This window comes from Capsicum annuum, chromosome 10, assembly GCF_002878395.1.
Source record: "Capsicum annuum cultivar UCD-10X-F1 chromosome 10, UCD10Xv1.1, whole genome shotgun sequence".
NCBI classification, from domain to species: Eukaryota; Viridiplantae; Streptophyta; class Magnoliopsida; order Solanales; family Solanaceae; genus Capsicum; species Capsicum annuum.
In genome coordinates, this window is record NC_061120.1 from 129,694,881 (window position 1) to 129,766,969 (window position 72,089).

Here is a 72,089-nt window from a genome sequence, read left to right on the forward strand (position 1 = left end):
AGTTCGTTGAACAGTTGAATAATTTCTAATGAATTATTAATGGCTACAGTAGACTCAGAGGTCTTGATGTTATGTTTTTTCAAAAAACTAAATTTCCCTATTTGATAAATAGTATTGAAAGATTCTTCTGGAATACTCCAGTTTTGAAGATCATTTTCAATAGTGGCAATCGGAGTTGCCGAAGAAGAAAGGTTAACAGTATTTTTTACATGGCTATGCATGATTTGAACAAAAACTGCCTAGAGACTAACAGAGTAAACTTATATTCATACTCAAACATATTATTGTAATCAAGTATGCAATAACTAAATGATAATTATGTAGACACATCTATGGCTTATGGGATCTTAACAAGTTTTAATGGCATTACTCTAAGAACTGCTAAGTGTTTTCTCAGTGACGGGACCACCAAACAAGGTCTAACACGCTTCTCCTAAGCTTAACGACCTATACTTTCAGGCTGACCAACGTCCTCACCGGAGATTAATCGGTTCTGTTAAACACTTACACAGTAAATAAAAACCCCGAACTTGCATTAAAACCCCCTTATAAGACAAGATATAACAACATAATTAGTATTTAGGTACAGCATACTACTACTGACTTAAAGAATTCTGGCAGGGTTCATTCTCATGAAATCTCTAATTCTGGCTGTGGCTGAACCCCCATTTTGCTGAGGTAGGACTGCAGCCTGGCGGTTGCCCTGTACACTAGTGGTCACAGCTAGGGCTAGCGCCTGAAAAGCTGCCCGAAACTCTGCAAGTAACACATTCACATTCTCGAGATCTACGGGCTAAGGGGCTGACTAATTCCCTATTCTCTTCTTAGGAGGCATGCTCTACAGACAGAAGAGGAACCAAGATTAGACTGAGAGTTTAACTTGAGCTTTTGCACACTGGCACGACATGAATACTGAAAGAAGGAAAACTATTCCTAAAATATCTTATAGCCTTTTGTACAAAAATGTGGCGCGTAACACACCTATGCATAAAACTTTACTAGATACGGCTTTTCAGACTCCCTAGGATATTATGGAACCTTAGGCTCTGATACCTAGTTTGTAATGACCCGAGACTACCCCCTAGTCATTACACGGTGCTCATGACCTCGAAGGACCATAAGCTAACCCTTTGCTGATATATGTACTGAGCACTGCATAATATAATACAATAAATGCGGAAAACTGGCAAAAAATTGCCATAAGGTTCAAAATGTCTAAAATACTCAAACTGAAAACTGAATACTAATACAACTGTCTGAAAAAGCCTTTAACTGTCTGAACTATAGAGTTGATGAGACATATCCCCAAGTAACTCCATCTATTGATAATAAAGTGAATCTAATGAAGTACTGAAATAAGAAGCATCATCGGATGATGAGGACTCACTGCTATGTCTACTGCAGCTGACTGAGTTTGGACTGCTAAGGGTGCTCTGGGGCTCGTATTTTTGAGCCTATGGCGTCAAATAAAACACCATAGCACAAATGTGTCAGTACGGGAATATACTAAGTATGTAGATGAGGTAAGGCTAAATGCAAGGGCTTATGCATGAACAACAACTAACTGAATGATATGCAAGAGCTGGATTAGCATACATAAAGAATCTGTAACTACTTAACATATCGTGCATACTATGACTGAGAATACTGGAACTGAATCTGATACCTGATACTGAATATGCCGTCAATCTGAGGTTTCTGAACATACTGAGATTATACGTATTTGAAACTACTGAAACTGATATCCATACTTATTAATACTGATAAACTGGATGACTGAGCCTATCGATAATTGATATCGATTGGCTGAATTTGAGATCAAACCTATCTAGCAGGATGATCTCTAAATCTTCTAATAACGATTAAGATTAACTAAGCTTGAGATCTGGCCTAACTAACGGGTGATCACTGGAACTGATATTGAGAAAACTCAACTGAATCTGAGACTGAGATCAAGCCTATCTGATGGGTAACCTCTGTAGGTACTGATACTAAATAACTTTATGTGAGACCAAGCCTATCTAGCGGGTGGTTTATGAATCTATGGAACTATCTGAGTTCCTTACTAAGATTGATGATAGTATCTGATAGTCCTGATTTCTGAGTTCTACTCTGAAGACGGATATTGAAATTGTAACTATAGGAGTTATCACTTAACCAACATGCCCCAAATCTAATCTGGTGGGGTCTAACCTATAACCCCAACTGGAAGGGTGTTAATACCGTGCCACGAGTAAAGACCTCTGCTATAGTCAAACCTCTCTAATGGGTGACCCTGAACAAGAAGTCAAGCCTAAGACAGTAAGATAGTCAAGCCTTAATATAACGGGTGACTCCTGGTCCTACACTAGCTATGCAGTTTTGGAGTACAGGGATTTCTGCTAACGACTCTACCTCTCTACGGGTAAGCTGTTATCCCTGCACTCGCTCGGTGTTAGTTACTACTCCCAACTGAAAGACTCTGAACTGATTCTTAACTGAACTTAGACTGAGTTGAATCTGTTATTGATCATATTTCTTGATTGATCTGACTGAGTTCACTTGGTTCCGTTATTTGACGGAAGACTATGAATTCAACTTTCTATCTGAAAGTGACTGATGTCTGAGGCTGGATTGAACTAGTACTGAGATTTCTGAATTTTCCTAAATGTTCTATCACTGACTGAATTCTATGGATCATAGCACGACTGAGATTATCTTAAGACTGATCAGCTCTAGACAAGCAACTAAGTTTTCGGGTATAAATACCCCTAGGACTCGATAACATAAATTAATAAGACAGAATCACACTTGAATATCATGACAATGGACTATCATTCACAATACAATCAATACGATATCTCGTCAATCACTTGAATGTCGTAGGCATGTAAATGTATAGGGTAGGCATACTAATATCTCATAGTTGTTGAATAAGGAATACTCATGGACAAGAATGCATGCAACTTATTATAATACATTTACTAAGGAATTTCAACAAACACTTGGCATGCACTAGTTATCACATAATCGGGGATTTCATGCTTAACATACTAAAAAGACACTATTCTCTTTACTTAAGCATTTTATCAAACATATGGGGAGCATGCTTTGGTTATACCACAGATTCTATACTTAAACTATTATGAATATATCAATATCATACGACTTGAAGGAATTTTATCATGAACGTTACATAGTAGGATTAAAGCTTGGATCTTTGAAATCAAGTCATGAATTAAAACTCATCAACCACATGAACTTCAATTTTTATTTACAAAAAAAATCATGAAAATCTCATAAATATATATACTCTTGAATTTAGAAAAGGATTCTTGAACTTTTTGGGTGAAAGGAACCCAAGAATCAACATCTGCATACCTTAGTTTTCTAGATTCTTGAAGTTCTTGAAGACTCTTAGAAGGATTCTTGAGATTGCTTTTGAAACTTGAGGGCTAAGGTTTTCTATCTTTGAGAGAGAGTGTTTTGTTCTTGATAAAGTAATGAGAATAGATGAGCAACTTTAGCTATTGGGGTTTTAAATCCCGTGTAGAGACTGATTGGGGCTTTAGGGAAATTACCAAAGGGTCCCTGAAATTTAAATAACGAAATCTGAACGAAATCCCGATTTTACACGCTGGCGCGATGCGCCATAATCGCGCCAACTTACTGGAAAGTGAACAATTGGGAAATTGCTTGATGGCGCCACGCGGTGGAACTCGTGTTACCACCTTGGTTGCGAAATAGAAAGACACCGCGACGCGGTAGCATAGCGAAGGCTCACTGGAATTTGACAATTGCCATTTGGCTGACTCCGCGACGCACTAAAGTGCCAGGTGGCACACTATCTCACTAAAATGGCTCTAACTCTTCGCTCGAGTGTCGAATTTGGACGAATTTGGTATCAACGGAAAGCTTATTCAATTCTCTTCATAACAAAAAGTTGATATTAGGGAAATTCTACATGTTTCAAAATATTTCTCACTTGGAAAGTCACTTCAAAATCTTTTAGGGCCGGATTTACACTTCACTGAACACGCTCTAAAGCTCAGACTACAAAAGGAGTTTGCGGGGTCTTACATATATCATATACAAATAACACACACAAATAGGATGTTAATATTCATGTACGATATCTCCACCTTTCTATGTATGGACTGATCATAAATTATCAAGGCCAATGAGTAAGCATATATAAGGGTACACTGGTTTCAACTAATATGCCACATATTAATCAAAACATGTTTCCAAGTGATCCAATGTTTTAACACCGAGGGCTAGTATTTGGATGACATTTATCTCGAGGACCCTAACTTATGATATTCCATCTAGTTATGCATTCATATGTATATATGGGCTATCGTAGTCCACTGCTTATTGTACTCAAGGAATCCACAATCTGACAATTGAAAGAGGAGTTTGGGAATTTTATCCATAATGGGAGTATTCTCAACCCCTCTTTTGCCAAGTCAAAATTTGTTATTCAAGGTTTGGTAAGACTGGCCTATTATTGATCATTTGTGGACTAGAGCATAGGGACTTATTTTATCTTCCACACGACTAAATTTAATCACAAAATAAACTTCATTGTAATAAAATATTTTGGAGCTTAATTGTAATATTACTGATTTGCTATGAATCTTCCAAAGGCTTCAATAGTTGGGGTATTTAAAACTACATACAAAATAAGAACTTTTCTCCTTTCTTCAATCTCTTTCTCAATCCCAGACTTTAGCAACTCAACCACAATATCACCATTTTGAAGGAGAAGTAATGTATGACAACTCTACACTTTTAATAGACAACTTAGTTCTTGCAAACAAGCTGATCCATCATTTGCCTCCTTTTTTATAGGGGTGGGGATGGGGGAGAGGGTTGATAATTAGTTTTATGGGGCACTTTAGAGTATACTGACGTGCACCAAAACAACGAGAGAGAAGAAAGCAAGGGAACAGTCTTACATTGCCATATTATTTGACTAGTGTAAAGTAGGCACACTTTATTGTTTTGATTGATTATTATCTATGAAGGGTCTAATGAGTACATTTTAAACTTGTATTAGGTGTTGAAATACAAATATCATATTAATTGAGGTATTTATATGTGAAGTGATGAAACATTCAGGGGGCTGTGATGTGTATGGGCAAATAACAATTTTGAATTTCTATTAATTTGGGGTAATTTGTTTTAGTGGGAGAAAGAAGTGGGCAGTGTGAAAGAGGGAACATGGAGGACGACGTTGAGATGGGAGCGGGGGAAAACGGCGGCGTGGTGGTTCTTCTCAATCCCTTCGTTTTTTCTTTAATTCTTCTTCTTATTCAGTTGTTTTCTTGTTTTGTGAAACCCTAATTAATGTACGTAAACAGGAATTGGATGACATGAAGAAGAGGTTAAAAGAGATGGAAGATGAAGCGGTTGCTCTCCGTGAAATGCAGGCCAAGTTCGAAAAAGAAATGGGTTCTGTTCAAGGTCTCCCTCTCTCTCTCTGCTTTAATTTCACTTATTACTGAAATCTTTCTCTCTTGATGCATAAAATACGTTTCTTTCATTTTTCCAGTAGATAACTTTAGAATGCTTTTATGGTAATGTATATCTGCGACGAGGTAGCTTATTTGATCTTATTACGTGATTCATGTCACCTATTTGAAGATGAGTATATAAATGAAATTACTTCCTCGTAAAACATTTGTATTATTACTGAAAAAGTTTTTCTTTTCCTTTATCCATAAAATAGATGCGTTATATGGCTATTTTTCATTTTTCAAGTCCCAATAATTTAGTTGTATAAATGATTTTGCCTCATATGTACTGGAAGAGGTAGCTAATTGATCTTATTACCTTATATCTTGTTGAGAATTACAATGAGGCAGGAAAACTAATTTTGAACCATTTTTTTTTACATAAAATGATGAGTGATCTGTCTTGGGCACTTGAAACTTTTGCATAAAGAGTGAACTACGAAAAGATAGTCTCTAGCTAGGCAGATTAGCTCGTCAGACAAAGGGCTTTTAAAACTGAGTCCAGTATAGCAAAGGGTGGAGTTTTTATAAATTAAGTTGGATGTGTTGATATAAGTGGTGTTCATAATCATGTTTTTTATTCTGTTTGCTGCATCGAAAAGCTGTATCAATAGTATACTTGGTAGGTCTTCATAAACTGCAACGGTATGACATGTGCTTCTTGCTTGGAAATAGTGTTTTGGAAAGGGGAGAAAAATGACAAGCCCCAATCCATGCTGTAAGAGAAGCACAATTCTAACAAAAACACCGAAATAAACCTTGCACAAAGACACTATATATATTAGCAAATGTTTCAATTTTAAAACTAAAAAGTATAGGATAAGCAAAAGCAAAATCAAAACCAAAATATAAATGGATCATATTATTCTTCTATAGGGGTATTAAGTTATTGAGTCACTCTATGAATATTTGGGAGAGAGTGGTCGAGGTGAGGCTGTGACGGATAGTGTCTATTTCGGAGAACCAGTTTGGATTTATGCCTGGCCGCTCGACGACGGAGGCAATTCACCTGGTACGGAGGCTGGTGGAACAGTATAGGGAAAGGAAGAAGGACCTGCACATGGTGTTTATCGACTTGGAGAAGGCATACGACAAAGTCCCTAGAGAGGTGCTTTGGAGATGCTTGTAGATGAGTGGAGTCCCGGTGGCATATATCAGAGCAATTAAGGACATGTATGATGGAGCTAAAACTCAGGTGAGGACGGCGGGAGGAGATTCAGAGCATTTCACTGTCTTGACAGGATTGCATCAGGGATCTACTCTTAGTCCCTTTTTGTTTGCTTTGGTGATGGATGTGTTGACGCGACGTATTCAAGGAGAGGTGCCTTGGTGTATGCTTTTTACAGATGATGTAGTTTTGATTGATGAGACGCGGGGGGGTGTGAATGATAAATTAGAGGTGTGCAGACAAACTCTTGAGTCTAAAGGGTTCAGGTTGAGTGGGAGCAAGACAGAGTATTTGGAATGCAAGTTTAATGACCTGAGGTTGGAGAATGAGGTGGTAGTGAAGTTGGAATCACAGGTGGTATGTAAGAGGGATAGTTTCAAGTATCTCAGGTCCGTGATTCAGGGTAACGGTGAGATTGACGAGGATGTCTCGCACCGTATTGGGGCGGGATGGATGAAGTGGAAGCTCGCTTCGGGGTGTTGTGTGATAAGAAGGTGCCGCCCAAGCTTAAAGGCAATTCTGCAGGGTGGCAGTCCGTCCGGCCATGTTGTATGGAGCGGAGTGTTGGCCAGTTAAGAACTCCCACATTCAAAAGATGAAGGTGGCGGAAATGCGGATGTTGTGTTGGATGTGTGGGCTGAATAGGGGGATAGAGTTTGGAATGAGACTATCAGGGAGAAGGTTGGTGTGACTCCAATGGAGAATAAGATGCGGGAAGTCCGATTGAGATGGTTTGGGCACGTGATGAGGAGGGGCATGGATGCCCTGATTCGTAGGTGTGAGAGGCTAGCTTTGGATGGTTTTAGGCGGGGTAGGGATAGCCCGATTGAGATGGTTTGGGCACGTGATGAGGAGGGGCATGGATGCCCCGATTCGTAGGTGTGAGAGGCTAGCTTTGGATGGTTTTAGGCGGGGTAGGAATAGCCTGAAGAAGTACTGAGGAGAGGTGATTAGGCGGGACATGGAGCAGTTACAGCTCACTGAGGACATGACCCTAGATAGGAAGATCTGGAGGACGCGAATTAGGGGCAGAAGGCTAGGGTCAGATTGGGTCGCTAGTGTAGGGAATTACTTGGTGGGGGTATTATTCTTGTTATGATACCTTGTTTCATGCTTTGTTACAAATCTGTTTACTTTTCTCCGTTTTCTATTACTTGTGGGTGTCGTATTTATGTTATGCCATCTTGTTCCATGCTTTACTATGTATTTGTGTAGTATTCCGTGTCTCTAGCCGGAGGTCTATTGGAAACAGCCTTTCTACTTCTTTAGAGGTAGAGGTATGGACTGAGTACATCTTACCCTCCCCAGACCCCACTATGTGGGAATACACTGGGTTTGTTGTTGTTGTTGTTGTATATTATTCTTCTACTTTAGTCACTGTTAAGAGAAAAAATCAGAAATTTATACAAAGAGCTGCCTATTGCCTATCACACTGTCTGTTGGAATTTAAAAAAAAATGAAGTGATTGCTAAAGAGAAAATAAGTTTGCCCTAGCAGAGGAAACAACAGAGGAGGTGAGGCTAGAAAAAACAAAGGAGTCAAGTGACCTCATATAGAGAGCCAGCGATGAAGAGAATGGAAGAAGAAGAAGAAGAAGAAGAAGGAACAAGGAAGAAGAAGGAAGAAAATCGGGTAATTGGAGAAGAAAGTCGCACCAAGCAGTCCAGTGTGCCAAGCAGGAAAAAAAATCTAGTTGTACTGGTCTGCTTTTTTTCTTCTAAAGAGAGTCCAGCTCTTTTAAATAAAAACAAAGCGTATGCTTCCAGCCTAACCATGCTTCTCGGTTATGCTTCCAGCCCAACCATGCTTCTCGGTTTCAATGGAGATGCACTTGCTTTTTCACTTTGGGTCACTTCAGCCTTAAAAAGCGACAGACCTTGCTCGCGTTCAATAGTGCTGGTCGGGAATATCTTGACCCTTTAAACTTGAATTGAACAAGTCTTAAATTGCGCTCTCTTCCTTTACTCATTGAAGTTTTAACCTACATTTTCAAAAGATAGCTCTGTTCTTTTTTTCTTTTTTGCTAATGTGTGGCTTATAGTCTTCCAGAGTTAATTTTGTTTGGATTTAAAAGGGATGTGCAATGATGTTTTAAATTCTTTTTGCATTTGCACGTAGTTGTGGGATGCTTATTTCTTAGGATGAAGAACGCATAAAATACTCATCATATCTGTTGCTCCGTTTATTGCATTTTGTTTATTTGTTCTCCCCAATTTAAGGCAGACCCTGCTGCTGCTGCTGCAAACCAGGCAAACAAGGAAGAAGTGGATTCTCGATCTGTCTTTGTTGGAAATGTGAGACTTCTTCCTTCCTCAAACTAATGATTTTTTCGTTGAGTATCATCTTGTATTAGCCTTTTCTACATAGCTGAACTGTTGTGGGATTACACTCTGTATTTTTTTTTCTTTTTCCCTTAAAATGGATGCTTATCCAAGTATTTGTTTTCTGGCTTCTATATAGTGGTATATGGAATCATAAGAGAGCCATTGCAATAGTGGGTCCAATACTCTCACTTTTCATGATATCTTCAACTGCCGTGTGTGCTCTATTTACAATTTAAAAATATCCCTTTTAATCAATCTTCCAAAATTTGCCCATGTATTTTGTTTGCATAAGCTATTTACCTTTCTTGACTGATATTTGCTTTGATCTGTATAATTATGTATAATTATGTATAATCTGTATAATTTTGTATAGTGTATGCCTATTGAAGAATTTGAAGGGCATATTGGAGGTAAAATATATCAAAAAGTAGAATCACAAAAAAGGAACAAAGTGCACACATAGTTTTTGATTCCTATTGGGATGAGTGGAGCTATCTATATGGTCTTAAGTGTTTGGGACCCAGTGCTTTCAAGGAGCAGAATTCTAGGAAGGGGGGGGGGGGGGGTTGAGCAGAATTCCATGAGACTTCAAATCTAAGGATGCAAGTCCTATGTAAAGAAAAGCATACGTGAATAAAAGCAAGAGAAAAAGAGGGTGAATGACATATTTTTGTAACGGAAAAAATCCTCGAGAGCTGATGATGCATGGTTTGAGACTTGCTGGATAGTGGACCTATTCCCCTGTATATGATTTTTTATTTGCAATTGATTCAACCTCATGATTAGCTCTAGCCCACACATTGTGTACTATACTCTTGCCCCTACATCAAAATCTTGGGGCATTAACATGTTTCTAGTCCTACTTCCCGTCTTATCTTCACATATTCATTAACTAATTTTCTATTTTTTTTGATAAATGTTGTGTTCGAGCTAGCTTGCACGCACCTTGACTAATTCTATGAGATATCTGCCTCCTATGTTGCTCAGATTCTTTAAAAATGTCGGCAGGTACTTGTTGGATCCTTCAAAAAGTGCATCTTTGAAGGATCCGTCATAGGTGCAACATAACCTGCTACCTCCTACTGCAACAGGTTAGGGTAGCTCTGTCCACCAAAGTTAGGACAAATGGGACGAAATCACCTAGTGTGTTTGTCTTTACTAGGATTTAAACCTAAGACCTCATGGTTCTTGTGAAAATATAGGAGAAAAATGTATTGAATTGTTGTATCTAAATTATTACATTAAGATACTATTTATAGGCTAGAATCTTTTTTCAATTAGGACACTGATATTATAACCCTTTTCCAAGTAGGTATCTATATAATATTCCTATTCCTACACCACGGCTTGGCTCAGCGGTAAGCTTGCTTACCGTGGTGTGCCAGGTCCTGGGTTCGAATCAGTCCTTCAGCGAAGCTGGGGTAAGGCTTCCTAGACATCCCTTCCCCGACACCCACGGAGTGGGTACGAACCGGGCCGACCCTTTTTACCCCTACTCATATTCTAAACATTCGCCTTCAAGCTGGTGCATATAAGTCATATTTACTGAGCTTGTTACAAATGTAATTAATACGAGGACTAGTGAGTGATTTGGTGAAAATATCTTCAAGCCGCTCACTAGATTTCACTAATTTGTAACAATATCTCTGGAAAGTATCTTCTCTCTCACAAAGCGACTATCAATCTCAATGTTCTTAGCCTTCTCATGAAATATCAGATTTGATGCAATATGAAGAGCTGCTTGGTTATCACACACAAGTTTCATTTCCTTGATTTTTCCAAATTTTAACTCTCTTAACAACTGTTTAATCCAAACTAACTGACCAGTGGCTACCACCATTACTTGATATTCTGTTTCTGCACTAGATCGAGTTAACACACTCTATTTTTGACTCTTCTAGGTCACCAAATTACCTCCTACGAAAGTACAATATCTGAATATAGAACGTCTATTACAAGGTGATCCTGTTAGACTCTAACAGCATTAGATAACATCTGTATGTTCAATGGTCTGCTTATGACCTCGATCCTCAAAGAGCTGACTAAATATATCACACAATGAGAACAACTGCATCCCAATAACTATCATAGGAGAATCTATAAACTGACTTACAACACTCACATGATAGGAAATGTTAGGTCTGGTTACTATGAGATAATTCAACTTACCACCTAGATGCTTATATCTTTCAGGATCGTTGAGTGACTCCTCCTATCCTGGCAAGAGTTTAGTATTCGAATCCATAGAAGTGTCAATAGGTTTACATCTTATCATTCTTGTCTCTTTGAGAATGTCTAAGGCTTACTTGCGTTGCGAAATAACAATGCCTGATTTGGACTGAGCAACTTTAATACCTAAAAAATGCAATGTTAAAAGAGGTGTTGCTTCAAACTAATGATACCATCTTGATCATTGCCAGTAACAACGATATCATCAATGTAAAACACCAAATAAATACATAGATTTGGAGCAGAATGTTGATAAAACATAGGCCAAACTTCTAAATTACTGTGCTGAACTTTCCAAACCAGGCTCGAGGAGATTGTTTTAGATCATAAAGTGATCGACGCAATCGACACCCCAGACTAGACTCCCTGAGCAACTAAACCAGGTAGTTGCTCCATATAAACTTCCTTCTAAAGGTTATCATGGAGAAAAACATTCTTAATATCCAATTGAAAAAGTGTCCCGTGTCCAACAATCATTGGATAGAAAAAGATGAACATATGCTATTTTAACCACGGGAGAGAAAGTATCACTATAATCAAACCCAAGTATCTGGGTGTACCCTTAGGCAACAAGGTGAGTTTTAAGTCTATCAATTTGACTGTCCGAACTAATTTTCACTGCATAAACCCAACGACAACCAATGTTGATTTACTTGAAGGGAGACGAATAAACTCCCATGAACCACTTATATGTAAAGTAGGCATTTCGTCATTCATAGTCCGTTGCCATCCTGGATGAGAAAGTGCTTCTTTTGTGGACTTAGGGATGGAGACATAGTACAAAGATTATATAAAGGCATAATGGGGTGATGATAAATGAAGATAACTTAAAAGGGTATAATGAGGTTAGTATTATGAGTGGACCATATACCTTTTCGAAGTACAATCGGAGGAGATAAGTCTGTAGTAGGTGTAGGGTCAGGTGCAGAATGGGAATTATCTAAGCCTGATGTTGTACATGGACGATGATGATAATTCCGGAGTGGTGGCACTGTATATGGAGTCTGTTGCTTGGACTCCTCAGAAATGTCATCAAGTACGTGTCGGATCCTTTAAAAGTAGTGTATATTTAGAGGATCCTACATAGGTATGACAACATTTTTAGAGAGTTCGAGCAACTTAGGATGAAGTTTAGAAGGTATTTTAAATTCCTCAAAAGTTAAGTGCAGGTAAGACCAGTGTTCAGAGATGCGACTGCATCATCGCATTATGAGCTGATGCGATGCGATGCGGCTCCCAGTGAGTCACATCTTTGATGCAGTTCAATCTGAGAATTGCGGGTGCATCAAGCCCTGTTGCGTGATGCGATGCGATGTGATTGCATTATGGATTTTTTTTATTTTTGGGCAATTGTTAATTAAAAAAAAGGGTTGGAAGTGATTTTTTTTAATGGGCAATTTTTAAATTAAAAAAAGGTTAGAAGTTTAAGAAAAGATCGATTAAAATTTTTAGGGTTTTTTGACTTTGTGTTCTCTCCTCTCCACTGAAGCTGCGCTGCAACAACTCTTTCTCCATTGAAGCTGTGACCAAGTACCAACTACCAACAAGTGAGTTTCTTCTTCTTCCTTCTTCTTTCTTCATCCTTTTTTTCCCCTTCCTCCTTTTTCTTCTTCTGCTCTGTTTTTTCCTTCTTCTGCTTCTTTTTTCTTCTTCTGCTCTGTTTTTTCCTTCTTCTCTTGCTTTTTTTTTCATACATTGATACCCTTTTTTTTTGAATTTTCAACCAATGCTCTGTTTTTTTTCTTTCACTAAAATTATATTTTTTCAACAGAGCTGCTTCTTATTCTTATACTCTGTTTTATTTTCTACAGTGATAGTCTTTCATCCGATGTCATCTGTTAGCTCTTCCACAAGTTACTGATCTTAATGATGATGAAATGGAGGAAGAAGCTGCCGATTTGTCACTTCCTTCAAAATCACAAAAACACTTACAAAATGCATCAGTTTATTCAAGTTATGGATCAATGGGTACAAAAGGTCCAATAGATATTTACTTTCCGTTAAAGCCAGGAAATGATTTTGGAAAAAGTTTTGCAGGCTATGGCCAAGGGAATTTTGAGGGATGGTGCTGTTGTAGCCTTTTCAAGGTGGTTGTATGATGCAAGGCTGCCATTTAATTGTGTTAATTATGACAATTTTGCAGACATGATCGAGGCCAAAAGACAATATGGTTCGGGGATGAAGCCACCCACTTGCATTCCATGTGGCTGACACAAAATTGTGGAGGAGCATCGAGTGGAATGGAACAAGTTCGGATGTTCCATTATGATGGATAAGTGGACGGCGGGAACTGAAAAATGATCATAAATGTGTTTGTCAATTCTCTGAGAGGAAGCTTGTTTCTTGAGTCAATTGATGCCAGCGACTCGTCCACTGATTTCATCAAAATGTTCTCTTCGTTTAAGAGTACCATAGAGAAGATTGGACTAGAGAACGTTGTTCAAGTGGTTGCAGATAATGCATCTAAAAATGTTAAGGCAGGTTCTATGATAATGGGAGTGTTCCCTCACATATATTGGACTCCATGTGCAGCCCATTGTGTGAATTTGATATTCGGAGATATTTTCAAATAAAGGCCTTTTGAAGGTGTTTTCACCAAGGCAGGTAATGTACATTCTTACATTGTTCAAAGGCCTTTGTTGTTGAATATGATAGAAGATTTACTAATCAATGAAACTTGGTGAAACTTGGCAAAACTAGATTTGCTACTGCTTTCTTGACCTTACAGACATTGTTCAAGCAAAAGTCAAATTTGAGAAGCATGTTCGTTTCAGAAGAATGAAATAAAAGTAAGTTTGCAAAAGAAGTGTAAGTTTGCAAAAAAAGTGTTGGAATAATGCTTTCATTCCACTTTTGGAATAATGTTGCTTATGCTCTTAAAATATGTGGCCCTTTGGTTACAGTTCTTTGTTTGGTAGATGGTGAGGGAAAACCATCAATGGGTTACATTTATGAAGCAATGAGTAAGGCGAAGGAGGCTATTAAAAGTTTTTTCACTGAGGAGCATAAATATGCAAAGATTTTTGAGATTATTGATAAAAGGTGGAGTGATCAACTCCACAGATCGTTGCATGCAGTTGGCAATATCTTGAATCCATCACTTTATTATAATCATGAGGATGATTTACTGAATAAGACTTTGATGATGGGATTTCATACTTGCATTGCGAAAGTTGTTGATGAAGATATGCAAGATAATTAGTTCTTATCAAAATGCCGAGGGACTTTTTGGTATAGCAACTGCCATAAGACAAAAAGAGACAAGAAGTCATGAGGTGAATGACTCTTATGTAGTTATATTTCCATTAAATTAACACTTTTAAATTTTTTCTTTATGGTTGCTAATTTTGAATAATTACTTTACTTTAATAGTTGAATGGTAGAGGCTTTATGGTTCAAAAACTCCAGAGTTACAAAAGTTCGCCATCAAAATTTTGGGTCTAACTTATAGCGCATGTGGGTGTGAAAGAAATTGGAGCATGTTCGAACACGTAAGAGTTAAAGAAAAACTTTAATATATTGAGATAAGTATATTATATATCAAATGTCTTGACTTTTGATTTGCTAATATTTATTTGCAGATCCATACGAAAAAGAGGAATAGACTTAACTCTAAAGCGCCTCAGTACCTTGGTGTTCATAAAGTACAATAAAACTTTGAGGCGTCGTTACAACGTTTGCAATGGATTTGATCCAATTAGCTTGGACAACATTGGTGATGCCAATGAATGGCTAACTGGAATTGAGAATGTTGAAGATTAATTAGTTTTTGATGGAGATACTAATTTCACTTAGGGTGTTGTTGCCGAGGCAAGTGGAGTTGATGAGTGTCGTTATGGTTTAAGGGGTAGTACTTCAAGCTCATACAATAAGGGAAAAGAAGTTGCTACTTCAACAGGAGATGAGGAAGATGAGGAAGTTGAAGATGATGAGCATTATGTTGATACTCAAGGAATAAAAGAATTGGACAATCTTAATGAACTAGAAGAGCTTTAGATTGAACCATTATTAATTTAGATTTGATTTTTCTTTTTTTGGGGTTTGTTTTGCTTTGTTGAACTAATTTGTTAGTGTTTCATTACAACTTTTGCTTAAAATATATTGTCTTTATTGTTAATTATATAGTTGTTGTGGTCTTTTTGGTTAATTATAGTTGTTAATTATATTGTCTTTGTTGTTAATTATATAGTTGTTTCATTATAACTTACTATTTGAATGCTTTATAGGTATTTTTTAAAATAAATTGCGCTTCACTTTAATGATGCGGTCATATCGCATAATGCGTGATGCAAAGCCTTGTTGCTTTTTTCTGCATCACGCTTCCCTGAACACTGGGTAAGACTAGTGTCACTATGGATGGAGATGTCGAAGTAGTTGTAAAAAATTTCAAAATTCGATGTAGGTAGGACCTTACATGTTAGGATGATCAAGATAAGAAGAAGATGTAAAGGTTGAGACTCAAAGAATGTGACATCTGCTAACATAAGGCATCGATGAAAATTAGGTGAGTAGCAACGATATCCTTTTTTGTACTCGAGAATAACCAAGAAAGACACATTTGAGAGCACGAGGGGTTAATTTATCTTTTTCTGGGGTGAAGTTATGAACAAAACATGTACTCCCACAGACACGAAGAGAAGAGAGTAGAGAGGGGACTGGGGAAATAATACTGAATAAGGAATTTGATTTTAACAAAAGATGAGGGCATCACTTAATTAAATAACAAGGTGTGATAACTGCATCTCTCCAAAAACGCAATAGAGCATGGGATTGAATGAGCAGAGTGCTAGCAGTCTCCATGAGGTGCCTATTCTTCCTCTCTGCTACTCCATTTTGTTGAGGGTTATATGAACAAGAAGTCTGATAAATAATTCCTTGATGAGTCATGAATTTTTGAAATTAGGAGGACATATTCTAAGTTGTTATCGTTATGAAAGGGACAAATAGAGACATTGAATTGATTCTGTATTTTAGCACAATAACTCTTGAATATAGGAAAAAATTCAGAGCGATCTTTCATTAAGAAAATCCAAGTACTTCTTGAATAATCATCATTGAAGCTAACAAAATAACGAAACCCTGAGGTTGAACTGATTTTACTAGGACCCTTTATATCAGAGTACAACAACAACATACCCAGTGTATTTCCACAAAGTGGGGACCCCAAATATCAAAGTGAACTAAGGAAAAGATAGCCTCTACACGATTCACAAGGTTGTTCGTGTGTGTTTTCGAAGTTGGCACGACTCACAATCTAATGTGTATAGACTATACAAATTAGATACCATCTTTTGTAGTTTGAACAAACTAAGATGTCCTAAACATTTGTGAATTATGTCTGGAGTATGAAATGATACAAACTACGGAAAGAATCACAAAGTACAGAAATAAAAAATAATAAAGAAAACGATAAATAAATAGATTTAAGAAGAGGAAATGTAAGCAAACCAAAGTTTTATTAAACGAATGACCCTCAAACATTAAACCTATGACAAACACCTAACTCGTACGATGACCTCGAGTGAAATTAATCCACTCACAATCAACGTTTCACAAAATTCAACAAAGCTCCCAACAATCTCAAAAGCACTCGCAAGTGTTTCTTTCATCAAAGATCATCTAAGGAAGAGAAAAAGGGAAATCCTGGCTATTTATAGTCATGGGCTATTTTACAAAATGAGCCCAAAAATGACCCTAGGTGCAAAATGGCCCAAAAATAATGCTAAATGCAAAATGGGCCCAAAAGTGACCCTGAATGCCAAATGCCCAAAAGGGTGATACTCCACCTTCGCCAATTCTTATCATGGTGGATCGCAAAACTCCTCTTCATCTCTAAAGCGTCGCCAATTACCTTGAGTGAGAATCTTTGGAGTAATCCGGCTTGTATAATCCTCTACTTCTTGAAGAGAATTTGTCCTCAAATTCAAGAGATCATCATTTGCAAGATCAAAATTCTCGAGGGAGTCCTTGGAATTGGAAGGATTCATAACTTGCTTAACCAGGTAAAATGGAATGCTAACCTCTTTTTTTTTTAGGCAAAACCTCTTCGAATGACACTTTGTTGCAAGCATATTTGGTGGATAATGACCTCCATGAAGAATCCCATGCATTCTCTTAGCCGATTCCCACCAAGTCAATACATATCCTTCAAATTGAGCAACGACATAGTTCGTCTTCTTAGCATTGGGCTAATTATTAGCTTGGAAGATCTTATCACATTGCGACTCCCATTCTAGATATCCTTCGGGATCACTACCTCCTTGAAAACTAGGAAAGGTGACCTTGGTAGAATTGAGGCCCTTGTCGCGACCTTTATATTCGCCTTGATTCCTTGGGCCATTTCCTTATGCACCATACCCATAACCTCCTTCTACGAGTCCCACAAACTCTCATTGAACTCCTATGGCTTGGTTGGGTGGCATTTGGTTAAGTGGAGCTTGGTAGGGTGGATTTGGATTTTGTGGCCTTTGATAGGGTAGGATTTGGCCATATGGTACTTGACAGGGTAAGTAATAGGGTGTATAGAGACCTTGTAGGGTTAAACCTTGGGGCATTTGGTAGATTGGTGCATAGTTTTGTGGAGTTTGAAAGGGTGGATTGAGAATAGATAGGGCTTGAGATGGTGGGTTTTGGGGCATTTGTTAGGGTGGGTTAAATGTAGTGGTCGTGCTACACTCGGCGGAGTTTGATTAGCAGTACTAGTAGGTAAGGGAACATTTCCTTGTGGGGGAGGATAGAGCATGTGGTGTAGAGTTCTAGGAGAGATGTGGCGGAAGTTTCTTAGGCGTGTCCACTTGAAGATGCTTGGAGGTTGTTTTGAGGAGTAGCATTTGAAGAGTTGAGGTGCCCTTCCACATTTATCATCCTTCCATCCATATCCATCATCCTTCCATCTATGTTCGATACCCTCTCCTCCATGCCCGGCGTTCTTTCATTCATCACATCCATACCTTGTCACAATCTCATGATGGCCTCTAATATGGTATCAAATTGGTCCCACTCGAGATAGGTTGAATTTCATCTCCCGATGCCATGGTACCTATCAACAAGACACATAACACTAACAAACAAGGTTAACGTTAGTGAAATCAAAACTCACAACCACTAGTGTTTTTGCACTTTAATTGTCTTGAACTTTGTTTGTTCCCGCTGGCATACGAAGTGTCTATTTGCTACTCGGCTAGAATGGATTCTTGTTAAGAGAAGGACGGGCGATTTGATTCAAACTTAAGGACTTGAATCAAAGAAGTTAACTAAGAAATGAAAGATAAAAGCACACAAAGAAAGGGCAATAAACAAAGAACTCAAAGACTAATCAATCAACTAAGTAGACCAGTTACTAGTTGTTAATTAGTTTAGGAATCAAGAAATGAAAACTAAGATGTTGAAACCTGAGCAAAGTTGGATTTGGAACTGCTGAGATGAGATGCGCTGAGGTGAGGTGTGGATGCATGTCACGACATGCCCACGCTTGTGGGGTTTGCATGTCCTAGATAAAATGTCTATTGTTAACCTGCATTGGTCATCTGCGGCCGCAGGTGGGCACTTGCGCATGCAGATGGGGTGCAGATGCCTCCAGACAGACAACTGGAGCCTCCGAAATTTAAGTTTCTTGTGGGCCCTCTTGTACTCTTTCATATAGTACCTTCTCTTTTTGGAATATTCCTTTGCTACTAACGCTTATCTTTACTCCCTTTGCCCCTTTATTGGGTCAAACAACACTTTCTGATGAATCTTGAAGATTTTACTGTCCTCAAGAGTACCAAGAAAAATATGAAGATCCAAAATATTCACCACTCTCTCATTTTAGCTCCAAACACGAAATTCGAAATCGAAGCTCCCCACACTATGGACAACAAACCCCAATAACTTTGGAGCCTCAGTTTCAACCCAATAATTTCAGATTTAAGAACCCGCTTTCATGTTTCTTCAAACTTCAAACTCAGAAATGTGGGTCCTTCCATACTACAATCAAGTTCAAATCTCGGCTATAAACTTAAATAGTACTAGAGAACACGATTCTAGGACTAGAAACTCAAGAAAGCACAAAAATCAAAATTTGAAAAATTCCTTAAAGCGTTTTTTTGTTGCAGCAATCCTAAGACTAGAATCGTTAGAACAATCCTAAGCTCGACTCTGATACCAAAATGATACGATACGGTTAGAGTATGAGTAGGGATAGAAATAGTATACAAAATCTTATTTGGAAAAGGATAGTAATGTAGTGTCTATAAATAGGATCGCAATGTAATAATTTAGATACATAATTCAGTAATATTTTTCTCCATTATTTCTCACATGGTATCAGAACAGGTTTGGTGAGAAACTTATTGAGAAGAAAACTCAATAAGACAAGACAGTCCCTGTGCTTTGATTTCTGGCGACTGCTAAGTCTAATTTGAGCCCTCGCCTGTTTTATAAGTGTTGTGCGTGAAAACCAACACTACCACGAGGTGCGAAACACTCAGGTAAGCAAACCCCAATGACCGAATCTCATCTCCGGCAAGCCACGCGCCGCCGGAAGTTTCAGATCTGCACATCATGCGCATCACGTGCTGATGCGTGCTATATATTCCGGCTAGATTTCTTTTTCAGTGAGGTTGCCTCTTCATTCCAAGGCTGTACCGATAGCTATTTCTTGATTCCGGCAATCAAATTCAATATTTTCCGACGACTAAACAGTTTTTCGGTGACTGACCCAATTTTTTCGTGACGGACTTTTTTGCTCAATTTAATCCTATGATTAAATCTGAATCCTTAATGATGATATCAGAAAATCAAACATCACAGTTCATGAAGAATCAACGAGGGGAGGTCGATTTGGAAGATCTTGACCTACGTGTAGTTATTGTAAATGGCTTGGGCATACTTGTGATGTATGCTATTCTCGACCTAAGTGTAGTTATTGTAATAAGCTTAGACATACTCGTGGAATATGCTATTGTTTGCATGGTCTACCACCTAAAAATGTCCATGTTGCTCAGTCTGACACCACAGGTGATCAACAATTGAATTGATCTGACCAGTTGTATCTTCAGTATCGGGTAAGGGTGGCAATAGAATCAGAATTTTTCGTTCCGATCCGGTTATGCCGGTTCCGATAACGTCCCAGTACCAGTTGCAACTGGTATCCAATGGTTCGGAATCCGATACTGGTGCGGATCGTGACTTTTTTCGATAGTTTCTGTTTTGGTTTACCGGATCCGGTCTGCGCCGGAATTAACGTCTGATTTTTTTTTTCTAAAACTTAATATAGATATAATTTAACTTATTAAACTTATTAAAAATATTATATTAACTTAAACTTAAAAAAATATATTTTTTAAGTTTAAGATATATTAAAAAATGTTATATAATTTAAATTTAAAAAAAAGTGAAGTTCGTCTTTCCGGTCCGACCCGGTTCCACATCGGTAACCAACGGACTGGTGCGGAACAACTAAAAAACCTGGTATTCGGGTTCCGGTAGTACTAGTTCCGGCAAAAAACTCTGGTAAGGCTGTGTCGGTACCAGTACTATTTCCGGTTAAACCGGTTCGACGGTACCAGTTCCAGTCCGTTGCCAATCTTAGTATCGGGCAAGTAAGCATACATATCTATCAATAGTCTCAACTGCACAATCTCTCACCTTTGGATCATGGGTTGTGGACTCAGGTGCTTCTGATCATATTTCTGGCAAAAAGTCACTTCTGTCTGATATTATTTATTCATAATCTCTTCTAGCTATTACTTTAGCCAATGGGATTCGAACAAAACCAGAAGGAGTTGGACAAGCCAAATTCTTATCTTCTGTCACTCTAAACTATGTTCTTTATTGTCCCTGGTTGTCCTTTTAATCTTGCATTTGTTAGTCGTGTGACACGTGCCCTTAATTGTAATGTAACTTTTTTTGATAATTCTTTTCTAATGCAGGACCGCTGTACGGGACAGACAATTGGCGTAAGACATGAATCACAAGGCCTTTACCATCCTACCTCTTCAAATTCCTTCACATCATGCTCCGTTACAGACCCTCCAGACCTTATTCGTAAACATTTAGGACATCCGAGTCTATCCAAGCTATAGAAGATGATGCCTAGTTTTGTCTAGTTTATCCACATTAGATTGTGAATCGTGTCAACTTGGGAAACACACTCGTGCTACATTTGCACGCAGTATTGAGAGTGCTTCAGAGTCTATTTTCTCATTAGTTCATTTTGATAATTGGGTTTCTAGTAGAGTCAGTTCACCCTTAGGATTTTGTTACTTTGTTAGTTTCATTGATGATTTTTCACGATGCACTTGGGTTTTCCTAATGAAAGAGTGTTTTGAGTTATTTTCTATATTCAAAAGTTTATGCTGAAATACAAAATAATTTGCTGTCTTTATTCGTACTTTTCGTAGTGATAATGCCTTAGAATACGCATTCTCTCTGTTTCAATGAATTATTCACCAGACATCATTTCCATACATCCTCAGTAAAACGGTATATAGCAGAAAGGAAAAATAGGCATCTCATTGAAATTGTTCGCACTCTTCTCATTGAATCCCGTGTTCCATTGCGTTTTTTAGGCGATGCAGTCCTCGTATCTTGCTATCTCATTAATAGAATGCCACTATCGTCAATTTAGAATCAGGTTCCCTATCCATACTATTTCCTCAGTCACATCTCTACTCTATCCCCGCTCGTGTTTTTAGGAGCACGTGTTTTGTTCAAAACTTAGTCCCAGAAAAAGATAAATCAGCCCTTCTTACTCTCAAATGTGTTTTCCTTGGTTACTTTCGAGTTCAAAAAGGATATTGATGCTATTCACCTGATCTGGGTCGCTACCTTATGTCCGCTGATGTGACATTCTTTGAATCTAAACCTTACTATAACATCTTCGGATTATCTTGATATCTCTGAAGTCTTAGCCATACCTCCAGTCTACCTACACCAACCTTTGAGGAATCTACCGTTACTTCTACATCTCCAGCTGCAATGCCACCACTTTTGACTTATCATCGCCGCCCACATCCATCATTAGTTCTAGATGATTCATGTCATGTGCCTGAAGCTTTCTCTACTGCGGGCTTGCCTCCTCTTAGCCAATTAGTTGCACTTCAAAAAGGTATAAGATCCACTCGTAATGCTAACCCACATTATACTATTTTGAGTTATCATCGTTTATCATCACCTCATTATGCTTGTGTATCATCTTTGTCCTCTATTTCCATCCCTAAGACTACAGGTAAAACACTTTCCTATTCAGGTTGGAAACATGCTATGATTAATGAGATGTCTGCTTTACATACGAGTGGTACTTGGGAGTTTTTTCCCTGATTTACTGCTCGTTGTCGTTGGGTTTATGTAGTCAAAGTTGGTCTAGATGGTCAGGTTGATCGACTTAAAGCTCGCCTGGTTGCCAAAGGATCTACACAAATATTTGGGCTTGATTATAATGATATTTTCTCTCTCGTGGCTAAAATAACACTTGTCCGTCTTTTTCTATTTATGACTGTCGTTCGTCATTGGCCCCTTTATCAGTTGGACATTAAGAATGTTTTTCTGCATGGTGAGCTTGAGGAGGAAGTCTATGGAGAAACCCCTTGGTTTTGTTGCTCAGGAAGAGTCTAGTAGCCTTGTATGTCGATTGCGCAGGTCACTCTATGGTTTGAAATAGTCCCCTCGAGCCTGGTTCGGGAAGTTTAGCACAGTAATTCAGGAGTTTGGCATGATTCGTAGTGAAGCTGATCATTCAGTATTTTATCGCCAGTCTAAACCAAATTTGTGTATTTATTTAGTCATTTATGTTGACGATATCGTATCACCGACAATGATTTAGATGGTATCACTAATTTGAAGCAAAATCTCTTTCAACATTTCCAGACCAAATACCTCAACAAACCGAAATACTACTTTCTAGGTATTGAGGTTGCTCAGTCCACATCATAGTTATTTCTCATCGTAAGTATGACTTAAACATTCTTGAGGAGACAGGAATGATGGGATAGTAGACTCATTGACACTTCTATGGATCCAAATGCTAAACTTTTAACAGGGCAGAGGGAGCCACTCAGTGATCTTGGAAGGTATAAACGGTTGGTTAGAAAGTTGACTTATCTCACAGTGACTAGTCCTGACATCTCTTTTCTTGTGAGATTTGTAAATCAATTTACGACTTCCCCATGTGATATTCATTGGGACACAGTTCGTGTTTTTCAATATATAAAGTCATCTCCAGGTAAAGAACTACTCTTCGAGGATCGAGGCCATGAGCATATCATTGGATATACAAATGTTGATTGGGCAGGACCACCCTCTGATAGATGTTCTACGTCCGGATATTGTGTTTTAGTAGGAGGTAATTTGGTGTCCTGGAAGAGTGTGAAACAGAGTGTGGTTGCTCGATCTAGTGCGGAAGCAGAATATCGAGCAATGGCTGCAACAACTTGTTAGCTAGTTTGGATTAAACAGTTGCTAAGAGAACTAAAATTTGGAGAAACCAGTAAGATGGAACTTGTGTTGTAATCAAGCAGCCCTTCATATTGCATCTAATCCAGTGTTCCATGAGAGAACTAAGCATATAGAGATCGATTGTCACTTTGTTAGTGAAAAGATACTCTACGGAGATATTATTACAAAATTTGTGATGTCAAGTGATCAACTTGCAGACATCTTCACCAAGTCACTCACTAGTTCTCGTATTAATTACATTTGTAACAAGCTAGGTACATATAACTTGTATGAACCAACTTAAGAGGGAGAGTGTTAGAACATGAGTAGGAGTAGGAATAGTATAAAAAATCCTACTTAGAAAAGTATAATAATGTAGTGTCTATAAATAGGATCTCAATGTAATAATTTAGATACATAATTCAATAGTATTTTTCTTCACTATTTCTCACATGTTAAGTATCCTACATCGGAAAAGGGATGAGTAATTGGTCTCCTTATATGAACTTGGACAATCCTTCCCTCATGAGCTAGCTTTTGAGGTTGAGTTAGACCCAAGATCCATTCTTTATCATGGTATCCGAGCCAGGTCCATCCCAAATCATTGTTCACCGATGTTGGGCCCTATATTATACTGTCCACGCTCCAATTAACGAGGTCCGGACGTGCGGGGGAGTGTTAAGTATCCCATGTCGGAAAAGAAATGAGTAATTTGTCTGCTTATATGGACTTAGGCAATCCTCCCCTCATGAGCTAGCTTTTGAGGTTGAGTTAAACCCAAGATCCATTCTTTACAGATACAAAATACAGAAACAAACTCAAAGTACGGAACTTGAAAGATAATATAGGAAAGGATAAATAGATAGACACTAGGAGAGGAAATATAAGCAAACCAAAGGTATATTAAACCAATGACCCTCAAACATTATACCTATGACAAACACTGGGTGAGATTTATTCACTCACGGCCAACGTTTCACAAAGTTCAACAAAGCTCCCAACAAGCTCAAAAACGCTTGCGAGTGTATCATTCATCAAAAATCATCTAAGAAAAAAGAAAATCCTAGCTATTTATAGTCATGGGCTATTTATTACAAAATATGCTCAAAAGTGAGCCTAATGCAAAATGGGCGCAAAGTGACCCTAAATGCCAAATGCCTAAAAGGGCAATACTCCACCATCCCCAATTCTCATCATTCTCATCATGCTGGATCGCAAAACTCCTTTGTCTCTAAAGCGTTGTCAATTACCTTGGGTGAGAATCTTTGGAGTAATCCGACTTGTATCAAAGAATCTGTAATTGGACATGCTATGGAGGAGTAAAGGAGAGATAAGGTAGTAAAGGTATTGTGATTCATATCCTATACCAATTGTTTGTTCCGTACTACGGTCATGCATGATAAATGAGTCCTCAAGAAATAGTATGCCACAATTTAGGGCAGGAGTCAAACGACTGACCGATGCAAGATTAAAAAGACAATCAGGGACATAAAGAACATAATTTAAAGTGACAGAGGATAGAGGAGTAGCTTCTCCAACACCTTTTGCGTTGGTTTGCTAAAGTGATAATTGAAAGAGATTGTGAATAAATAATATTTGATAGAAGTGATTTATCAGTAGGAATATGAGCAGAAGCGCCAGAGTCCACAATCCATGATCCAATGATAGAAGATTGTGCAATTGAGGCTACTGTTAGAGATATTTGCTTTCTTGCTTGATACTGAAGATACTCATTATATTCTTTTTCAGTTAAATATACCCGTTGATTACCTGTGGTGTTAGATTGTACAACATGAACATTTTTAGGTGGTCAATTATGCAAAGAATAACATATTCCACTAGTATGTCCAAGCCTATTACAATAACTACATTTAGGTCGAAAATAGCATACGTCACGAGTATGTTCAAGCCTTTTACAATAACTACATCTAGGTTGAGATCTTCCAAAACAACCTCCCCTTGTGGATTCTTCATGGACTGGGATGTTTGATTTTCTGATCTTCTCATTAAGGGTTCATATTTAATTGTAGGACTAAACGGAGCAAAGATTTTGGAAATATATTGCCGGAATCTGAAATAAAAGGGGTCAGTCATCGCAAAATAAGATTTGATTGCTGAAAACTGGTTGGAATTAAGAAATAACTATATGGACAACCTCGGAATAAAGAGGCGACCTTACTAGAAAAAGAATCTCAACGAAAAGTGGCCAGAAATAGCTGGAAGCACCGGCGCGTTATGCGCATGGTGACACAAATTTGAGACTACTGCCGGCACGTGGCTCACCAGAATGGAGAGTGGCTCACTGGGGTTTGCTCGCCTTAGTGTTTTGCACCTCGTGGTAGTGTTGGTTTTCGCACAACACTTACAAAACAAATGAGGGCGCAAATTGGCCTTCACAGTCGCTGGAAAGTGACGCACTGTGACTGATTTTTTCTTCCCAGTAAGTCACCAAACTCGCTCTGATACAATGTGAGAAATATAGGAGAAAAATGTATTGAATTGTCTTGTTTGAATTATTACATTGAGACCCTATTTATGGATTCCTTTACCAACTAGTACAGTAACATTACAATCCTCTTTCAAGCAGGATTCTATGCAATATTCCAATTCTTACTCCTATTCAAACAGTTCTTAACCATTTCATTGGCCTGGCCACTTGGCCACACACCCTTGGGTGACATGAACTAAGTTTCTATTGGTATCACAAACTACTTTGACAAAAATAAAACTAATTTGGAGTCTAGGAATTCGATAAACCGACATCTTAAGGTTATAAGGAAAGAAATTGGTGGATGTGTGGCAAAGTCATATTGGTATAGCCTATAGGTGTTTTCTGGTTTAGTTTATAAAGGTTGTAGTCAACTATTGCGGTTGGATCAGTTATGTTCTTATTGAAAAGGATGGTCTGAAAAAAAGATGAAACAAGAAGAACGTGAAATGTATGACCATTTGATCAAAAGTTTGAATTGTTAGGAAGAGCATTTTTATTTACTTAATTATGTCTTCTACACGCCTCTTCACATGTGAACTTGATTCTTTTCATGGGTTAAATAAATACGTGGTAATCCTTTTGATAATAGGTGCAGTCAGAGTCAAACCCACGATTTCCGCCTGACTTCCACCTGCTCTGACACCATGTTTTGAAGTGTGGGGACCATCTCATCTTAAAGCTTTTAGGCGAGATGGTCTCACACTTCCACTTTCTTTTACAAAATCATCTTTTAGTTTTTAGATTTGTTAATTACAGTGTTAACTCTTTTCAGTTGATCAGGATTGGATTGTTTTGACTTACATTATAAACAACTCACAACTTAATTTAGAAAAAAAGAGGAAAAGAAACTTTTTTAGGTAAAGGAGAAAAAGAAATGTTTGTATAGCATGTGTATTTGGCCTTCTGTTGTACAAAATACATAAGAAAGAAAAAAAAATTTGTTAACATTTTGTGTGTCAACTTCAATTACAATAAACCAGATGAATATGGCATACTACATTTACAAGTATCATACATAGTGGAAAAATGATCCAATATAAACTGTGTAAGGATGTAGGTAAAAAGTAGTTTCTTTTACTTTTAAATGGAAAAGTTGTGGATTATTAGGTGTTTCCAATATATAACGACAACTAAGTACCTTGTGTACTAATTGCAACTAAGTGAGAGTGAAATGGTTTTGGTGGAATGCTTAATTCTTTTTCTTCCTATTAGATCGGTGAAAAAGGTGTAGGTCATTTTTGAATGACTAGTTATTTTTTCAATTTTGCTCTCGCTCTCTTGATCCCATTTCCCATAGCTGCATGTTTCAATTTATGCTTTTTTTCTAAATCTGAATCAGCACTAGATTAATTTTAAATTGCCTTCACTTATACTAGTTAGGAGTTAGAGCTTATATTATGATATTCTGTTTGGATTTTTCACTGCTGTGTCGACCTTTGATCCAGTCTGAGATTATCTCGTGCGTGGTTATTTGGGGCAAACTGTTTGAGGGGCTAAACTTGTTTTATAGGTGGATTATTCTTGCACTCCAGAGGAAGTGCAGCAACATTTTCAGGCATGTGGGACAGTAAATAGAGTTACAATCCGAACTAACAAGTTTGGGCAACCTAAAGGATATGCTTACGTTGAGTTTCTTGAACCAGAAGCTGTCCATGAAGCTCTTCTTCTGAATGAATCTGAACTTCATGGCCGCCAACTTAAGGTCAACCAGTTAGTCCCTAAATCCAGTTTGCTTATAAGGTCGTTATATTTGAATATAAAACCTTTCATGCCTGTCTTCATACCCTTTGCCATCTGTGATTGCAAATGTTGTGTAGGTATCAGCAAAGAGGACTAATGTTCCTGGTATGAAGCCGTACCGTGCTAGGCGGCCCAACCCGTATATGGGATTTCGAGGTCGGACACCATTCATGCCTGCTCCTTATTTTTTCCCTCCTTATGGATACGGGTAACGTTATTTGTTTTATATCATTACTTATAAACAAAGTTGTGTTTGCTACCCTTTCTGTATTTGATTAAATTTGTGACATGGCTTCATTTATTTATGCTGCAGAAAGGTTCCAAGGGCTAGGGCGCCGATGCGTTACAGCCCTTACTTCTGAGACTCTTTTCTTTGTCCCTTGACGTACATACCTCTGGATGGTGGGACATTTCATTAAAAACACTAGCTTCTTATCCCCTGTATGGCTAATTGCCTTAACAAATCTTATTAATTGCGTAATTGGGTTTTCAGGAGAGCTTTGTGGCAAATATTGTGATCATGAATCCTGTTGGTATTTATGTTTTTAGAGTTGTTGAAAACATATGCATGTGATCTTGAAAACGTGCATGTTTGGGAGTTCCACTGCCATCTTGCATTCAACTGCGGAAAAGAAAGAAAGAAAGTACCGTTTGAGCCATTGCTGCATGGTTGTGTAGAGTTTTTATTGGATTTTGTGGTGTGTAGGTTTTCTGCTCGTAACCAATGTGGTGAAGGAAGACTTCTTTTTGTCCCTCCAAAAGGGAGGCTCTCTGATGAAGGATAGTACACTTGGTTTAATGAGTTTAGGGATGCCCATGGGGCTGGGCTGGGCGGGTTTTAGCACTATGCGAGGTGGGGGTTCGTTCAACTAATTTTTTTCAAAGTTGATACAGGTTGGGTTGGGTTGCGGGTATAAACACACGCAAAAAAAATTCCTAACGCAGCTTCCTTGGACATAGAAAGACGTCAAAAATTAGATCCAAATTATTTTTGTGGTTAGTTCTTAAAAATAGTGTAATATGTAGATTACATGTAGTGGTCAAGTCAAGTTGAAGAACAGTATTACCAATGAATATCGAACTAGCAGCAATACTTTTTTTTAGAACTTGTGGGAATAGATTATAGGAAAATATTCATGTTCTTTTCATCTTTCTTTGATAACTAAAAGCACGATGAATCGCCAATACGTTAGCAAAAGAATTACATATCTTCTAGCTTGATCTTTGCATTTATCCTGTATTTTTCTAGCATTCAAGAAGAGTAAACTTTCCGTTTTATGAATGGAATTGAATTAAATTGGAACAATTCCCTTATATTTAGTGATTGAAAATCCAAATGCTTGTAATACTATGTTGCTAAAGTATAAGACCTTATTAGAACAGTATCCACGAACGAGCAATCGACTGTATTAAAAATAGTGACATAGTATGATATTTTTAAAATGGTTTCTATATTAAATTTATTAATAAAAGTAGCGAATTATACGGGGTGGCTATATGTCGGGCGGCTTACGCCGGGCAGGGGGACTGAAAACTACTTACGCCGGGCAGGCGGACTGAAAACAACTGAAAACAACATTCTAATATATAGAAGTGAGAAGGAAGCAGGTGAAGGTCGTCATGTGATTTTATTATATCACTCCTAATTAATTATTATATATTTTTTAATTATTAAAATATTAATAATATTTAATAAAAAAAGTGAAGGAAGCAGGTGAAGGTCATCATGCCTGTTTTCAGTGTGATTTTACTATATCCTTAATTAATTATTATATATAATTTAAGTAATAAAAAATTAATAATATTTAATAAAAATATAAAATAGACATTTATGATATGTCTGCTTTAGTTGTTTCAATCGTAATTTTACTATTTCATTCCTAATTAATTATTATAAGTCATTTATTTGAGTATTAAAAAATTAATAGTATTTAATTAAAAAGATAAAATAAATAAAAAATGATAAACGAACTATTGTGTTTTAAATTAACTTGACATCTTATATGAAACCCGTCTAAATTTTTTTCACAATTAATTTTTATATTAATTTTGTTATATCACTTCTAATATGTTATCCCTAATTAATTATTATATGTCTTTTACGTACTAAAAATTAATAATATTTAATTAAAAAAAGTAAAATAGACATTTATGACATGTCTGTTTCAGCTGTTTCAACCGTTATTTTACCATTTCATCCATAATTAATTACTATTATGAGTCATCTAAGTATTAAAAAAATAATATTTAATAAAAGCGATAAAATAAATCAAAAAATGATAAGTTAATTATTGATGTTTTAAATTAGGAAAAATGACCTAAAAGAACAACTTAAGTTTCAAAACTACTAAAAATCCCTCCACATTAAAAATATTACTTATATCCCAACATTTACTACTTTTACTAAAAGTTGAGATACAAGTTAAAGGCCCCTCATTATACGCCCTTTCTTTACCAAATTAAGAACAACTTCTTCCACCATCTACACCATTAATTCAGGGGCTGATTTCAATCCCCTTTTCTCTAATTCAAAATTTTGAATTAAGGTAAATTTTTCTCCTAAAATCTTTTTCAATTTCTTCTAATCTTGTATGACGATTTTTTTCAAAAAGAAATTTTTGGGGAATGTTTTTATAAGTGGTTTTTTAGTGTTATTGTTGAACGGAGTTTTTTATTATCATTTTTTCAATCTACTTTTTTTAAAATTAACATAATGAATAGAGATTCAAGAACATCTTTTGGTCTTGGAATCTCTCAATTAGACATCATCAAACCGAACGAAGAAGTTAATTACTTTGTTCCTGGTAGTTTTGACTACGAATCTAATCGTTTTGACGAAAATAAATTCAAGCATAGAAACGATCCATATATTATGAAGAAGTTGCAGGAAAAGCATTTCAAGAAGGATAACAAAAAAAAGTTCAAGTTTCTAAGAAAAGAGGTTCTAAAAGCTCTGGAAGTAAAGTTCCCGCTAAAAGAAGAAGACTTGTTGAGGTTATTTCAAGAGGAGCTTTCAAAGTATTTTGCATGTTCAAATCTGAAAAATATTTATCCGAGATACATACTTTGACATGCTTTATACGTTTTTCAATCTCTTGTATAACTGGTGCTTTGTTGATAAATTTATATATATCTATTATTTTTGTAAGTATTTTTGAAATTAACGTAATAATAGCTACATGTTTATAAGCTTATAGATGCATATTGTATTATCTTGAATCAACGTTTTACTGTTTATGCATTTATATGTATCTCATGTTGTTTAGCTTTTCGTGAAATAAGCTAACCAATAGATACGTGTTATTTCAACCGTTGTTTTACTGGTTATGTGTTAATGTTGGTGTATGTGTCTATGAAAATTTTATACAATTTTGTAGGTGTAAAACATAGGTGCAAAACAACAGATACATTTTATATATTTTTGTATCTATGATTTTGTGTTAATTCGGGTTTATGTATCTATGCAATTTTTATACAACTTTATAGGTGTGTAAAACATAGGTTTAAAATAACAGATACATTTTATATAATTTGTATCTATGTTTCTGTGTTAATGTACGTATATGTATCTATTAAAGTTGTCTTAATACTGGTGTATGTATCTCTTGTTATTTTCTTTATTTAATACAACTTGTATCTATGGTTATCAGTTACAAGCATCTATGTATTTTTAATTCAATTAGTAATTACTATGCAGGGATTGTAGTGTTTTTGTAGTTGTATTTGTTGAGTATCTAAGCGAGGGATTAGACATATCATTTTCGAGTATAGATGCTCAAGACCATTGTTTGAGATATGCAACACTTTTGTGCAAGTATGGGTCTCTAAAAGCTGAGAGTGGATACTTTAGTGAGAATGATGATTCACCGAGACCAAGCAACAAATTCATACCAACAGCAAAAGATCGTGTTCTGAATGTTGAGTAATTTTTTTGGTTGTAAATTAAAAGATTGGTTGATGTTAGTAGATGCTTTAACTGTTGGTTATTTTGAAATGTTTTTTTTTGTTTCCCAAGGTATCTCCACAGCCGGCAGCCGTGAGACTAATCCTCCATTCCACGGTCAACGTACTAAGCGATAGGGAACTGGCCACAGAGTTTTCTTCATTCACCAGAGGTAGAGATCGAACCCCCAACCTCTTGCTTAAGGGGTGAGGTGCTGAACCACTGTTATTTTGAAATGTTTACAAAAACATACATTAGCTCTTTTGATTCTAAACTAGTTTTGCTTTATCAGGGTTATTTACATATGGCTATTGCAGTTTCTGATATATTATTGTTTTGATATACGTTTTGGTTATATGTTACAAAGAAATGCTTTTATATTTTTTTTTGCTACGTTACATGAGATACATATTAGTTATTTTGTATCTCAAATAAATTATTATGTATCTCTTTTAATAAATATATACAGATAAGTAATTCATGTATTTATAGTACATAGGTTTTACACTGTGCATAATATATATTTAACAAGAGATACAATCTATTTAAACTTGTATCTATTATTAATTTCACAACATTGACTTGTACAATCTATTGACTTTTCCACCATGCATCGTTAATCAACGCTTTTCATATGAATTTGTTAAATTGAAATAGTTATTATATTCACCGTTTCTTAAAAAAGTGCCTAAGATTTTAATGTGCAAGTTTGTCAAACAGAATTAAAAAAAACATTAAAAGTCGTTCTATCTGAAAATTGATAATGGAAAAGTTTTTGTTTAAAAATATGGAATAAGAAACAAATTACCTGTTTATGTGGGATTTTATTGATCCTTTACCATTATTAGTTAGGTTAATTTCTACATTAATGGAGATTTAACCGTTACATCTCTTGATTTAAGCAAATTAGTCTACTAACTAAATGTATGTGTAGGATGTATCTAACATTACCTAAATTGTCCAATATAATTTGACAAAGGGATGTTGAGATAACATCCAAAAATAGTCTTTACAAATAAGTCGATAACGACTTGTATTACTATTATATATAAGAGAATAGGATTTTTTGATAGTCCTCACATGATTCTTTTGTTCTCTTTTACTCTTAATTGAAGTTTTTATTACTTTGTAAGTTAACACATATTTTAGTAAATTTTAAAAACTTTAAATTTTTTACATTCCACTAAAAATGTAAAAGGTGATAGTGGACCCTACAAAGCAGATCATACATATTTGAGTCTTTATTTTTTTGAAAATGTTGTTGAACTTCTTTCAAATTATATTTGATTTTAACAATTAATTATAAACACATAATAGTTATTTTATTGTTTAATTTCTATCCTGATATACGCTTAATTATTGAATTAAAATATTTTTTTTATAATATTATTTGTTGATTTTATTTATAAGTTTTAATTTGCCATTTTAATTTTTAGTTATCGATTAATAAGTATAGTTTATTTTATTTTAATTTTACCTGTAAGTTTATATTGTACATGATGACAAACATAAGTAATCAACAAAGATTTCATTTATATAAAATTATATTTTATACTAACGAATAGCCATAATTAAATTTATCATTATTAAATACTTTTAAAATGTGTCAAAAATGTTAGTTATAATCCTTTTATTTAAGTCAAAAAATAAATAAATATTTTAATTATTTTAATATAAATTTGAAGTCATAGAAATATTTGTTGTATTAAATAATTCTATAAGAAGAAAAAAAAAATTTCATCAAAATAAATTTATTTTACCTATACCAACAAATTCATAAAGTACTATATTTTTTTATTTATTATTTTTTTCGAATCATAATTATTTATATACTTATCTTCAAAAATTATTTATCTTCGAGAATTGTTTATATATCTAATTCTATGGCGATATATTTATTTCTCAAAAATAATATTCTAATTTAAATTATCCAATTATATGATTATGAACTCAAATAATTATGAATACTTATAAAAAAATATGTTTAATATTTTATTAAATAAGCTTAATTATAAGATAAAAATGATATAAATTAATATTTTATTTTTCTATTCGAAATTTGGGTCCGGGCTTAGCACATGCCTGGGTGGAACTAGTTCTTTTATAATTGACAAGTTTTGGAGCATCAAAATTTACTAATAAACCCAATCGTAGCTTGAAGTTGCGTAAAAACTTGATCTTTCAACGGGCATGTGTGGACATCTTGAAAAAATCTAACTTTAAAGAGTTCAGTCCCCCGCCGGCATGATGCTTTAAATATCCAAACACAATCCCCCAAACGACATCTTAGGACATAGCTGCAACAATGAAAACAAGACTTCAGGATATTTTTCTTCACCTACTGAAAAAAATAATAGATACATAAACTATACAAACATGTAAACATATATCTATAACAATACTAATATGTATCTTTCGTATGTTCATATAGATAAAATTAAAACACAACGAGATACATAATTAAACACAACTATAGAACCTCAGACAATATTAAAAAATATATCATATGCACAGAAATATGTATCTCGGCCTTACAATAAATTTGTGTAAAATAGTAATTATGTAACATTAGATACATAATTCATTAAAGTAGAAATAATTAACACAACTGATACGTTAAAGATGAAACATAACTTTTCTTGTCCAATCTTTTCGCAGAGAAATTGAAGAAATGCTCAACTGCACACCTTGCCATAACTAAAATTAGAGTACACTTGTCCTTGTAGATTTGCCCAACCTTAACATCACTATGTTTGCAATCAGTAGTGATCTTGTTCCCCTTCATATCTAACAAAGGCAAAGGAGTAGAACAATTAGATTTATAACTAATTAATTCCGTAATTTTTTTGGATGGATATTTCAAACACCTTACTGCATCAACTCTTCCATCAAACAACAATTCACTAGCAGACTTATCTAATGTAGTGATGATAAGTGGATACGTCTCAAAACCACACTCAATTTTCTTAATTTTGATATAAAGCTTCACGCCCATCTCGTTATGAATCAACAATGGTGTCGCATTACCATCAACTATGTAGCGAGCCTTAATTTCTTTCCTGCTTTCATCAATTTTCAGTTCTACAACAATTGTCGAAATCAATTTATAGTAAGATACATGTTCACTAACCACAATTCCATCATTCTCATAGCTCTCGTAGTTGATATCGTTAACCCAAACGTCGAAAGGACGTAACAACATTGAAATATTCATTGCTATTACTAAAAAAAATCAAGAAATAAAAAAAAAGGTCGTCTGATTTTTTTGAATAGGTTGTATGAACTTTTTGCAATTTGAAAAGATTCTGGAAAAGTTATGCAATTAGATTATGGAAAGGTCCTTGTTTAGATGGTGGGATGACAAACTAATTAACATATATTGTGGGATATTATTTTATTTTTACCATAATTAGTTAGCTTAGTTGCTGTTTTAGTGCTAGTTTACTCGTTACATCCCTTAAAACGTGTAAATTAGTTTAATTAAAACATGTATCTGTAGGTTGTATCTAACTTAAGTTATATGTATCATTAAAGGCTAAAAATTGAGATTTTATGAAATTTTGAAAATAGTTGAGATTTTTAGTAAATACTAGTAAAGATGTCGTTATATATGTAATATTTACTTTAAATTAACTTGACATCTTATATGAGGCTCTCTTAAATTTTTTTCACAACTATTTTTTTTTAGTAATTTTATTGTATCACTTCTAATAAGTTATTATAAGTCATTTAAAACATGTCTGCTTCACGACTTCTATCGTGATATTTGATTGACTCTCGAAATTATATCAATGTCATTTAAATTAGAATAGAAGAAAAAATATTATAAATCATAATAATTAAAAATTTAAATTATTTTAAAAAATATAATGGACTATCAGTGCTACAAAAGTTTGAAAAAAGAGAGTATTATAAATAATAATAGCTAATAACTTAAAATAGTAAATTACAATATCAAAAAATTATTATAAATTAAAATAGCTAACAACTTAAAATATTTAAAAAATATTTAAAATATAATTAACTATTAAAATTTTATTTATATTACATAAATTGAGACTAGAAAATCGATATCTAGTATTAGACTATGCGGGGTGGATTGAAATCTTTGCAAGTTTATGCGGTTATCCCCACAACTGCATGGCGCCGTTTCCCATCCCTAAACGTGTTTGATTTGATATTGTAATGCCAGTTACAAATTCCAATAATTGAGCAAAGCAAAATCTTTTTTTTAATTGAAAACAAAAGGAAACTAACAGCAAAGTTATATTACACTTGTTTACTTGGAGATCCAAGAATCATAGTTAAAATTCAGTCAGCTTTCTAGATCAATACCAATTTCACATAATAAACAAGCTTCCTAAAGTATTGTTGGGACTTCCTTCTGACTGAGGTTTTCTTACCGTGAAAATATGTTTGAAGACTTGAACCCAGTGGCGGATGTAGAGTAGAAGGTGTGGGTTTCTGGAAACCCATATCCGCTACCGTAAGACTTAAAATTACATAGAAAAATCGTCAAAAGTTATAAATATTAATAGGTGGGAACCCATATCTAAACCAAAAGATAACTTAATGGTAGGAAAGGAGCCCTTGGAAACTTAGAAGTTTAAAATTCTGGATCCGCCTCTGCTTGAACCAGGATCGTTATGTTTTCTTTTAAAAAACTAAAACCATGAAGTTGTTGCCAACAAAGTTAAATACAAGATCACATTTTTGTGTATGGGGAAGTAAGTATGGATACGATGTTCACTGATTGACTCCTAGATCTCTAACGGATTGTTTGGTTGGGTATATAAGAATAACGCAAAATATAATGCATTAGTAACGCTAGTTTTAGTTATGTCTGATAGGAGTGTCAACGATTTATATATATATATATATATATATATAAAATTAGGATAGGTTTTAATAATATTAAATTTTTTGCTTCAGGGTGATGGAAGCGATAATTGACTATAAGTGGTAATAAAAAAATAAAATATAAATTACTTATAAGGAAAAAAAGACGGCTCTGCTTGACCTTATTCGATAAACCCTAATTGCTTGACCGTGGTGCATGACCAATCCTGTTGATGGCCAGGCTCATAACAAGGCTGGCCAGATATGTATCCTTACGTCATGTCTACTCTCCCTAATCTTTACAAATCGAATTCGCAGACCCTAACTTTGCCTATTGAATGCACTCATTTGCCTAATGATGAGCCGGTGAATAGACATATATAGACAGTAGCTCCTTCTATGAATAAGGATGGAAAGATGAAATACGAAGATCCTGTGAAAGATAAACCTATTACCGCTACAATTCTGGAGGCGGAAGTGGTTATTCCTTTGAAACAAACTTGAATATGTAGAATGGATTCCTTGGTGACATAGATTGGAGATGAGGTTGATAAGATGAATATCATTGAAAATCTTCAATATGCTATTATTGAAAATTCTCCTACGGATGGCCAGAGTTATATGAATTGAGAATTCAAATCCCAAAACAATGTAATATCAAAGGGGACTGCAAGATAGGATTGTTATGTAATAGACATTTGCTGTTGAGATTGAATCTCATGAAGGATTTTTTTCGAAGAGTGTGTACTATATAGTAGCCAAGGATAAATTTTCATGTCAAATGAGGCCATTTATGTATGATGCAAACTTCAAACCTACTAAGAAACATCGGAAGTAGTGGACTGGATTTCATTTCTAAATTTGCTTTTGACTTTCTTTGTTAAAGAATCATTGTTTTCAATCGCATCTGCAGTTGAAAACCCTTCAATTGGATGTGGCTATGATAAAAAAAGAAGGCCTAGTTGTGCTAGACTGAAGGTCCTGGTTGATTTACTAGCTAAATTACCTGAGGCGAATGAGATTAAGTGGTTAGTACTAAACAAAATGAATCGAGGGTAGAAAGAGTGAAGATTCAATATGATTTCATCCGGAAGTATTGCAAAACGTGCATACTGTATGAAGATGAAGAAGAGGAATGTAGGACCCTACATCTTGACTTAAAAAGGCTTATCATGAACAGGAAGAAAAGGATACAATACATAACAATGCTGCAAGTGAGACAAATGTTGTTGTTGTAAGAGATAGAAGAAGTCAAAGAAGAGCTCCTATATGCAAACCTACCAACAGAAGATTTAAGAGGGAAGTTCACAAGGAAGAGGAGTTGGATATTGAAAATAGTGATACTAAAGAGGGGGAGGTGCAAAATAAGGAATTTATCAAGGCTGATGTAGTGATAGAAAATACTTTTAGGGTACTAGCAACAATGGAAACAGAAGATAATCCCATTAAGATATTGCATTACAAGGAGTTACAGGTGCAAGACAACATTTGCAAGGAAGCCGTACCACTATCGAGATTAATATATCTAACAAAGTTAATGCTAGTCCTCAAGGGAAAGATCTAATGATTACAAATAGGAAGCCAGCATATAGAACAGTGAACACAATCAACTGATACAATAAATGGGAAAGGAAAAGAAATACAGCAAAAAAAAAACAGACTCAACATTAGGGAGATAACAATAGCAGGTCCCAGTAGGTGATAAAGATTTTACACGCGTCCAACAAATAAACCTGCAAAATCAGAATAATGAATTAGTTAGACATGAGAAACAGGAGTGTACATTAAGAGAATTGATAATACATGAAGCTAAAGAGGATGATCTTAGTATTTTGAAGGAGTTATGAGAAGCTACTTATGAAGAACCTCATTGCAGATTATGAGTAATGATTAGATTCAGTCAGCAAATTGCTTGGTAAAGTGTTAGGTGATCCATCCTTGGTAGAACATCACTCACAAGTAGAGGTTGAGAAAGAGAAGAAAATGTTGATTACTTCAAGAGAAGTGGCTACTAAAATTAGTCCAATGAAGAATTTTCATGATCTGATATCCCACAATATTATAGAAGATGAGAACTTTGAAAACCGTCAGGAGTCAATCATAAGTATAGAGGATAAAGAAGAAGAAAGCAGTGACAGTAACTTACTAAATGGAATGAACCTCTAGGTCATTTTCTCTATTTTTCACATTTTTGCCATTTAGAACTTTTCTATAGCTACCTCAAGTCATTTATGACTCGCTGGAACTAAGAGTTTGATTATCAGGCATTTCATTTGATTTATAGAGTCAATTCCCTATTTTGAAGTCTTCACTGATTCAAATTAGCTATTAGGCAAAAACTTCAGTTAAATGACATTGTATACCAATTTTAATTGTTCTAATAGATCTGGAACGTCGATTTTAGGTCAGGTGGATCCTTGGTTCGGGTCCTGAGGCTTCCAAACTCATTTTGGGCTATTAGTTGGAAGTTAAGAAAAATGACAAGTGGGTGTGGGACCCATATTTTATTCAAAACTATCTCGAATGGAATTTTAACCGCGCCATTGAGTCTTGCACATCAAATTTGATAGGGTAGCATAGTCCATTTGCATATACGGTATTTGAATGAATCTCGAGGGGTTGGTGGAGACTTGAAATTTCTCCAAGTCTCAGCTGGTGCGGGTGCATCGCTTCAGCGATGCCTATGATCACTTAGCAATCTGCCAAACCCCAACAAGTATCGCTTAAGTGACACATTTTGTCGCTTAAGCGAATGGCTTGGCAATGACATGGCTATTGCGTAAGGATAATAGTGTCACATATGCAACACTTTCTTAGGGAGCGATATCGCATAAGCGATTTACTGGCACGTGAGCGAAAGGCGTGCCAGGAACAAGTATCTCTTAAGTGACCCGAAGTTTGCTTAAGCGATACCCGTGCATATGGGAAGGGTATAAATACCTGCTTAGCTCAATCTTTTTTACCATTTTCATCCATTCTCTAGAATCTTAAACCCTAAAATATGGGAGTTCTTAGGATAATCAATTATGGGTGATTGTGGAGCATTAATATCATAAATTTACACGGCTTTCCATCAAATTTACTGTAAGATTCCGTTATTATCATGGGTGATTTCTCCATACTTTTGTTAAAATCCCTAGAAAATTGGTGACTTCATTTTAGCACCATTTTAGCTCAAAATTCATCCATTTTTAAGGTAAATATTTCTTGAGCATAGAGGGACGTTGTGTTGGTTTCGAATGTATGATTTCATAAACGGACCCCACATGGAATTTTTACGTAATTTTGGACTAAAGAAAAATAGTACAATATAGGTATCATTATTCTCGTTTTGATGAGTAGATTGCGATTTTGATAGTGTGGCACCTTGCGAAAGCTTCTCAGAAAGGAAAATCGGTGATTTAGTAGATTTTTTAGGATTTTCTTCGGCATCCAGGTAGGCTAGGTTTAGCTTCTTCATAGACTGAGCTATATCATAGTATGAGATGATATTATGCTAGATATGGGGTGGGATTTAGGTGTTGAAAGTATGAATGATAACATTTGGATTAGTTGAACTGTTTAGGCTATCTTGAAATCATAAACTTGAAAGTAATTAGTGTAGTTACTCATGCCTTAGGTGAATTGGGCTACATAGTTCATGTTTAAACTGTAAATGCCTTAGTTACTCAAGCTAGGTCGCCTTAGTCATTAATGTTTAGGGTGAAATTGGCCTTAGATACTTAGGTTAAGGAAAATTTCCTTACTTGCTATTATTTATGTGGGTTGACTTGATTGTTCATGTTTAGGGAAGGATTACTACTTTAGGGCTATTTACGACTTACTTGACATCCGGTATTGAACTTAGATACCTTAGCCTAGTCCAGGGTAGACGTTGCCTAAAATAAATTTTGGGGATTAGAGTGGGCCCCTCCAGGACACTTTAGGCCAAGACTTGTGTTAGCTTTGTAGACTTATTCATGTATTGATACAAATAGCCCACAAACACAAGATAACAAGAAGATAACAACACTAAGGAACAAGCAACACAAGACAACAAAAACAACACTAATGATTTTTCAATAAAAGAAAAGATAGGTAGTGAGACATACACTATTATAAGATGTAGGAACTAAAGTGTGTATCAAACATTAGAACCCCTGAGACTTACAATTGTAGCACCACACTCTTACGTAGACACAAGAGGGATGTAACACCCTATATTTTTAGGCTAGACTTTGAAGTGTGTGAAGTGCTTTCAAGGTGCAAAAATATTCATAGGAATTACTTAGAACAAAGTTGACCTAAGAACCTTTGATTCATCCAATGTTTGGTATTTGATTCAACAAGGGTATACTTCGAATGTGTGTAATTTTTAATATATGTTTAATTTTTTAACTCAAGACCCTCTAAATTGTAGATAATTGAATTAGCTTCCCAATGATACAAATTTTGCCGTAATCCTATACTCGAGCAGAAAATTATAGCCATTTTCATGAAAGAGATCGTGAGGGTGTGCGATTAGCCCGCGATGCATGCTCTATTGCCCACCCCTATTTTACAGCTTTTGGTTCCGCATTTTTAAGGGAAAATGGGTCATTTCCCCCCACCTAAACTCTTCTATAACACTTAATTAAAGCCTCCAAGGAGCATTATTTTCCCTTTTATTCATAATTTCTCTCCAAGAAAGCGTTCCTCTCTAAGAACAAACCTTAACCTCCTCCCAAGAACTTCAACCTCAAGTTACATCTCTTCAAGATAAGCAAAAATTTAAGTTCTCTAGTCCAAGAATTTGAAGAAAAGTTTTCAAGATCATCTCCAAGGCTTTCAAGGTCAAGCTTTCTCCATCAAATCAAGCCTATTAAGGTATGTGGGGTTATGAACAAGGATATACTTTCACCCTTGTACCTAAAATTGAATGATTTTTAGAGTTTATTTACTTGTTTTGAAGTAGGGTTCTTACCCAAGTTTCTATATTCTTGAAGCATGTGATTATCATGAAATTTAAAGCTTGTAGTATATCAAGAATTGCTTGTGTTTATGTTTTTAACTTACAAGGTTTATGTTATGAATGAGATGGCATTATCTTGATTCATTATTGTTGAAATATTTCAAGAATCATATTTAGTATGAAGTTTTTATTATGAATTAACATAAGTTTAGAGCATGAGTTTTAAGCCCTAAGTTTAAGTATTGAAATTTCAAGAAGATTATGCTAGTAAGCTTTCAATATGACAAGCCTGTATTCAGATTTAAAGAAAGAATTGATCTTTGATCCTTAGCTAAGATATCAAATCCATAATTGTTATTTTTAACATAGCTTACAGTAAAAAAAAACATAAATTGTTTTCATTATAAACCCTTATGCTAGTTTTAAGGTGGATTACCTACAACATGAGCACTAAGTAATAAGGGAGTAGTATTTAGCACCGAGTTGGATATGTATCTAATATCACATGCCCCAGAACTATGAACCAACGTAGATTAAGCTTATTCCCAATATGGATGAAGTTACAGTTAGTGATCACTTTAGATTAGGTCCTATTCCGATGGCAAGGGTAGGACGGCTTTCCCCAACGTGAGCTTTTCCTACTCCATGATAGCTCACATGGTGTATGTCAGTTAGAAGAACCCCCTTCCAAAATTTTAAAAGTAAAACTTTTAGATCTAAGTGTTATGGCTCACAAAGTTTATACTTATGCTTCACTACTCATATTTATAATTTTACAACTTTTGTTTTATTCAAGCCCAAGGTGAGTCATTTACACTTAGCATGCATTATTTGAAAGTTTATACGAATATTCAACTATTGTTTAACCTATGTATTTGCCCCCATATACTTAGTACATTCCAGAAGTACTGATCCACATATATGTCTATGTGCTACATTGTCTCATATGTAGGTACAAGTTGTAGCGCACACATCATAGTCAGATAAATTGCAGCTTTCATCCAGCAAATGATGAGTTATTTTGATTCAAAGGCTCGAGTCAATCATAGTTCGAGTAGCATCTTCTTTTCTTTAATTAGTCATATTGATTCAGAATAGCGGGGGTCATGTCCCGGCTACCTATAATCAATACTAGTAGAGGCTTCATAGATAGTCAATATAGTTAATGTATTGAATGTCAGTTTTGTTTTGTATAACCAGAGTTGTAATCATTTTAATAGTTTTATTTTGAAGATGTTCAGCTAAAGACTTCTCTTTCGCTCATTTTTTTAAGATTTATGTATCTTATTCAGTTGCTCACTAGTTATGCCAGTACAAGGGTTAGCTTGGGATCACTTGTGGTCCAAAACACCGTATGACATCCAATGTGTAGTCTCGAGGCATTACAAACTTGGTATCAGAGCACAAATTTCAAGTTTCTTAGGGTGTTTGTGATTCCATGTCTAGTAGAGTCTTGTGGAACGGTACAGAGATGTCTGTACTTTTCTTTGAGAGGCTACAGGGTATTTAAGAAATATTTTCCTTCTTTATGCTCTAGGTTGTGCTCTAAAGTTGTTCTCTCTAAAAATTTTTTCGATTCATGTGTTACTCCATAATCCTTCATCTATGACTTATTCTTGAGATAATATGATTAGCAAGTTCCAATTCCTCCCAAGATGATTCTTTTAAATTTACTATCAGTAACTTCAAAAGTCATACAAAGGGCTTGAGAGGAGCTCGCTAGTGTGTTATAAGTCCCTTAAGTCAAAAACTTATGTCCTTATCTATTTGAGTTATGCAGATAAGATAGAATACATTATGTATTTAGATTTATTATTAACCCTTTTAATCTAGATAGTGCTCATTAGAGGAGATAGTATAAACCTAGTTTGTTAAATAGAGTTTGTATTCGAGGGATTTACAACCTAGAGTGTTATGATTTATAACTAATAGAACATTTTTATAGTTTAAAGTATGGGTTTAGAAGTGTAGTGACAAGAAAGGTCATAATGGGGATTAATCAAATGTATATAGATGAACTTTTGCACACGATTGAGTTAGTAGAGAGGTGATATATCCTTATGTTTTAGTAGGTAGAGAAAGAGTTATCAGTTAAGGTGAATTTTTGTTTACTTGAAGTAGGAAAAGAGTTATTGATGACAGTTACTATGTTAGAAAAATATAGGTATTGTCTAAGGGTTAAGGCTTCGAAATTGGCAAGCAATTGAAGACTTTTTGGAGTATTTTAAAGCCCTGGTCAAGAGATGGAAGAAGGGGAACTTATACACTCAATAGGCACCTCAAGTGAAGGTTAATGAAGACATTTTGCACTCCAAGGAAACACTCAAGAGACACCTAATTTCCTTAGCTCATTAAAGGTAGTTTTATCATTTGGCATGTAATAGTATAAATAGACCATTTTTCTTCTCTTTTCATTAGAATTTGATGAAATTGGATATTACTCTTATATTGTAGTTTTTAGTCTCTAGTTTTAGCTCTTAGAATCTAAAAATTGATCCAAGAACATTTAAAGTTAGGGTTTCACTCATTTTGGATAATTTGGCAAGAAAGGTGTACTTGAGGAAGAGTGTTTCCTTTGGGTCACCTAAGAGGAAGGTTTGAACTCTTATTTGTGCGGTGTTTTGAAGATTTTGAAACATCTTCTAGTGCTAATCATTGAATATGAGTAAGGGTCTTTCTATCTATCCTTTAATTTCAAGCATTCTTCTTCTTCATCTCCATTCTATGTGTTGTTTTCTCTTTATTTGGTTGCTGGAATTTTCATCTTAGTAATCAATTTTGTGTGTTTGGCAGTCTTTAGGCTATAATTTGGTGTCAAAGTCTTGGATCTAAGAAAATCTCAAGAAAAAAGAGTGTAGAAAATCGAAAATCTCACAAAAAATTATAAACCCGTTTTTGTGTTTGGGCAGATTTTTAAATCTTAGATCTACATGTTTTTGTGTTGTTTTGTTGGTTTCAAGTTCTAGATTTTTGTTCCCTAGCACCTAGGGAGTCTATATCTACATTTGGAACAAGATTTGATTGTTTTTGAGCTAGATCCACCATTGTTGTGCCTTGTTTGAAGCTTTTTGAGGTGGGATATCGTGGTGCATATCATTTTGTGGTGTGTTTGTGGCTGATTTTGTGTTATTTGAGCTTGCCTTATCCAAGGAACCTAGATCCAAAAGAAAAATTGAAGTTAGTTCATTTGCCTTGTGGTCAAACTTCGGTCAACTCTTGAATATTCATATTGTTCTTCACCATCTTCATAGCTTGTTGAAGAAGAATATTCAAAAGGGGTGTTAGATCCACAAAAAGAAAGAAAGAGAGTGAAAATTTATTTGTACAAAAGAATATTCCAAGAATATTCTAGTCATCCAAAAGAAGAAGAGATAAAATGAATATTCAAAGTACAATTGAAAGTAAAAGTGGGGGGGGACCATTGATTTCAAATCCATTTGAACTTACAAAAAAAGGCTCCAATCCTCTATTTTTCACCAAATTTCGTTCAAACACTCTCTTTAGTAGATATTTGGTCGAAACTACAAGAATTTGGAAGTTAAAAAAATTTGAAAAAGTGACGCCCAATCACAAGCTGCCACATCATCACTTTTGTGAACAACCAAATTGAGTTCTAAATTAGATTTCCTAGTTTCTAATTATTGTTTCTAGTTTCAATTTTGTTGTTCTTTCATTAATTAGCAAACCAGTAAGTACCTACTAGTTTGGTAATTAGATTAGAGTCCGATTATTTCATGTCTTCAATTTTTGTGTACTTTTCTCATTTTTAATTCATAGTAATTTGTTGGTTCAAGTCCGTGCATCATTTTATTTGAGTCGTATCAAACAAAAATCAATTCTGGACCAAAGCATATTCACCACTCATTCACTTGCCAAGTATTGCCAAGTTTTCAACACTTGTGAGACGAAGTGTGAGGTAAGATCCGAGTGTAAGTGTGGTGAGGCCTTTTTGAACTAACTTGTTTGCTCATTTTGTAGGTTGTTTTGCTTGATGTTTTTTCCACTTTTTAGGTACATTTTCCATGGAATCCGAAGGTACTACTTCCTAACCATTGGGAAATGATGCTGTTGGAGCCTTGATGGCTTAAATTGATGCCTTAGGTTTAGACTTTGCTCAAAAAATGAAAGATAGTCATGATGCCTTGAGAAGAGATATGAAGGGTGATATGGATGCAATGAGGGGTGACATGATTAGAACTAAAGAGAGGGTTGATAGACTATGTCCACCAAAATCTCCACAAAATTCAAACCCCCAAGTTCCAAACTCACTTGACCAAAGGCTACCTTCATAATTCCAAACACCTCAAGTCCAAAGATCCAATACTTTACAAAACCAATGACTCCTCTCCACGAGTTAGAAACCAAAGAGAGTGAGGCCAAGCCTCAAGATGGAGAGAAAATGAATGGTGAGGTACAAGAAGAATCTGAAGAAAGAAGGGAAAATGAAGGGGAAACCATGGGTAGTGAAGTTGGAAAGGGAAAAAAATGCTTGATTGTGGATATTGTCCTCAAAGGACCTATATTATTTAATAACCCAAATGCTAGCATTTTACGTAGTATTTTCTGTTCTCATGTGTAGGTTCAAGACCCTAGAAGTCTCGAGGAGAAGCCTAAGAAAGTTCCCTTCAAGCCCTTGGCCGAAAGTCCCAATTTTGGGATAGGTGATGAAGAAGTTAGTCCAAAGGGAAACCTTGACATAATCCCTTGTAATGTGGAGAATGAAGACTGCCATAATGCAAACCCAAGTGAAGAACACACTTCCCATGGTCTACAAGGTAACAAAGATATCTTATACACCTTCTTGAACTTAAGATATCGTGATGTGGCTAGTAGTGGACAAAGTGGTGTAGTTTTGGATTTTCTTAGTAAAGAAGTGTGTGAATCTTTTTTTTGTGATACTCTTGGTGTTGTTGGGTTGCATAAGGACCAAACTCTTGTTGTGAGTATACAAACACTAGTTGATCATTTAGATGACAAAATCAATTCTTTTCGTAAGAATGATTTATGTCCATCTAGTTCTAGCACTTATAACTTGAATAAGGTTCCATTACTAAGGGACAAGAGTATTCACACACTAGTGGGATGCCCTAGTACAAACCAAGGTAACTTGGGTACATTCTATACTCCTTTGAGTTTAAAAAGTTGTGATGTAATTTTGGGTACATCTAGTGTAGAAGTACATGTTTCCTTCTTTGATAATGCTTTGGGTAAGTGTGATACCCTAGTAAATTTAATGAGTAGCCTCGGTTTATTCCCTTGGCCACTTCACCCATTTGATGCCGGTGTACTAGTGGGATGGGGAAGGGATTGTTTCGGCTTGAGCTTATTGTCTCTTGATATTTACCTTAGCCCTATCCTTTATGATGCATATACTAAATGTTACATGAAAAAAGTAAGGGATTGCTGGTTGTATTTTAAAAGTTTACTCCCTCGGCATGATGTCTTTACACTTGATTCTTTCCTATATTACCTCTTTGCCTATGATGATAACCATGTTAATTTTGAATTGGTATTATGTGGAGGTAGTAAATTTGGTGGCTGGTTTCCTTTCTTTAATGATGATGATTATGTTTTTTGTAGCCTAGTGAAAGGAGTAGGTCACGTCGGATTAACCCCTTGTATTCTACTCCCATTTGACCCCGAAATACTCTTGAGATATGAAGGTTATAGTTGTTGGTCATGCTCACTTATTTTTGATATTGATGCTATTCATGTCTTTGGTATCCTTTATGCTAATCTTTTTATGTCAAAAACCAAGGATAGGTGGATGTATGTCAAGTGTGAGCAACCATAGGTTGATGATATAAGTGTGGTACTAATACTAACCCTCGTACCAAGAGGATTTTATGTTTGTTTTGCTCTCTCTTTGGTTTTTGCAAGATCTGAATTTGAGGACAAATTCCTTCAATATGGAGAGGATGATACAAGCACAATTAGCATCAAGGGCATAAGGTATTGTCTAAGGGTTAAGACTTCAAAATTGGCAAGCAATTGAAGACTTTTCGGAGTATTTTGAAGCCTTAGCCAAGAGAAGGAAGGAGGGGAACTCATGCACTCAATAGGAACCTCAAGTGAAGGTTAATGAAGACATTTTGCACTCCAAGGAAATACTTAACAGGCGCCCAATTCCCTTAGCTCATTAAGGGTAGTTTTGTCATTTGTCATATAATAGTATGAATAGACCATTTTGCTTCTCTTTTCATTAAACTTTGATGAAATTGGATATTAATCTTATATTGTAGTTTTTAGTCTCTAGTTTTAGCTCTTAGAATTTGAAAATTGGTCCAAGAACATTTGAAGTTAGGGTTTAACTTGTTTTGGATAATTTGGCAAGAAAGGTGTACTTGAGGAAGAGTGTTTCCTTTGGGTCACCTAAGAGAAAGGTTTGAACTCTTATTTATGAGGTGTGTTGAAGATTTTGAAACATCTTCTAGTGCTAATCATTGAATAGGAGTAAGGATCTTTCTATCTATCCTTTAATTTCAAGCATTCTTCTTCTTCATCTCCATTCTATGTGTTGTTTTCTCTTTATTTGGTTGCTAGAATTTGCATCTTAGTAACCAATTTTGTATGTTTTTTTAGTCTTTAGGCTATCAATAATAGTGATGAGGAATTGCTAGATGGGAGAGAATAAATATTTCTTGTTGACAAAACTCATTTCAGCTTACTGTTTATTACATGTTAAAAGGGGTGCAAGACCTAGAAAATTTTATTAAGTGTTGGGACTTAGTCATTTCTAAAGCTCTCAAACTTTGACGATTTTATTTTTGACCTTTTTGACATCGGAACATTAATTTTTAAGCTGATTTATGATCGGGTTGGTCAATAGTACAGTCAGGTGAGTTTCGGAATTTTTGAACCAGCATAAGGGTGTTTTTGGACTTACAAAATAGTATCACTATCGAGATAATCCCTCGTCGTGTGCCTCAGTCCACTGGTAGGGGTTCCTGCAGTACGTGCTCCAGTTCGGCAGACCAGAGCCTGCGGCGCGTGCTATATTGTGGCCTCCTTAATTTTTAGCCTTTAGTCACGTCATGGTTAGTTAAAATTTTGTGTGTGTTTTCTTGGGTTAGTGTATGGAGGTTGTTGATGATAGAGGTTTGGAGGATATGGGGAGTATTCTTTTATGGGTGTTTGTTTAGAAGGGCACATGTGGTTATGAAGATAGACTTGAATGTCATGTCTGTATATATGTGGATGAATGCATTGCGTGTTAGTGAATGTTTAGTAAGAGGTTGAATATAGCTGCTGAAGTGGTAATAATTATTCATGAGGTAAGAAGTTATGAAAACACATGAGGTATTAAATTCATGGCCAGATTAGTGTTATGTATAGTGCCTTGAGATTTTGAGTTAGGCTTGAACATGGTGAGAGTGTGTAGTTTAACTCAGACATTGGCTAGAGTAGTTATATGTACCCATATGAGAAGGAATTTAAGGGGATTAATGTAGTTGAGGGAGTATTTGAGAAGTGTGGCTAAGCTTGAATATTAGCAGTTGCATTGCATACGACTTAGAAGTTCTATCCTAGCTTATGTTTCATAGACCTATTTTCCATGTTACAGAGTTATAGCCATAACTATATTCTTTACTAAGATATGATCATGCCCAAGATTCTTTGCTCACTAATGTTATTAAGAATTCTTAGAAAGAGTGTTGAAGAAATACTCCAGTTGAGTGTAAACTTTCAGTATGATTCAGTCTGTGTAGCCAGCAATTCAAGTTTAGTAATCAGACAAATAAGCTCATGTTATTTTCCATCTTTCCATCTAGTCTTACTATCCGAAGCTTCATGAATGTGGATATTGTATGAGGTAATTTTTCACATATATGTAAGTTGCAAATTCATGTTAGTCCATGCATCATGTTTCAGATTCAGCTATTTAGTCATGACTAGTTCATAAGTGTTCAGTGCATAATCTCATTTTACAAGTATTTTAGCCCAGACAGTGTAATACCCCTTGTACGATCTAAGTCTCGTTGTCTCATGATTTGTTCTTGCATAAGTTATCACTTTGCAGTTCTATATGTAAGATCATATCATGAACATTCAAGTGAGTTCTAAACTCTCAGCATGAATCAACTCCTTATAGTAAGTAAAGTCAAGTCTGCTTATAAATCGTTTCATGATGGATGTTTTTAATGTTTCATCTCAGTTATATCCTTTCTTAGCAGTCATATCATGTTTACATTATTCCATACTTCTAAGACTTCAACGAGTTCCTATCCATCACTCGAGGACGAATGATTCCAAGGGGGAGATAATGTAGCACCCCATATTTTTGGGCTAGACTTTGAAGTATCATTCTTACATGTGTAAACTATAATCCCATGATTTACTTTTGAATTCATATGTCATTATCTTAACCTAGTTTTTTGAAGTGCTTTCGAGGTGAAAAATGTTCATAGGAATCACTTCGAACAAAGTTGACCTAAGAACCTTTGATTCTCTAAAGTTTGGTATTTGATTCTATAAGGGTCTACTTTGAACATTTATAACTTTTGATATACGTTGAATTTTTCAACTCAAAACCCACCAAATTGTAGATAATTGAATTATTTATCCAATAATCCCAATTTTTCCTTAATCTGATACCCGAGAGAAAAGTTATAGCCATTTTTGTGAGAGAGGTAGTGAGGGCACGCGATTAGCCTGCGACGCTCGCTCTATCTCCCACCCCTATTTGTGAGGGTCACCCATTAAAGAGGCTTGACCAGAGTTAAGGTATTTACCCATGGTACGGTTTGACTTCCTTCTAGATAGGGTTACAAGTTGGACCCAATTAGTTTAGATTTGAGGCATATCAGTTAATTTAGCACTCCCATAGTTACAATTTCAGTATCAATATTCTAAAAATAATTCAGAAATTAGGACTGTCAGATACAGTATATATCTTAATAAGGAACTTAGATAGTTCCATTAATTCATGGGCTACCCACTAAATAAGGATGGTCCCACATAAAGTTATTTAGTATTAGTGTTATTAGATCCAGAGATCACCCACTAGATAAGCTTGATCTCAGATTCATTTGAGTAATATTATTATCATATCCAGAGATCACCCATTAGATAGGCTTTATCTCAGTCTCAGATTCAGTTGAGTAATCTCATTATCAGATCCAGAGATCACCCGTCATTGATCTCATTCTCAGATTCAGTGATTATTCTCATTATCAGATTCAGAGATCTTTTGCTAGATAGGTTTGATCTCAGATATAATCTTTTCTTATCATTGATGGTAGATTCCAGAATAATCCGTTAGAGAGGTTTGATCTTCGATGCAGTCAATCAAGAGTAGAAATCTCAGAATTCAGTCATTGATATGAGTAGATTTAGTTAATCAGTTTTAGTATCATCAGTTTTTGAGATCACTCACTATATAAGATTGATCTTAACTCCAGTACTCAGTTATCAGTATTAGATGATTCAGTGTTTAGTATCTCAGGCATTAGTAGTGAGTTTAAATGGCAGTAAAGTAGTATCTGAATTTTAGTATTTTAAGTCACGATGATTTCAGTTATGGTTTGTGCATTCATGTATGTGTTCTCATTCAGTACTCTCATGATTATTCAGTTAAGTAATTTTTCATACATGAGCCCTTGCATTTATCCTTAACTCATCTTCATACTTGGTACATTCCCATACTGACACATTTGTGCTATGGTGTTTTATTTTACTCCATAGGTTCAGAGGCATGAGATCCAGAGTACCTTTAGCAGCTCAGTCTCAGTCAGTAGCACTAGACATAGCAGTGAGTCCTCTTTAGTCCAGGATGATCCTTATTTTTATTATCACATCAGACTTAGTTTACTTTCAGTAGACGGAGTTAGTTGGGGACATGTCCCATCAACTCCACAACTCAAAAAGTTTAGAGGTTTTTTGGACAGATATATCAGTATTTAGTTTTCAATTTTGAGTATTTTTAGATATTTTGATCCTTATGGCTAGTTTCCATATTTATTATCTATATTATGAAGTGTTCAAGTCCAGATATCAGTTGAGGGTTTGCTCGTGGTCCTTCGGGATCATGAGCACTATGTGACATTCTGGTTCCAAAAAATTAGGTCTTTACAAACTTGGTATCAGAGCCTAAGGTTCAATGGTATCCTAGTGAGTCTAGAAAGCCGCATCTAGTAGAGTATTATGCATGGGTGTGTTGCGTGCCACATTTATGTACAAGAGGCTATAAGATATTTTTAGGAGCAGTTTCTCTTCTTTCTGTATTTATATCATACAATTGAGCATGATCTCAAGTTGATCTCAGTCTAATCCACCTCTTTCTTCTATTTATAGAGTATGCTTCCTCGTAGAGATAGTGCCTATAGGGTTGATAATCAGCCTCTTCCATTCATAAATCTTGAGAATGAGAGTATGTCACATATCGAGTTTTGGGCAGCTTTTCAGGTGTTAGCCCAAGGTGTGACTAATGTTCAGGGTAACAGTTAGGCTGAGGCCCTACCTCAGCAAGATGGGGGTTCAGCTGTAACCAAAATTAGAGATTTCATGAGAATGAGCCCACCAAAATTCTTTGGGTCAGTAGCAGGTGAGGACCCATAGCTTTATCTAGAGGAGGTAAGGAAGATTACCCAAATTATACATGTTTTTGAGAAAGAGAGTGTAGAGTTAGTATCCTATAGGCTTAAGGATATTGATCATGATTGGGTGGTGATATGGAAGAAGGGTAGAGGGGAGAATGTAGCTCTCGTGACTTGGTAAGAGTTTCAGGATGGCATTTTAGATAAGTTTTTCCCATTAGAGATGAGAGAGTCTAAGGTAGAAGAGTTCATGAACCTAAGGCAAGGATCCAAGACAATGAAAGAGTATTGTCTTAAGTTCAACTAGTTAGCTAAGTATGCTCCTGACTTGATAGCTGACCCTAGAGCGAGTATGATTAAGTTTGTGACTGGTGTATGCGAGTTAGTATTGAAGGAGTGTAGGGCTGCTATGATCAGTATAGATATGGACCTTACTAGACTGATGATGCATGCACAATAAATTACGGTAGAGAAGATGAAAGAAAGAGATTGAGTGAGTAAGAAAGCCAGAGTAGGTAGACATAGTTTCTCTCAGGTAGGGTCCCAGGGTGGTAGCCGTCCTCTGTATAGCCAGAGATTTTTAGTCCCAGCTCTATCCTCAGCTAGTGTACCTGTACCAGAGTTTGGGGGTGCCAGTCATGATGGGGCGCCAAACCCCAAAGCCCAGAGTAGTGCTAGTGGTGTTTGTACCTATCCGCTTTGTGGAGACTATGCCCACCTAGGTGTGTGCAAAGCCGGTAGTGATATGTGTTTTGGGTGTGGTAATCCAGGCTACAGAATTTGAGAATGTAGAGTTCTAGCTTAGAGGGGTAGAGGTTTTCAGCAGTAGAGTGCCCTTTTCGGTGCCAATAGTGGTCAGCGTCAGAACAGACTTCATGCGCTTCAGACCCACCATGATCAGGAAAGGTTCCCTGATATAAATTTGGGTATGTTATCAGTCTTTCATCTTTATGATATGCATTGTTAGATCCTTTGCTTCCATTTTAAGCTTATATGTCAGCATGAGTCATGCATTAGTTTTAGATCTCTGTCGGTCAATCATGACCCGTTCATAGGTGCTCCGTGCACTGCCCTAGTATTTCAGTGAAGTGTGTTTAGAGGGACATAGAGTCCCAAGGGGGAGATACCCCATGATATTGCAATGCTTTCATATCCTTAGACTCATTCAGTTGCATGTTTAGACTCTCCTTACGAAGTTAACATCAGTTATTATTGCATAGCTAGTCATGCTTTTGAGAGTCAATTTAGTCAGATATTCATTCATTAGATATGTATGTTCAGTAGAAAGAGTTCAGTTTTTCAGTGTGTTCAATCATGCATTCATGAGATCAACTCAGTTGTGAGTCCATGCATCAGATATGCCTGTCTATTATGAGAATTTAGCTTATGAGTAGCTTCAGTCGAGTATTCCATGCATCAGATATGCATGTCTAGTGTGAGAGCTTAGTATATCAGTAGTTCTAGTTGCATGATCATGTTTTAGATGCTCCCTTTCCTTGAGTAAGTTTAGTTAATCAGTATTCTTAGCCTATCGAGCAACATTCGAGGACGAATGTTTCCAAGGGGGAGATATTGTAAGACCCTGCAAAATTCTCTCATAGTCTAAGCCTTAGAGCATGTCAAGTATAGTGTAAATTCGGTCCAAAAAGGGTGAGAGTGTGTTTTCCCAAGTGAGACATATTTTGAACCATGTAGAATTTCCCTAATATTGACTTTTTGTCATGTAGAGCATTGAGTAAGCTTTCCATAGATACTAATTTTATCAAAATTTGACATCGGCGAGGAAGTTATGGCCGTTTTACCGAAAGCAGTCGGAACCGCCCAGGTGCGACAGCCGGGTTGATGGACCATCAAGCTTCCGGCGGATCATCAACCAGACCATCGAAACCAAGGCAGTGAATCCCTATTTTGGCCCAAGTGCGATGGCAAGGACGACGGACCATCAAGGCTATGATGGACCGTCGCACTGAGGTAGTATGGCCTCATCCTAGCCAACGTGCGACGGACGATCCGACAAACCGTTATATTTACGATGGACCATTGCTGAGACTATCACATTGAGGCTGTGTATTATTTTGCTAACTGATGTATGATGGACGATCCGATGGACCATCAGGCTGAGCGACGAACCGTCACTTCGACCGTTGCAGACCCCATTTAGCATTTTTAACTCAATTTTAAAAGGGCTTTTTGGTCTTTTTCTCACTTTTTCAGTCCCTATTCATATCCGATCAAGGCTCACAATTTCATTCTTCATCTTTAACATCAAAAACTAGGGTTTCTATAAAATCAAAATCCTTCTTTCTTCTGCAAGAAAAATCAAGAGAAATCAAGAAATCAAGAATCTCTCCAAAATCCTTCAAGAAGAGTTTCCCTAAGGTATGTAGATAATGATTCTTGGGTCCCTTTCATCCAAGAAGCTCAAGAACACTTTTAAAAAATTCAAAGATCTTATGTTTATGGGTTTTTATGATTCATGTGTGTTGACATTAATCTTCATGCTATTATTGAGTTTTGATTCATATTTTTTTGCAAGGTTTTCAAGCTTTGACCCTAGTATGTGATATTCATGTGATGTTCATGATAAAGTCTCTTCAAGTTGCTTGTTAAGTTATGTGTTCATGTCAACTAAGTGAACAAATTATTGAATAAACAAAGCATTCTCCCCATATGTTTGATAAAATGCTTATGTGAAGGAATTAGAGCCATTATAGTATGTTGACTAGAAATCTCCAATTGTGTACAAGCCCATGCATGCCAAGGATTTTGTTGAAAAGCCTTAGTGAATGAATTGTGACATGATAGCATGAAATTCCCTAATTATGTGCTCTTCAATACATGTTAAGAATTTAATACACGCTAAGTATTTAATGTAAGACCTTGTTGAATGGAGTATGAGCCAATAGTATATCTCCTTATACTACCACTTGTTTATGATTTCTAAATGCTTGAAGAGATGTTTTAGTAATTATGATGGTGAATGAATGTCCATGGTCTTGATAATTCAAGAATGGTTATGCTTTACTTTTATTTTATCGAGTCCTGGGGGTATTTATACCTGACAATTTAGCTACAGTCTAGAGCCCATGTTAGTTTTCACAATAATCTCAGTCAAGCCACAATTCGTAGAACTCAGTGAGTTATAGAACTCTATACTCTCAGATAGATACAGAACGTAAAAAATCTCAGTAATCTCAGTGTCGCTAGTATTCTAGCCTCAATTCAAATCTAGTAGTAATCAAATGTTCAGTTCAGTCCTTAGTAGTATTCGAGTAATCTATCCCAAGCTTAGTATCATTTAGTCAGACAACGAGATTCAGTAATATTTCATCAGATATAAAACTAACTGAATTCAGCATAACTCAGTCAGATTAGTCGAGAAACATGATTGGTATCAGATTTGGCGTAGTTTAAGTTCAGTTGAGAATTAGTTCAGAGTCTTTCAGTTGGGAGCAGGAGCTTGCACCGAGCGCGTACAGGGATGGCGGATCCCCATTAGAGAGGCAGAGTCATTAGGAGCAATCCCTGAACTCCAGAACTGCATAGCCAGCGTAGGATGCAGGAGTCACCCGTTAGAAAAAGGCTTGTCACCCATTAGAAAAAGTCTTGACTATTATACTGTCTTAGGCTTGACGTTCTGTGAGGGTCACCCATTAGAGAGGCTTGACGAGAATTGAGGTATTTACCTGTGGCATGGTATTGACACCCTTCCTTCTGGGGTTACAGGTTGGACCCCACCAGTTTAGATTCGGGGCATGTTGGTTAAGTGAGCACTTCCATAGTTATAGTTTCAGTATCAGTTTTTAGAAAAGAACTCAAAAATCAAGACTGTCAGCTACAGTAATCTATCTCAGTGAGGAACTCAGATAGTTCTATTGATTCATGGGCCACCCGCTAGATAGGGATGGTCCCATATACAGTTATTCAGTATCTGTGTTATCAAATCTAGAGATCACCTGCTAGATAGGCTTAATCTCAGATTCAGTTAAGTAATCTCATTATCAGATTTAGAGATCACCCACTAGATAGGATTGATCTCAGTCTCAGATTCAATTGAGTAATCTTATTGTTAGATCCAGAGATCACTCGTTAGATAGGCTTGATCTCATTCTCAGATTTAGAGATTATTCTCATTATCAGATTTAGAGATCTTCTGCTAGATAGGTTTGATGTCAGATATAATCTTTTCTTATCACTGATAGTAGATTCCATAATCATTTGTTAGAGAGGTTTGATCTTCGATGCAGTCAGTCGAGAGTACAAAGCTCAGAATTCAGTCATTCATAAGAGTTGATTCAGTTAATTAATTTCAATATCATCAGTTTTCGAGATCACTCGCTAGATAAGACTGATCTCAACTCCAATACTTAGTTATCAGTATCAAATAATTCAGTGTTCAATATCTCAGGCATTAGTAGTGAGTTCAGATGGCAGTAAAGTAGTATCCGAGTTTTAGTATTTCTAGTCACGATGATTTTAGTTATGGTTTGTGCATTCATGCATGTGTTCTCATTCAGTACTCTCATGATTATTCAGTTAAGTAATTGTTCATACATGAGCCCTTGCATTTAGCCTTACCTCATCTTTATACTTTGTACATTCCCATACTAACGTGTTTGCACTATGGTGTTTTATTTGACACCATAGGTTCAGAGGCACGAGATTCAGAGTACCCTTAGCAGCTCAGTCCCAGTCAGCAACAGTAGACATAGTAGTGCGTCCTCTTTAATTGAAGATGATACTTATTTTTATTATTGCATCATACTTAGTTTACTTTAAGTAGACGAAGTTAGTTGGGGACATGTACCATCAACTCCACAGCTCAGATAGTTTAGAGGCTTTTCAGACATACGTATCAGTATTCAGTTTTCAGTGTTGAGTATTTTTTTAGATGATTTGAATCTTATGACCAGTTTCTTTTTTTAGTAACTATATTATGCAGTGTTCAGGTACAAATATCAGTCAAGGGTTAGCTCATGGTCCTTCAGGATCATAAGCATCATGTGACATTTTGTTTCCAGAAAATTGGGTCGTTACACATACCCTTATAAATATTTGGTTTAGGACTTGAGGAGATTGATTATATTTAAAGAGGTTATGGTTAGATATTAAAAGATTGATGCTAATTCCATGCATGATTAATAATATGATTTATAGACATATGAATAATGATATGACTTATATATATAATTGATATAGCTTTTGGATATGGTTAAAAATATCGCCTATTGAATGCTTAATGATATACATATTGACGTGATTAATGATTATCGACTTATAGATATGATTAATGGATTTTAGATATGATTAATGGCTTCTAGATATGATTAATGGCTCATAAATATGATTAATGACTTATAGATATGATTAATTGCTCATAGATATGATATGATGTATAAATTTGATTAATGTCTTATAGATATGATTAATGACTCATAGATATGATTAATGGCTTATATATATGGATAATAACTCTTAGCTTTGATATGGTTTATAGATATGATTAATATCATATAGATACGATTGTTGAAATAACTTATGATTATGACTATTGACATGGCCTATGGGCATAGTTATTGGCATGACTAATTAGATGTGGTATTGGTATAGTCTATTGGGTTAATTTATTGGTATGACTTGGTTGATATGGTTTATCAATATGAGTTTTGGTTTGAGTCAAATAGGTGATAGTGATCTTAATAATATGAGTTTTGATTCAAGCCCAGCAAATAATGATACTGATGATGACACTATTAAGTACTTGTTTAGGTCTGATATTAGGATTTATGTGTGAGATGATATGGTTCGAATGGACTCTTGGTTATGGCATGGTAATTTTGTGACTTACAACTATTCAGTTGCTTAGTTTCCTTGATTGTACCCTTCAGGCTTATAGGGGCCTGCATTGGGTTATTTCATTTATCGTACTTATTAGTTTATGGGGGAAAATCATGTAGTTATAATGGTATGATATTTATGTTATTATCTTATATGCATTTATTTATTAATGTACAATGGTGTCTGCGCTTATTTCCAGGATCCCCCTTTTATCTTGACTTAGCTTATTCTATCTTGTATCATAACATATTTATATCCTGATTTAGCTCAGTTGGCCGATGATGCCAACTGAGTACCCATGGTTTTGGTACTCATACTATATTTCTGTACTGTTTGGGTACATAATTGAGTACTAATTGCTGCCACTGATTTGACATTCGTGCAGTGTTAATTTCGAAGGTTGGGTGAGCTCTTAGAGTCAGAGTTACCCTTTTTATTCTATTTATCTATGTCTAGTCTTTCCTCTTCGAGACAGGTTGTATTTGATTATTTTGTTTTCACGAACCAAACAAAGTCCTAGTGTGTGTAGCCGCATGACCAGGAAAGGATGACTAGTACATAACTCCAACATAGAACGTGACACTTGCACATGGCCATCGAAGACCCCTCATATCGATAAATATGAGTTTCCAGTTTTGGTTCCTTCAGAACATCCACCTTCCATGGCTTAGTTACACATCCCTCTATTAATGCCCAAATTAAAACCATGTCCAAGCAAACCAATTTCCAGTTATTAACCAAGTCCATTTATTAGTGGTATCACTATACCAACCGTACTTGCAAGATTTATCCATAGCCAAACCATTTCGGTCATGGGGACTCTTAAGTGCCCTTTCCATTTACCATATTAACCTTTAGGGAGACTTCTAGGTACCCCATAAGCATACACAATAAGCCTTTAACCTTTGTAAACCATTTAAACCATTCATAGTTTCATGCATAAGTTGAAAACAAGCAAGTGTTCCATTCAAAGAAGTCAATGCAATGAACATATCTTTATAAACATTTTATTAAACACCTTGGGGGCATAATATAACCAAACCAATTCCAAAGACCATTAAACCATTACCATGCAAACCAATTGCCCAAAACCATCATTGATGCATATAAAAGCATTATTAAACCATAGGAAACCATAACCAAACTATTTACACCAAAACCCCCAATTATTAGTGGAAAACCATAAACTATGCAACACTGAAACCATGAAAACAACCATAAACTTCATGCCTTTTTAGAAATAAGAAGTAGGGAGGAGACACATGCCTTAAACTAAAAAAGATGATGGATAAAAATCACCAAAGCAAGCCCCAAAGCAATCCCTAAATTGAAACCCTAGCTCTCTTTCCCCAAAAGCTCTTGAGAGAATTGTTGAATGTTTAGGAATAGTTTTCTATGTGTTAATGAATAGAATAATAGGGTAAATAACCTCCTAAGTGTATTAGAAGTCTTGGGTCATAATTAGGGTAAGTAGGGACATTTCTAGAATTCCTCCACTTAAGTCCCTTAAAAACCCATCACTGGGATACAACTGACCCTCTTACGAGTTGTACCCTTTCTTATGATTGGTTCCTACCAGTCGTGCTGAGGCCTTAACCTTGGGTCAGACACTGTCCAATATATGACTCATCCAACCAAGTTGTAACCTCAGCATACGATCGATACCCATAATCCGTACCCCTGGCAGAATGAATTACCAGGAGGATCAAGTGCTGCCCACCATACTAGTCCCTGATGCGAATTGTATCCAAGCCCCACGACTCATACCATTAAGTCATGACCATTCTAGTGATCAAAACCATTCCATTAACTAACACTGTTCAACTTACGACAAGGCCATACCACTCGTACCCCAATATACAACTCGTACCCTGGAGTCATATTGGGTTCAAAAAATAGTTTTCAAGGAAAAATTTCTAAGGCCAAAACCCAAGATGTAACAATCTCTCTACTAGGAACATTCATCCTCGATTGATGAATAAGGTAGAGGTAATCGACACATAGTCATTTGCATTATCAAACATCCCTTTAACAAAGTTTGAAAACAAAGAGGCAATGATATTAATCTTTCCTTTAACAAACTCAAAAAATAAAGATGTGTTCAAGAACACATACCTTCCGCACAAATATGAGGAGCAGAGAAAAAATGCGGATACTTGGACTTCATGTCCTCTTTCGCTTCCCACACAGCTTCTTCTACCTTATGGTTCTGCCACAAAACCTTAACAAAAGCCACATCCTTAGACTGCAACTAACGAACTTACCTATCTAGTATCTTAATCGGGACCTCTTCATAAGACAGAGAATTCGAGATATCCAACCCTTCCAAAGGAACAACCAAAGAAGGATCGCCAATACATTTCCTCAACATGGAAATATTAAAGACCGAATAAACCAAACCCAAACTCGTAGTCAACTCCAACTCATAAGAAAATTGCCCACTCACCACAAAATCATATAAGTACCAATAAATCAAGGACTGAGCTTTCCCTTCTTGCCAATCTGCACTACTCCCTTCATGGGAAACACCTTTATGAACACCTTGTCCCCAACCTCAAACTTCAAGTCTCTATATCTAACATCTGTATAGGACTCTTGATGACTCTGAGCAGCCTTAAGACTATACTGAATCACCTTCACCTTCTCCATAGCTTGATAAAATGATTCGGGACCAAACATATTTGCCTCGTCAAGCTCAAACCATCCAATAGGATATCAACACCTTATTCCATATAATGCTTCAAAAGGAGCCATACCAATCCTAGAATGATAGCTATTATTGTAAGAAAAATTTACCAATGGTAGATGCTCAACCCAATTGCCACCATAATCAATCACGTATGCCCGAAGCATATCCTCTAATATCTGAAAAGTTCTCTCTGCTTGCCCATCCGACTTGGAAAGTAGTACTCAGACTAACCTTAGTCCCCAATCCCTTCTGGAAAGACTGCTAGAAATGAGCAATAAACTGCGTACCATGATCTGAAATAATCAAAATAGGCACCCCATGCAGCTTCACAATCTCTTGAAGATACAACTTCGCATAATCCTCCACCAAAAAGGTAGTCCTTATCGGTAAGAAGTGAGCAGACTTAGTCATCCTATCCATGATGACACAAATTGAATAAAAATGATTTCGAGACTAAGGACGACCGGTAACAAAATCCATATAAATCATATGCCACTTTCATTCAGGAAACTCCATTTCTTTATACAACCCACTAGGCCTCATGTGCTCAATCTTAACCTGTTAATACACCATGTACTTGGCCACGAAGTCAGCCACATCCCTCTTCATACCATTCCATAAATAGATTTCCTTAAGATCATAATACATCTTTGTCAAACCAAGATGGACAACATAACGCAACTCATGCGCCTCAGCCAACATCTTTTGTCGTAACCCGTCAACATTCAGAACACATAACCTCTCTTAGTACCGCAAAGTACCATCACTGCTAATCTTAAACACTGCCACCTTTTGCCCACCAACATTACTCTTGATTTTCATCAAAATCAAATCCAACACTTGTTTATCCTTAATCTCTGCACCAAGAGATGATCAAACCACTTCTTGCACCATTACACCTCCATCTTTGGAATTTAAGAAACGAAATCCAAGATTGGCCAAACGGTGAATATCCTTCACTAATTCCCATTTTCCTTCCTCCACACGAGCCAAACTTCCGCTAAATAACCTACTAAGAGCATCGGCAACTATGTTAGCCTTACTTGGGATATCGTGAAGACTCATATTATAGTCCTGGAGAAGCTCAATCCATATCCTTTGCATGAGATTAAGCTCCTTTTGCATGAATACGTACTGAAGACTATTATGATAAAAAATGATATCCATGTGAACACCATACAGATAATGCCACCATATTTTCAAAGTAAACACAATCGCTAACATCTTCAAATCATGAGTAGGATAATTTCTCTCATGCACCTTCACCTGCCTGGAAGCATAGGCAATCATGTTCCCATACTGTATTAAAACACAACCAAGCCCTACCCGAGATGCATAACAATAAACCACTAACCCATCATTGCCTTTTGACAAAGTCAAAATCAGAGCCGACGTCAACCTATCCTTCAATTTCTCAAAAATCCCCTTACAAGCATCCGACCAAGAAAACTTAACCTTCTTCTAAGTTAACTTAGTCAAAGGAACAACTATCGATGAGAAGCTTTCCACAAACTGCCTATAATACCCAGCTAAACCCAAGAAACTCTGAATATCAAATGGAGTCGTGGGCCTAGGCCACCCTTTCACCGTAACAACCTTATGAGGATCAACCATTATCCCCTCACTAGAAGTAATATGACCCAATAAAGTAACAACATTCAACCAAAACTCACACTTAGAGAACTTGACAAATAATTTCTATTTCTTTAAAGTCTGCAACACCACACGGAGGTGATTAGCAGGATCTACCTCACTCCTCGAATAAACCAGAATGTCATCAATTAACACAATGATAAAGAGATCTAAATACTACCTAAACACCCTATTCATCAAATTCATAAATGCTGCTGGAGCATTTGTCAATCCAAATGACATCAACAAGAACTCGAAATACTGATACTGAGTACAAAAAGACATCTTAGGGATATCCTCCTCCCTAATCTTAAATCGATGGTACCCAGACCGAAGAACTATCTTGGAAAAGAACTGGGCACCCTGTAACTAATCAAATAGATCATTTATCCTTGGGAGAGGATACTTATTCTTGATCGTTACATTGTTCAACTGCCTGTAGTCAATACACATTTGAATAGATCCATCCTTTTTGCACACAAACAACACCAGTACACCCTACAGAAAAACACTAAGATGAATAAACCCCTTATTTAAAAGATCCTTAATTTGCACCTTGAGTTCTCTTAACTTAGCTATAGCCATTCTATAAGAGAAAAAGATATTGGACGAGTGTACAGAAACAAATTAATACCAAATTCTATTTCCCTAACTAGAGGAACACCAGGAAGATCATCTAAAAATGCCTCTGGAAACTCATTAGCTACCAGAGCAGACTACAAAGAAGGACCTTCTGATTAAGAATCTTTAACCCAGACTAAGTGATAAAGACACCCTTTAGAGATTAACCTTTGAGCTCTAAGATAAGAAATAAATCTTCCCCTAGGAGCTAAGAACAACCTTGCCATTCAATTTTTGGCTCACTGGGGAACCTAAAGATGACCTTACAAGTCCGACAGTCTAAAAATGCATAACAAGAATGCAACAAATCCATACCCAAAATCACATCAAAATCCACCATTCCCAACTTAAACAGATCTACCAAGGTCTTCCTATCACCAAAAGATACCACACACCCCCTATAGACCCGTACAATAATGATCGAGTCTCCTACCAGGGTAGAAATAGAAAAAGGATCAGAAGATGAAGCCAGTAGAATCTTATCCGCCCTTATAGAAACCTTATTTATCGGATAATACCTGAGCTAATGACCTACCTGACCATACTTAAAGCACTTATCTCTACCTTTCTCACATAATCCCCATTGAGGACGACCATAGAACTGACAAGAAGGGCATAAAAAAATTGACTAACCTTCACTCTCTTGAGATTGGGTAACCTAAGCTCGAGAATAAACACCACCTTAGTGGCGCCTATTGATCGACTGCTGTGGGTGAGGAGTACTAGCATCAGAGAAGCAACCAGAACTCCCCTACTTCTTTTTCTACCACTTGCCACCATCTCTACCACCCTGAGATTGCGCACCTCCTTGATCAGAAAATCTACCCGCTTTCTCCGCCTATTCCTAAATTCTTCCTGCTTTCTTTTCTCATCCCAAACCTGTTGTATATGAACAATCAACCTAGAGATATCCGTATCCCTAATGAGCAAAGCAGTGTTGCTCTCTAAAATTAGATCTCTATTATTCCTAGAAGCAAACATCCTTATTCTCGACCTCATATCAGCCACTAACTCAGGAGTATACCTTGACAACTAATGAAACTTCAAGGCATATTCCCTTACAGATATCCTACCTTGCCTAAGGTTCAAAAACTTCTCCATCTTAGCTTTCCTCAGCTCTTGAGGAAAGCAATAATCCATAAAGGCATTATAAAAGGCCTCCCACAACCCCTCCTCTTCCATATCACCCTTATCTCTATCCCATTCCTCATACCACTGATAAGCAACATCTTTATGCTAATAAGCTACAAAGCTAACTCCTTCTACACCAGAATCCTGTATAACCCAAAATATTATTTCCAATTCATCCAAGAAGCCCCGTGGATCTTACTCTACCTTTACTACTATAAAAGTAGGAGTACCTATCTTCATAAATTGCGCAACCTTGATGGCCTCGATAGACAAAGCACTAGTCGTACCCCGCTCAGCCTGAGCAATGACCATCTGAGAAATAACATGGTAGAGTGATAAAACTCCACGTTCTTCACATTACCCTATGATCAAAGATGTACTCTAGACATAGGAGGTACCCCTTCAACATTATCCCCAGATGAGGTAGAAAGATTTCTTTGCATTCTAGATCTAGGAGACATGATATGAAAGATAAATAACCAAGGATTAGAGAGGATTCCAGGACTAAGAATTTTAAGAAAGTGAAACATTCTGAAATGTCTTGCAACCTTACTCTTATGAGTGTGGCATGCCACACACCCCTAAAAAAGACTCTACTCGACATAGATTTGTGGACTTCCCAGTTGACCAAGCACCTAAAGCTCTGTTACAAACTTGTTATGACCCGAACTAGGGCCTAGAAGTAATGGGAATCCCAAGTCCAACTAGGACTGAGGACTTCCCTTTAACCCAACTAAACCACCCTATATAGCCTCAAATAAGCTAAATTTCAAACATATAACAAGATAGCATTATTGTTCACATCAAGACTCTGGGATAGGATCGTGCCTTTTTAGAAATAAGAAGCAGAGAAGAGACACATGCCTTAAACCAAGAAAGATGATGGAGAAAAATCACCAAAGCAATCCCTAAAGAAATCCCCATGTTAAAATCTTAGCTCTCTTTCCCCAAATCTCTTAAGAGAATTATTGAATTTACGAAATAGTTTTCTATGTGTTAATGAATAAAATAATATGGAAAATAACCTTATAAGTGTATTAGAAGTCGTGGATCACAATTATGGTAAGTAGGAAAATATCCAGAATACCCCCACTTAAGTCCCTTAAATACCCATCACAGGGATACGACTGACCCTCTTACGAGTCGTACCCTTCCTTACAATTAGTTCCCACCAGTCGTACCCAAACCTTAACCTTAGATTAGACACTGTCCAGTATACGACTCATCCAACCAAGTCATAACCACAACTTATGATCTATACCCGTTATTATATCCCTAGCAGAATGAATTTCCAGAAGGATCAAATACTACCCACCATATGAGTCCCTGATATAACTCACATCTAAGCCTTACGACTCATACCCTTAAGTCGTGACCATTCTAGTAATCAAAACTATCCCACCAACTAACACTTGTCAGCTTATGATAAGATCATACCACTCATACCGCAACATACGACTCATACCCTAAAGTCATATTGGGTCTGGTGAATGTTTTTTTGGAAAAATTTCTAAGGTCAAAACCCAGGATGTAATATTCATACTCATAATTCATTTGTAGTAGCTCTTGTATCGATAATACTGAGTCTTGGGATGTTTGACGATTTTCTATCTATCTATTAGACCATTATGCTTGTATTATTGTTATTTAAGTCTTTAATTTTTAATTTATGGCTATTAGGCCATTTTTCACCAAGTAAGTGTCACGATCAAAACCAAGGCCTGACCGTGATGGGTATATTAAGCCCACTGTGGGCTGGAGACCACCCCTAGCCTAACCACTCGAGCAAAATAAAAGAATAAAAAAAGAAAAACCAATCAATAAGAATGATATATAAACCAATCATAAGGTTCTAAGAATCCAAAATAAATAACCAACCCACACTTTGTCCATAAAACCTCTAAAACTATAATACCAAATTAGGTAAGGACATGCCCCCAACCATGACCATGGAACTCTTCAATTCCTAAAATCTGAAAAGAAACCTAATAAAATGGCAAAACTTTTTGCAAGATAGGGGCTTTCACTTCACAATAATTCAACAAACAACCATACCTCCTAACGCTGCGGTAACAGAAAAGTCTTCAGACCCTACATCATGAAATAATATAGTATCCTAGGACAGTTAGTGGGATAAGCATTGGCTTATAACTCAAGGAAAGTGATAAAATAATGCCATGTCCAAAAGCAGTCAAACAATATGCGCACATTCATATGTATATATATATATATATATATGTATATAAGAAGCCGAGATAGAATACAGGCTCATGAACAAGATATTTTAAAATCATTAACCTGAACTATGTATCACTATCTATCCTAAGGGTACCTATGGGCTATATAGGTTTAGCTTCCCTTGCTGAAAGGGTTCCTACATGTGTTTTCCTTATGAACCAAGAAAATCCAAGGAATGTCCAAAGACACCAAGGCTCTAGCCATTCCAAAATATATATAGTGTGTGAACTATGTACACGGTCATAAAGACCCCCATGCCGGCAAACGTAGTTTCCACTATTGGTCCCCCCGGGACCTCCAACTTCACTACGAGCTACACAACCCCCTTTAGGCCAGTTTAAAACATTTACATATAATCCCATCCATTAATCAAGAGTCTTTTATTAAGGCATTTATCATTTGGTATCATCATACCAGTTATGCTTGCAATCAATTCCAATTATGCCATTCTAGTCCAATTAAACCAAATGACTCCCAAGTTCCAATTCAAAACCAAACCTTGGCCACCAAGGCCCCTTAAAAACTAATTTTATGTTCCATTAACCTTCTATGCAATGCAAGGTTCTAAGAGTGAGTTAAATTGTGCACATATCCATGTATTAAGACAAATTTCACAAATGAGGTTCATGTAATTCCATACCAAAATCTATAAATTTGGGCAAACCCATGTTCCCCAGTCCTATTCCCATACCCATGTAGTTATTTGGTTCAAAATCATAAGATAAAACATGAATGAAAAATTCAAAACCATGGGAAAATAATCCAAGTAATAACCAGTCAAATCCCTCAACCCAATTTCAAAACCTAACAATTAACTTCACATGGATAAGAATTAAACATATGATTTTATGTAAAATCAAATTAGGGTAAAGATACATGCCTGAAATACCAAGAAATTTTGAGAAAAAACCACCAATTGAAGCCTAGATGATTAATGTTTTGAAACCCTAGCTTTCACTTGACTTTAGAGGTTTGAGAGGAGGGAATAATATTTATGATTTGGTAAATAGTGATAAGGGGTCCTTGGGTATTTTAAGTTGTGGGATGATGTCGTATAGTAGGAAAGGACCAAAATGCCCTTAATGAAAATTTGTAGGAAAACTATCACTGGTCATAACGGGTCTGGTAATGATTCGTGGTGACTGGTCTCGAGTCGCTGCCTGGACTTATTGCCTGAGCAGAAACTTTGGGCATTCACATTGTTATAATCACAAGTCTCTCATCACTAATCATGACCTTACCCTACGACTCTTGGGATCTTAGCTATGACCATGATAGTAACCTTAGGCAATTTTACTTGTGAGACTAAGAGTCTCACCCTATGACTCGTGACCAGTGATAATGACTTATCACTTGAGTCGTAGTCTGGGTAGTGTCGTCAATACTCAAAAAATTTTAGAGTCCAAGATCTGGGGTATTACATTACCCCCTCCCTCCCGGGGCTATTCGTATCCAAATGAGGAGTTGGGATACCTCTTGGCATAAAAACAAGAAAGAATACACACACAACCAAATAACAAATTCAAAATTCCACAAAAATGAAAATAAAAATCATACCTTAAGCATTTCAATCTGAGGAGGGGGGGAGGGGAGAGAGGGAGGGACAAGAAGGGATACTTGATCTTTATATCTTCCTCAGCTTTCCATGTAGCTTCTTTCGCATTTTGATTCGTCCAAAGAACCTTCTCATCGAAGCCACATCTTTAGTTCTCAACGTACGAACTTTCCTATCCAAAATCTCCACCGAGACTTTCTCATAAGACAAGAAATCTGAAATACCAACATCTTCCACAGGAACAATCAAAGAAGGATCACCTACACACTTTTTAAACATCGACACATAGAACACTGGATGAATAGAAGTCATACTCGCGGGAAACTCCAATTCATAAGCAATATTGCCAACTCTCCCATGGATCAACATAATGGGGACTGAGATTCCCCTTCTTCCCTAACCTTATCATCCCCTTCATAGGAGTGACCTTCAAGAACACCTAATTGCTAACCCCAAATTTAAACTCTCTTTGCTTCACATCTGTATAAAACTTTTGGCGACTCTGAGAAGTCTTATGTGTTTCTCTTATCACCTTTACCTTCTTCATTTCTTGGTGAACCAAGTTAGGACCAAACAACCTAGTTTCACCAATCTCAAACCCTCCAATAGTTGACCTGGACCTCCTACTATAAAGAGCCTCAAAAGGAGCCATTTGAATACTCAAATGATAACTATTATTGTACATAAACTCAATAAAAAGCAAGTGATCAATCCAACTTCCCTTAACATCAATCACACAAACCCTTAACGTATACTCTAATGTTTGAATCGTCCACTCTTCTTGTCTATCCATTTGGGGGTTACAACATTGCTAATGTTCGCCTTAGTCCCCAAACCTTTGTGAACCAAATGCCAAAAGTGAGAAGTAAATAATGTACCTCTATTTGAAATGATGGATACTAGCTCACTATGCAACTGTGCTATCTCATGAATGAACAACTTAGCATAATCCTCTTCTGAGTAGTTAGTCCTCACAGGTAGAATGTGAGTATACTTAGTCATTCTATCCACAGTGACCCAAATCAAATCATACTGGTTATGAGACTATGAAGACATATAATGAGATCTATATTGATCATATCTCACTTCCACATGGGCAACTCTATCTCTTGAGATATGCTATCCAATTATAAGTTTCTGTCTAACTTGTTGACAGACCATAAACTTGGCAAAAAAATTTGACACCACCCTTCATATTGTTCCACCAATAGATCTCCTTCAAGTCATGGTGCATCAGTCAAATACAAATAAACCATATATCTAGAATCATGAGCCTTAGTCAAAATCCTTTTTCACAGCCTATCAATATCAGGAACACATAATCTACCTTGATACCTAAGAATGCAATCCCCAAATCTCAAATGCCATAACCTTTTGTTGACCCATATCTTTCTTAATCTGCATAAGTATGGGATCTAAAACCTACTTCTCCTTTACCTCAACACCAAGAGTTGATTTCACCACCTCTTGTACAATCACTTCCCCATCCTTAGAGTTAACAGATGAACTTCCAAGTTAGACAACCGATGAATATCCTTCACCAACCCTCACTTCAACGCATCCATATGAGATAAGCTCCCCATAGACAACCGACTAAGAGCATCAACAACAACATTAACTTTACCTAGATGGTAGTAAAGGCTAATTTCATAATACTTAAGAAATTCAAGGCATTGCCTCTATTTGAGATATAATTACTTTTGTGTGAACACGTACTGCAGGCTCTTATGATCTGAATTAGTGTCTACATACACCCAATATAGGTAATGGCGCCAGATTTTCAATGTAAATACCAAAACCACAAACTCTAAATCATGAGTTGGGTAATTTCTCTCATGAACCTTAAGCTGCCTGGAAGCATAGTCTACAACTTTTCCTGGTTGTATCAAGACACAATCTAGTACCACATAGGATGTTTCACAATACACCACAAACCCTTCAGTACCCTCGAGTAGGGCCAAAATTGGAGAAAAATTTAATTTATCCTTTAAATTCTCTAAAACTACCCTCACAAGTATCGGACCATAAGAACTTGGCATTTTTCTTAGTCAACTTTGTCAATGGAGAAGAAATAGAAGAGAAACTCTCTGCAAACCTCCTATAGTGCTTGGACAAGCCAAAAAGTTCCTAATGTTGGTTGGAGTCATGGGTTTAGGCTACTTCTTAACTTCATTGACGTTCTGTGGATCCACCTTGATCTCCTCAATAGACATCACATGCCCAAGAAAAGTCATTACATTCATCCAAATCTCACACTTAGAAAATTTAGCATATAATCTTTGATCTGTACAATTCGGAGGTGCTTAGCATGAACCTTCTCACTCTTAGAATACACTAATATATCATCAATGAAGACTATAACAAATTGATCCAACAATTGTCTAAATACTCGATTCATAAGAACCATAAAAGTTGTTGGAGCATTAGTCAACCCAAATAACATAACTAGGAACTCATAACTGCCATGCTGAGTTCAAAAAGCAATCTTAGAAATATCACCCTCCCTAATTTTTAGCTGATTATACTCCGAACAAAGATCGATAATAGAGAAACATATAGCACCCTGAAGTTGGTCAAAAAGATCATCAATCTTAGGAAGAAGGTACTTATTCTTTACTGTGACTTTATTTAATTATCAATAGTCTATACACATTCAAAGGTACCTATCATTCTTACACACAAAAAGCATAAGAGAACCCCACGAAGAAATACTAGGACAAATAGAACCCTTATCAAAAAGATCTTTAAACTGCTCTTTTATCTCCTTTAATTCAACCAGAGCCATTTTATAGGGAGGAATAAAAATACAATGTATATCTGCTAGAAGATCAATCCCAAAATCTATCTCTTTGTTGGGACAAATTCCAGGAAAGTCATCGAGAAACACATCAGGAAATTCACTAACCATGGGGATAGATTTCAAAGAAGGACTTTTAGAGTCAAAATCCTTAACCTAAACTAGATGATACAGAAACCCTTTGGAAATCAACTTCTGAGCTCTAAGATAGGAAATAAACCTCCTTTTAGGGGCTAAGAAACTCCCCTTCTATTTAATTATCAGGTTATTAGGGAATTGGAAACTGGCCTTTCGGGTCCTATAATCTAGGGATGCTTAGCATGAATGAAACCAATCCATCATCAAGAACACATAAAAATCTACCATGTCAAGATCTATTAGACCACCAAAGTCTCCCTAAGAAATATAGATCCCACACAACCCCTATAGATCTTTCTAAGAATAATAGAATCACCCATTGGAGTAGAAATAGAGAAGGGGTCAAAGATACTTTTTGTACTAAAACCAAAATGTATACCCACATAAGAGGTCACATAATAAAGGGTTAACCCTAGATAAAGTAAGCAATAAATATCATAAAAGAAGAGCTGTAACGTACTTGTAATAATAAGAGATGCCTCAGATACGTGATGGGTAGCAAGAGCATAAAGATGATTTCGGCCAGTGCTAGCACCCAAAGTAGTAACCTTTGATGCAGCAGCTAAAAAAGTGGTGACCAGAACTTATTATCCCTAGTTTCTACCTTAGCCGTAAGATAATACCTTTGTATATGTCTAGGATAACCATAATTAAAACAAAAGTTCCTCCTCTCTTCATAATAACCATGGTAAATATATCCATAAAATCTATAAGAAGGATAAGGTAGGATGATTGAGCTCCACTAGCCTGAGACTTGGTACCCTCTCCCTTAGAACTATTATTGGCCTAAAAACAACAATCACTAGATGAATTAGGATAAGAAGCACTAGGCAAAGAATATGAATTAGAATTTCCCAAAGTCTTCTTCTTGGTCCATTATTTACCATCCCTACCACTATTTTGCTAATTCATGTGCTGCTCTGAACTCTTAAACTTTTTATTCTGACTCTCTCCTATCTCTGCTTATTTTTTCTTTTCATCATCTACCTACTATAGATAAACCACATTGTAACCTTACTTTCCAATACCAAGTTGTGGGACAACCCAGAAGCAAACTTTATCATTTTAGCTCCCTGGCTAGACACCAACTCTGGAGCATAATAAGACAACTTTTGAAATTTTAAAGCATACTCTTTCATACTTATTTTACCTCATTTTAGATTTATAAACTCCTCAGCTTTATCTTCTCTCAACTCCTAAGGAAATAAATGATCTAAGAAGGCACCTAAAAACTCATTCCATAATGCTGAATCAACATCATCACCCCTTAACTGCCCTCATTTCTCATTCTATTGATAAGCAATATATTTTAGCTTATATGAATCAAACTCTACACCTT

The 72,089-nt window shown here is 36.2% G+C and overlaps 1 protein-coding gene and 1 long non-coding RNA gene across 11 annotated transcripts; both read left to right on the plus strand.

Moving 5' to 3' along the window:
* The first annotated feature begins 4,709 nt into the window (after nt 1-4,709).
* On the plus strand, nt 4,710-28,468 carry LOC107852671 (polyadenylate-binding protein 2). 7 transcript variants are annotated; one of them, XM_047398142.1, is made up of 7 exons: nt 4,710-4,754; nt 5,171-5,250; nt 5,346-5,448; nt 8,890-8,960; nt 27,635-27,826; nt 27,942-28,072; nt 28,178-28,468. In XM_047398142.1, exons 2-7 carry the CDS (start codon nt 5,206-5,208, stop codon nt 28,224-28,226), a joined length of 591 nt encoding a protein of 196 aa, XP_047254098.1. In that variant the 5' UTR covers nt 4,710-4,754; nt 5,171-5,205; the 3' UTR covers nt 28,227-28,468. The 7 variants fall into 7 exon arrangements, with proteins under 7 accessions (XP_047254098.1, XP_047254097.1, XP_047254095.1 ...); XM_047398141.1 differs by having other exon boundaries at nt 4,731-4,749; XM_047398139.1 differs by having other exon boundaries at nt 4,732-4,749; nt 5,171-5,253.
* Nucleotides 8,970-15,366, plus strand: LOC107852672. Of its 4 annotated transcripts, none has more exons than XR_007045863.1 (4): nt 8,970-14,008; nt 14,123-14,494; nt 14,592-14,710; nt 14,801-15,366. It is a non-coding gene; the product is annotated as an uncharacterized LOC107852672 (long non-coding RNA). The 4 variants fall into 4 exon arrangements; XR_007045864.1 differs by having other exon boundaries at nt 8,970-13,823; nt 13,920-14,494; XR_007045862.1 differs by having other exon boundaries at nt 8,970-12,766; nt 13,031-14,494.
* Nucleotides 28,469-72,089: the final 43,621 nt, after the last annotated feature.

Bases quoted from the DNA above. Each gene is read 5' to 3' on its own strand.
- LOC107852671 (XM_047398139.1), top strand. The intron at 5,449-8,889 runs GTCTCCCTCTCT...AATTTAAGGCAG, and splicing joins AGAAATGGGTTCTGTTCAAG to ACCCTGCTGCTGCTGCTGCA. The intron at 27,827-27,941 runs GTCAACCAGTTA...AATGTTGTGTAG, and splicing joins TTCATGGCCGCCAACTTAAG to GTATCAGCAAAGAGGACTAA.